Genomic DNA, 72089 nt, shown 5'->3' on the forward strand with positions numbered 1-72089 from the left:
TAACCTATGACCCTCTTTGACCCATTAAATGATGACATATGTCTCTAGGGGTCCTAGGACCCCTAGGGACATATTCGAATCGTTCATATGGGTCAAAGGGGGTCATAGGGTGACCTATGACCCTCTTGACCCATTAAACGACGATATATGTCTCTAGGGGTCCTAGGACCCTTAGAGACATATTCGAATGGGTAATATGGGTCAAAAGGGGTCATAGGGTGACCTATGACCCTCTTTGACCCATTAAACGACGACATATGTCATATTCGAATGGGTAATATGGGTCAAAAGGTGTCATAGGGTGACCTATGACCCTCTTTGACCCATTAAACGAAGACATATGTCCCTAGGGGTCCTAGGACCCTAGGGACATATTCGAATGGTTCATATGGGTCAACGGGGGTCATAGGGTGACCTATGACCCCCTTTGACCCATTAAACAACGACATATGTCCCTAGGGGTCCTAGGACCCCTCGGGACATATTTGAATCATTCATATGAGTCAAAAGGGGTCATAGGGTGACCTATGATGCCCTTTGACCCATTAAATGACGACATATGTCCCTAGGGGTCTTAGGACCCTAGGGACATATTCGAATGGTTCATATGGGTCAAAGGGGGTCATAGGGTGACCTATGACCCCCTTTGACCTATTAAACGATGACATATGTCCCTAGGGGTCCTAGGACCCCTAGGGACATATTTGAATCGTTCATATGAGTCAAAGGGGGTCATAGGGTGATCTATGACTCCCTTTGACCCATTAAACGATGACATATGTCCCTAGGGGTCCTAGGACCCCTAGGGACATATTCGAATGTGTAATATGGGTCAAATGGGGTCATAGGGTAACCTATGACCCTCTTTGACCCATTAAATGACGACATATGTCTCTAGGGGTCCTAGGACCCCTAGGGACATATTCGAATCGTTCATATGGGTCAAAGGGGGTCATAGGGTGACCTATGACCCTCTTGACCCATTAAACGATGATATATGTCTCTAGGGGTCCTTGGACCCCTAGGGACATATTCGAATGGGTAATATGGGTCAAAGGGGGTCATAGGTCACCCTATGACCCTCTTTGACCCATTAAACGATGACATATGTCCCTAAGGGTCATAGGACCCCTAGGGACATATTCGAATGGGTAATATGAGTGAAATGGGGTCATAGGGTAACCTATGACCCTCTTTGACCCATTAAACGATGACATATGTCTCTAGGGGTCATAGGACCCCTAGGGACATATTCGAATCGTTCATATGGGTCAAAGGGGGTCATAGGGTGACCTATGACCCTCTTGACGCATTAAACGATGATATATGTCTCTAGGGGTCCTAGGACCCCTAGGGACATATTCGAATGGGTAATATCGGTCAAAGGGGGTCATAGGGTGACCTATGACCCTCTTTGACCCATTAAACAACGACATATGTCCCTAGGGGTCCTCAGACCCCAAAGGACATATTCGAATGGGTAATATGGGTCAAATGGGGTCATAGGGTGACCTATCACCCTCTTTGACCCATTAAATGATGAAATATGTCCCTAGGGGTCCTAGGACCCTAAGGACATATTCCAATCGTTCATATGGGTCAAAGGGGGTCATAGGGTGACCTATGACCCCCTTTGACCCATTAAATGACAACATATGTCCCTAGGGATCCTAGGACCCCTAGGGACATATTTGAATCGTTCATATGAGTCAAAGGGGGTCATAGGGTGACCTATGACCCCCTTTGATGCATTAAATGACGACATATGTCCCTAGGGGTTCTAGGACACTTAGGAACATATTCGAATGGGTAATATGGGTCAAATTAGGTCATAGAGTAACCAATGACCCTTTTTGACCCTTTAAATGACGACATATGTCTCTAGGGGTCCTAGGACCCCTTCAGACATATTCGAATCGTACATATGGGTCAAAGGGGGTCATAGGGTGACCTATGACCCTCTTTGACCCGTTAAACGATGATATATGTCTCTAGGGGTCCTAGGACCCCTAGGGACATATTCGAATGGGTAATATGGGTCAGAGGGGGTCATAGGGTGACCTATGACCCTCTCTGACCCATGAAACGATGAGATATGTCGCTAGGGGTCCTAGGACCCCTAGGGACATATTCGAATGGGTAATATGGGTCAAAGGGGGTCATAGGGTGACCTATGACCCCCTTTGACCCACTAAATGATGACATATGTCTCTAGGGGTCCTAGGACCCCTAGGGACATATTCGAATGGGTATTATGGGTCAAAGGGGGTCATAGGTCACCCTATGACCCTCTTTGACCCATTAAACAATGACATATGTCCCTAGGAGTCCTCGGACCCCAAGGGACATATTCGAATGGGTAATATGGGTCAAATGGAGTCATAGGGTGACCTATGACCCTCTTTGACCCATTAAACGATGACATATGTCCCTAGGGGTCCTAGGACCTCTAGGGACATATTCGAATGGGTAATATGGGTCAAAGGGGGTCATAGGGTGACCTATGACCCTTTTTGACCCATTAAACGACGACATATGTCCCTAGGGGTCCTAGGACCCTTAGGGACATATTTCAATCGTTCATATGGTTCAAAGGGGGTCATAGGTCACCCTATGACCCTCTTTGACCCATTAAATGATGATATATGTCTCTAGGGGTCCTAGGACCCCTAGGGACATATTCGAATGGGTAATATGGGTCAAAGGGGGTCATAGGGTGACCTGTGACCCTCTCTGACTCATTAAACGACGACATATTTCTCTAGAGGTCCTTGGACCCATAGGGACATATTCAAATTGTTCATATGGGTCAAAGGGGGTTATAGGGTGACCTATGACCCCCTTTGACACATTAAACGACGACATATGTCCCTAGGGGTCCTAGGACCCCTAGGGACATATTCGAATGGGTAATATGGGTCAAATGGGGTCATAGGGTAACCTATGAACCTCTTTGACCCATTAAACGACGACATATGTCCCTAGGGGTCCTCAGACCCCTAGAGACATATTCAAATCGTTCATATGGGTCAAAGAGGGTCATAGGGTGACCTATGACCCTCTTTGGCCCATTAAACGATGACATATGTCCCTAGGGGTCCTTGGATCCCTAGGGACATATTCGAATCATTCATATGGGTCAAAGGGGGTCATAGGGTGACCTATGACCCTCTTTGACCCATTAAACGACGACATTTCGAATCATACATATGGGTCAAAGGGGGTCATAGGGTGACCTATGACCCCCTTTGACCCATTTAACGACGACATATGTCTGTAGGGGTCCTAGGACCCCTAGGGACATATTCAAATAGGTATTATGGGTCAAAGGGGGTCATAGGGTGACCTATGACCCTCTTTGACCCATTAAACGACGACATATGTCCCTAGGGGTCGTAGGACCCTAGGGATATATTCGAATTGTTCATATAATATAACATATATATTACATTTTATATATTTTTATATTATATTTTATATTTATTATATTAATTTACTATATATTATAATATAAAATATTATTATTATACTATATTATTATAATTTATAATATATTATACTTTTTTATTATATATTATATTATAAGATATTACTTTTTATTATTATATTATATTATATATATATATATTATATTACATTACTATATATTATAATATATGAAATATTATATTATATTATTATAATATAATATGTTATTATAATATTATTATTATAGTATAATATTATACGATTATAATATAATAATAATATTATTATTATATTATAGTATAATAATAATTATTATAATAATATTATTATATTATAGTATAATAATAATTATAATAATATTATTATATTATAGTATAATAATAATTATAATAATATTATTATATTATTGTATAATAATAATTATAATAATAATATTAAATAATAATAATATTATTATAATATAATAGTGTGATATATTATTTAATAATATTATTATTATTTTATATCAATAATAATAATATTAAATAATATATCATACTATTATATGATTTTAATTATTAGTCGGATATTGGATTTAAAATCGGATATCCGATATGATATTGGATATCTGATAAGGCTCGGCTTAACCTTCTAGGTTTGGTTCTTGGATAGGTAAAAAAAAGTCAGAGTAGATTTTGAAGCGCTTTTAGGCGTCTTGAAACTCTTTTTTTTTCACATCGCCACTTTTTGGCACACCATGATCCTGCACATACCCCCTAGTGCTATTTTTTTTTTGATGGGGGTCATCAACAAAGAAGTTTTAGGTACCTGATATGGAAAATCCATAGAAACAAAAAAAGGAAAATAGAAAAGGATAGGATAAGTAGGCCCATGAAGAAAATTAGGACTAAAAGGAAAATAGATAAATTACTAAGGGTGAGATTGACTGCTTAAATCACGCAATAATCTCTACTCTACGCTTTAAAGTGTTAAACACCTAAAGTTGACTTAGACTCTATAAGATAAAATACTACAAATTTACAAGGATATAGTAGGACTAGTAAATGTTGAGTTCATATCTTAAATTCTATAAAGGGCATTTTTGGGGCTTAATCATTATTGACAAGTTAGTATTAAAGAATATACTCTTTTGTTCTTATCCTTTATATAGATGAGAAAGATCTCATCTCATAGTTATTAAATGCTTATGAAGATGGTATTCCATATTTTTTATTACTAGAAAATAAGTTTAAAGGGACCTCAATCCCTTTACAAATAGATTTTGAGAGGGATCTAGAACTCCACTAAAGAACCTATTACAAGGATAAAACACTATAAATTAGCAACTAACAAACAACTAAGAATCAACAGCCTAGTGTATGCACCCTAAAATGGTCATCTTGAATATGTGCCCCAGTTTCATAATTTATTTCAAGCTTGAATCGATATTTACGTCACCATTCCCTTTGATGAAATTAAATTATTTGAATTATTTAATTAATCATTATTATTTTAAATCAATTTCCTTGATTAAATTGGAGTTAATTTATTTAATTAATTTTAAATAAATGGTTGGATCATCTTGATTTTTGTATTATTTAATTAAAGGACTTTGCTCCCTTTTGATTAAATAAAATCCCTCCTCACTTAATTTTATGTGCAAAAATTATTATTTTAAAAGAAATAATTAAATAAATGTCACACACTTTATTTTATAAGAAAAGAGATTATTTTACATTTAAATTAAATAAAAACATCCCCCATCTTATAATTTTTATGGAGTTTTACACTCCACATCTCTTAATTAAATGCTAATTACACATTCTCTTATGTGGGTCACACCTTTTCATTTAATTTTCATTTTCCCTCTAATTTGGGAATGCCTCTTGGATTTGGTATATATATTGCATATCTTGTGTTTGCTTATTTTGCTTGTTTCTTTGTTCGTTGCGAGTGAGCATTCAAGCATAAATGAAAGGTACAATAGAAAAAGATGCATTGCAAGGATTACTAGGTATTTTGCTAGATCTCTATAACATTTTAATTTGGAACTAAAATGAACATCTCATGTTTTTGGCTTGAGTGCTTTTACATGCTTTCATAGATTCACACTTCATTTGGTTCTCTAAAATTGGATCTAGAGTTGCTTTCATGCATATATGTTTCACATAGTAATTAGGCCCTATGAACACTATTTGGGAGATCTTGAGAGATTGAGCTTCATTCGCTTGCTTTACATGCGAAGCTCCTCTTGATGATGGATCCCCTTGTAGGTAGGGAAGGATATTTGTCATTGTCTCACTATTCCTCTTGGGTTTGTCCTCAACATCCATTAGTATTTTTTCTTTTGAGATTGGTGGCATTTGTTGTTGGATTTTCCAAAAAGTTGGTGAGGTGATTTCAAATTAGTGTGTCAAAGAATTTTGTTTGCTATGTTTGGGTAAGGTGAAGAGGCTAGAGGAGTATGCTTTGTTCTCTTTTGGGCACATCAGAAACTTGGAACCCTTAAATCCAAACCAAGTTCCCATGTGGTACAACTTTGTGAGTCTTTCTTGATTAGAGAGGGTTAAACCATAGTGGACATTCCCTTTATTTGGTCAACCACATGGATGGAACCTCAAGCAGTAATAGCCATTTTTGATGTGGTAGTAGCAACCGCTATATAAATATCCTTATGGAGAAAATCTCCATAGGTGTAGTCTTTTGTTGGGTTGTTGGATCTCCTCAGTATCTCTGATTGATTAAATTCTTAGAATATGTCAAAACTCTAGTATGTTGGGATTGGATTTCACCCACTCTAGATTGCAAAAGTTGCAGAGTTGAGAATTACTAAGAACTTTAGTGCTGCCAAATTTTCTTTTCTAGGACTATGTGTGTAATTGAGAAACATTTTGAGAACATACACAGTAGTGGTTCTAGGGATTAGATTCATACTACGACACTATTTTTGTTCATGTACAAGGTTGCTTTGTCCCTTGCCCATTGTTTGTAGACGTTTGATTGAAATCCCTGATTGTTGTTCTATGTGCTTGATTATTATTTATAAATCTGAAATTGATCTTAGTTGGTTAAAAAAGTACAATTCATCATTCATCATTTGGACTCTAGGGTAATCGTGTTTTTTTCATTCTTGAGTTGATTTGATCACTGTGCACCTAATCTTGAGCATCTAAAATTGTTGTCACTTTGGATCCTTGCATCATAGCTATCTTTGAGTTAGTAATTCTTGTCTTATCTTGTCGCCAACATCAAAACTTGCAAAGTTAGAGATTTCCCTAGCGGAGAAAGTTTTCTTTGGGATTCTTTGATTTCATCCTTGGATTTTGGGTATTTACTTGTCTAAACATATCAATTTATCTCATATTATTACATTTTATTATAGAGCATTATAACTCTTGGATAATTCCACAATTGTGAGACCAACAACGACATATTGTGTTAACTAATCGTGAGACCTCTATTGGCACTCTATGCTAATGATAGTGATAGACAATTTCATTATTACACTTTATTAATTGGACAAGTGATTACTTTACTACCCAAGAGTGATACCAATGCTTCTTGGAGTCTTCCTCTTTACTAGTATTTTCCCTCTCATGTCGGTTACGACTAGGTTTCAAGTGAGTCATGGTAAACAACCTCAAGTTAACATTGGTCAATTACCCTTAGTTCCGACTCGTAAAAAATGTAAAGGAAAAGAACCTATCTTTGATCAAACACCTAAGGGAAAAATGAAAATTGAGTTTACTCTTAGCAATCTTAGTAAATTGAACATACCTAGGCCCTCTTCACTTTTTGAGCAAGACATGTTATTCACTGGAAGCAAAGATAAAAGCATGGATGACATGATAAATGATAGATTATTGAGGCAACATGGGGTTGAACCTTTGGGATCTCACATAACTCATGAAGATATTGATGGAACTACCTCAACAAATGATTTTTTTGGAGGAAATCAACACTAGTCTCCATTTCTTGGTCCTCCTGGATTATCACCTAAATCTTCTCACCCAATGGATGAAAAAATCAGACAAGATGAATTGGAAAAGATAGCATACTTGGAGAAGAAAATATTGTGTAAATTCTGTGTACTTCAGAGATTTTTATCACATATTTGGGAGATGTCTTGTCATTGATGTCAATACAATTCTTTCTTTTTGTTATTATTCTTGCCTCTCTTGGTCATCTCAAAACTATCCCATTGAGATTACATCCCATGTTAGTTGTACTCAAGTTCATTCAAAATTATTATAAGCTTAAATTAATGTATATACATAACATGAAGCCTAGTATTAAAAAGTAAATTAGGTGATCATCTTTAATGAAAAAATAAATGAATTATTTAGCGATAAATAATGATGAATTAGAATATATGACCAGTGGACTAATAAAATTAGATTTTAATAACTATAGATTTATAAGTGAAAACACGATTTCCTAGTAAAGGTTTTGAGATTGTAGAAATTTATTTTCTATATAAGAGGAATTCACTTATTAGGGCAATATGAATCATGCGTCCTAGGCTTGCACTAACATGCATCTCATTACTAGATCACAAGATTAGAAAAATATAGAATAAAATATATAATATCAACTTCTAATATAATTTTGAGAAATCATTTCATTGATGGTATAGTGAAATTATTTCATATCGAGGATATAATTGTATTTATTGTGATTTCAATATACTAATTGTTTTATTGAGGATATATGTAATAATCCCTATTAGTTTTTTTTAACATGTTTCAACAAGTTAAGGATCACTAACCATATTAATATACCTTAGAATAGATACAAAGTTTAAATGGCAATCACTCATCAAACTACCTGTGCAAGATGTCCCCAATGAAGGAATGATTTTTCAAGTGCACAACTAGAGTGGACACCTATTGGACATCATAATGCATTTATGGATTTATGTGCTACTATCCCTCTTGAGAGACTCTCTCACTTTGTCAAGGGAAAAGGTCTACTAGATGGTATAGAAACAACATTCATATGAAAAGAACATAACAAGAAGAACTTGATAAACCCTACTAACCATGCTACCAAGATGTATTCAAGGTTTGTTTAGAGTTAGTATAATAATTAAGCATGCAATATTCTAATTTAAAAAAATTTATTGATTATAAATTGGTATAAATATATTTGTACATGTATCTACAGATATCATCGTTCTTTTGGACCTGATGATAATAGAGGAAAACCCCAAATAGATATGCAAAGGTTACCAAGGTTTGCAAAGAAAAGGGGTTGTAAAATGCACTTTTGTGTTAGAGTTATGTATGGAAGATCAAATATTTCCATCATTACTTATAATGAGTTTAGTCATCAAGATGCTAATGGTGAATTTTGTCATGGAAAGGATGACCCTTCTGGTGATCCAAGGAGTACGGTTGCACTGAGATTGTCAAATGAATATAAATCTTATATTGAGTCATTGTTATTGATGGGTGTGGGGGTTTCCACAATATGTGAGCAACATTATTTGGATCTTGGTCTTATGAAGTTAAGGAATAAGAGGGAAACATTTCTGCTAAGAAAAGATGTAATGAATGCATGGAAAAGGGTGCATTCTCTTCAATCATAAAAAATAATGAAAATGATGCCAAAAGTGTAAGTTTATGGCATGTAGAGGAGAAAGACAAGTTCTTCTACTCTAAAACACCCAATAGTGGAGAAAACATTCCATTTATCATAGGTATTCAAACACCATGGATGCAAGAGATGATGGTCAGATATTCACATAACTCTATTATAGCAATGGATTCCACTTTTTCAACAAACAAATATGCTATGAGTATACCAATGTCAACTATATTAATATATTTCAGTTTAGTTCATCTAAAATTTATCTAAAATTTTAATTTATTGATTTTTTCATGTGCAGTATGAGTTATATTCATTGCTTGTATTTGATGAACAAGAGGCCGATGTACCTATTGCATGGGCCATATCCTCAAGAAATAAAGTTGATGATATACATGGGTGGCTAGCAGAAGTTTACAAAAGAGGCAAGCAATGTAAAGAAGATTGGCAAGTCAATGCATTCATGACCAATGACGCTAGTGCGAAGATTGAAGCAATTAGGTTTGATTATCCTCCAATTATATTTGATATATAGGTTTTAAAACTATACATTTCATTATTTAAAATATAATTTTAGTTTAATAACTAATTGTGTTTGAATGCTACTTATTAATGCTTATAATGTAACTTGTAGATTATCCTTCAATTGTCGAGTACTTTTATGTATCTAGCACGTATGTAGGGCATGGTTGAAGAATGTCTACAAGTGAGTCATTTCTACTTAAAATACATGTAAATTTATATTTTTTAACATCATAGCTTGATATTATATTTTTTTATTATAGGTTTGTAAGCAATAAGGATGTTGGAACAAATATGTTCACTAGACTAGGTGAGATAATATATGCCATAAGTGATGATGGAGATGTCACTACTCATCTAATAAAAAAATTATGAAAAAATTCAAAGAACAAAAAGAGTTTATTGATTACTTTTGAAAGACTTGGTGTCATGATGAGAGATGCTTTGGTAAGATCATATACTTTTTTAAATTTTTTTTTAAAAGAGAGGTAAACACTTTGACCTGGAGCTATGAACCAGTGAGGCCACAAACAGGGGACCTCATCCCCATGAGATTTGAACCTTGATGGCAAGGATAAAAACGCAACAACTTAACCATCACAACATGCCACTATTGGCAAGGTAAGATCATATACACTATTCATTATATTATATTTTTATTTTTATTGCTTGGTTCTTTTATTATATATATGCTAAGACATTATCATACTTTTTTTCATAGAAATGTGAGCAAAAAACTTTAGAGGTTCTCTCAAGCAAATCATGAGACTAATGCTTCCATAGAGTCATACCACATGCACATCAAGAGTCACTACTTGATTGACTATTCAAAAAAATGCACAAGGAGAATGGATTGGCTCATTCATGTTCTTCTTCATAAGGTAGAGCCATATTATAAAAATAAGAGATACTTGCAATTATCTGGATTTCTAACCAACTTCAAAAAGGAGAGATACTACCTAACTTCTTTAGAGAGATAAGAAATAATAGCAGATACAGATTGCTACCTATATGACCTTCCTAATACATTTAAAGTTAGAAGTTAAACCATTTCAACCAAGTGGTATCTTGTAAGAAAATTTGGACCAAATTTGCAAGTGTGTGATTGTGAGTGGGCAAAAAGAGATAACACATGCAAACATGTGTTAAAGATTTTAGATCTACTAAAGAGAACCAATATAAACCAACAAGGTCAAGTGGTTGGTAAGTATCATTTGAGAGTTAATTTTAATTATCTATATTATACAATCGATTATTATATTGTTTTTTGATTAGATAAACAGGTTTTACAGGGACCTTGAAACCCAAGAGTTAAAACATTAACAAGGCTAATAATAAGTGTGAAAAGCCCAGCCAAAAAAGTTCTAGTTCAAGGGTTGAAAATAAGCACAAGGCCTAGCCGACAGAAAAAAGCCAAAGAAAAGGCCAAGAACAGAAACAACATGAAACGACTATGGCAAAAGCCCTTACAAAAAGCCAAAAAAAGGATCAGAAAGAAACAAAAGAACAGGCAGAGGATTAGTCCTTGTTCTTTCTCTCCAAATCTTGCATGACCTAAGCTGCCTCATAGGCCATCTTGTTCTCCTCCGCCTCTTGCTAGAGCGCCCTTTGATCCTCTTGGTCCTGACCATTGTTGATGTTGTCCTTTGTGATGTTGACCCCCATTCTGGCTTCTTTCTTGTCTTTTCCATCCTCATCATCCTTCATAACTCTGTTTTTGATCCAACTCATTAAGGATATGATGTTTCTGTTAATGGAGATTAGCATCGAAATCATCTGATTCGAGAGATTTTTATTGTAGATTTTGAGGGTGTTGATCCTTCTCTCTGCCAGACTAATCATCTCACCATTGTCATCTCTTTTATCAGAGTTTGCTCCATTCTTGTTATTCTCCATATGACCCACTTGCTCTTTAACCTCCTCCAGCTCATGGAAAAGCCACTTGATTGATCTGAAGTTATCAATCATGCTATTGCAAGCATTGTTCAAGAGATTCAGCCCAATTTCCCTAGCTTTGTTTGAAATAGCCACAATAGTTGGGTCAATGAGTTCTTCAAGCCTCGTCTCTTCTTGGTTATCCACAAGGACCTACGGGATCATGGCCTCTCTAAATGTGCCCATTTTTGAGGTCTTGATTTTAAAGTTTCCAAGCTTTCCTCTTGTTATTTACCTGCACCTCCCCACCCTTGGCCTTAGAATCCAAATTTTGTTCCTCAAGTTGTGCATGAATATGGGTAGGTGAAAGAGGCAGCGAAGACATGTCCCAATCTTGCTACATAATCTCCTCCTCCAGACCCTCCCTCTTGCATTTCTTCCCTCCCTGATGCTCCTTAATTTCCTACTACATCTCCATTTCCTCCTCTTTCATCTCCACATCCTCCTCCTCATCATTGTCATCCTTCACATCTTTCATAGGATGCTTCTTCCCATGATCCCTAGGACTTTTTCTGCTGGGGGTGATGGAGGAAGGCGAGTTCTTGACCTGATGGGTGGCTTTTTTATCAGTAGATGAAATCACATCATCCTCAGAGCTAAAGCTCTGAATGTCATCCGAGTCTAAAGAGTAGCTGGAGCTACAAGAGGACACATTCTCAGTCTGAGGGGGATCCTTGCTTATGGTCTAAGCCTTAAAATACTCATAAATAAGCAACAAGAGCCACTCATGCAACGCGGGGTTATCAGAGGGCTTCTTTTTGAAACTAACCACCACTTTGCTCAAAGAAGTTAACAAGTAAAAAGGAAAAGAAATTTTATGGCTATGCCAAAAATGATTCAAAAGAACAAAATGGTGGGTACGAGCCCTAACAAACCTAGGGTCAAAAGTAATATACTCTATAATAGCTCTCAGAACATACCTCCACAATTTCTTCATGGTGTCAGGAACATAGTACGTGTCAATCTTCTTCAGGGCTTTCAGTTCCTTCCCATCCTTAACAAAATCTTGCATAGCATTAGCCGAGAGCTTCTTGTCCTTGAAAAACTTAAAACCCTCAATCGGGATTTCAACAACAATCAAAATCACCTCCTCAGTGATCATGAAAGAAACCCCATTCACCTTCACTCTGCCATCCTTCCATAAACCAATCATACTATTGGTCACCTCCTGATCAAAGCCATGCAATTTCATTATGTATCTGGTAATCCCGCCCAGATCCAACTGCTCCCAAACTTTGTCCCTGCTCTTCCATTTCTCAAATTTTCCCACTGGCTCCTTTCTACACCTTTTGCCAACCATATCTGCACTCTACGCACCCTCAATTCTCATATGCACCTCGCACTGCAACCGATTGGATCCTCCGTGACTAAGCAGAATGCAAAAAGAATTAACCCTTATGTTGCTCCTATCATAAATGTAATAAACGACCCACAAAGCATGTCAACTAGTCTATAATAAATTGCAGCAATTACAATTTCCCATGCTAACTTTTCGGGAAGTACCCTTTCCCCTTAGTCCATTCATACTCATAATTGCAAGTTGATCTTCTCTGTACTTCCTTGGATCTTGTCCATATTGATCAAGCTTTTAAAATCTGTTAGCAAAGTATTTTCGAGATTCCGTGTCATAATTTGTCTTGCGCTGACCCCAATATTTGCAAACTTGTCAGCGATTGGGTTAGCTTCCCAGAAAATATGAGTGACGTGGACTCTACTGAATTTGGCAAGAGTCTCACGAGTCTCATTAATAAGATTTGCAATCAACCATGATGGCTGAGAGTTGCTATTAATACATTTTATTATGTTGTTCGAGTCCCCTTCAAGCCAAAGATTAGTGACACCAATTTCAAAAGCCAGTTTGACAGCATTACATGCAGCATTCACTTCTGCAAAGTGGTTGGTTTGATAACCCAGTGGGAGGGAAAAAGCCACAATCCCATCTCCATTTTCATTCCTTATTATGCCTCCACTTCTCAAAGAGCTAGGATTTCCCTTGGATGCACTGTTGAAGTTGGCTTTATGCCATCTTTTTAGGGAGAGAAACCATTTGGCTTCCCGTCTTTTCATCTTTCTGTGTTTTGCCTTTTTTTTTTTTTTCTGCTAACTAATTCAATATCTCCCCCTTTCCTTACTGAATAGTTTTCCTTTATGTTTGCAAAATTTTTCTTTCCTATCACTTTAGCCGGCTCCTCTTTATCTCTAAAGATTCTATCATTTCTTTCCTTCCAGATGCTCCAACAGAAATGAGGCAGGATCCAAGAACTTAATTCTTGAAGTTGAGACCCATTGAACATACACTTCCATTGACAGAAGAGATCCAGGAGGTTAAAAGGCACACACCAGCTGAATCCCAAGTCCTAGGTGAGGGAAACCCAAACCTCCCTAGAGAAAGAGCAATGAGTGAATAGATGATTGCCAGTCTCCGTCTGATCTTTACATAACTCACATCCGCTAGGCATAATATGACCTCTTTTTATGAGGTTATCCTGGGTAAGGATTTTGTCCTGTAGAGCCAGCCAATAGAACATATTAATTTTTGGAATGAGGCTAGGAATCCATGCCCTCGACCAAGGAGGAATCTCTTTTAATCTCCAAAGGGCTGAGTACCCAGAGGTGGCATTATATTTCCCATTAGCATTATCTCCCCAAACCAACTCGTCCCTATTGTTATTTAGGGCCATAGAGTTAAGCATAATCATAATAGGATTAAGATCTTCAGAGATGACGGAAAGGTCTATCCATACCTGGTCATTCCTATAGTTACTAACTTTCTGCCCAAAATGGTTGATGCAGTCATTCATCTAGACCTCATAGATGGGGTTGTTCATAAGGGGGCCCTGAATGAGCTAGCTATCAGACCAGAACTAGATATCCTCCCCATTTCCCAATTTGCAAAAAACTCTAGAATTAGCCAGGTCCCTGGCTTTTAAAAAACCATTCCAAACAGTAGATCCTCTTGGGATATCTTCGCTGAAGAGGGTAAACTGTTTAGAGGGTTTCTTAATATAATTGTTTTCCAAAATGTCTCTCCATTCCCCTATGCTACTGAAGATACACTATATTTTCTTAGCCAAAAGAGCCTTGTTAAGGTGAGTTAGCTTCCTGATGCCTAGACCCTTGTATTTCTTTGGGAGACAGACTTTTTCCCAAGCAACAAGAGGATACCTTTTATTCTTTTCAGCCCCCATCCATAAGAAGTCTCTCTGAATTTTTTCCATTCTCTCAGCAAATTTCACAGGGATCACAAAGAGGTTCAAAGCATAGACAGGCAAGTTCTGAAAGGTGGATTTAACAAGTTGGCATTTTCCAGCTTGGCTAAGAGAGGCCCCTTTCCAGCCAACCAGCTTCTTACTAAATCTATCCATAATGCCATTCCAGAAAGAATCAGGAGGATTCGTGCCCAAAGGAAGCCCAAGATAGGTAGAGGGAAGCTTCCCCACACTGCATCCCAAGATTTTGGAGATTTTCTTTTGTCTATCCTTAGGGGTGTTGATAAAGAAAACAAAGCTCTTATCCTAGTTGATGAGCTGCCCTGACCCTCTAGAGTAGATATCCAAGATTTCCTTCATAGCCTTAGCCTCCCCTCCCATAATGGTATCATCAACAAATTGCTGATGAGAAAAAGGGACACTTTTAGAAGAAGGTTTAAAACCTTTGATTCTCCCTTCCTTCTTATACTTCTCAATAAGTCTGCCTAAACATTTCACCAAGATAATGAAGAGAATAGGCAAAAGAGGATCCCCTTGATGAAGGCCACAAGAGGGTTTGAAAAAATTGGAGGGGGATTCATTCAATAAAACTGCAAGAGAAGAAGTAGACACCAACTGAGATATTAGCTTACAAGTTTTGTCATCAAACTCAAAAGCCTTGAGCACTCTATCCAGGAAAGACCAATCGACCCTATCATAGGCTTTAGAAAGGTCCAATTTAAGAAGCATCCCTTCCCTTTTTCTTGCTTCCATGGAGTGAATCACTTTATGCACCATCATTATGGAGTCTAAAATTTGTCTGCCCGGGACAAAACTAGTTTGCTAATGAGAAATAATTAGTGGGAGGAGATTGAGCATCTTGGAAGTAAGAACCTTCAAAATAATCTTATAGAAAGAATTGCAAACACTAATACGTCTAAACTTGTCCAAGGAATTGGCTCTAGGAATTTTAGGAATGAGAACTAAAAAAGTAGAGTTTATCTCCTTAAGAATGCTTCTAGCCCCAAAGAATTCCTAAATAGCCTAAACCACATCCTTCCTCAAAATAGGCCAAAACAATTGGAAAAATAAAGACGAGAAGCCATCAAGGCTAGGGGATTTATTAGTCGACAGAGAGAAGAGAGCTTCTTTAACTTTCGTCTTAGAGGGAATTGCATGAAGCCGTTTATTATGGTGAGGAAGGATGACCTTAGGGATACAAGAGACAATGTCATCCTGATCCACTATGGAAAGCAAAGGATCCCAAGATAACAAGGAAGAGAAAAAAGAGACAACCTTTGATGATATTTCCTCATCCTTGGTCAACAATCCTTGACCTTTCTTTAAACCTATAATTCTATTGTTTGCATGGTGTTTAAGAGTGGTGAGATAAATTTTTTTTGTATTCTGATCTCCCTCTTTGAGCTAGTTTACCCTAGATCTTTGTCTCTAGAACTTCTCCTCTTTATTGATAATATTATGTAAATCTGATAGGATAGACAACTCAACCTCCTTGTTTAACTTGTCATACCCTTCCTCCTAAATCGAGGTTTGGATAACAGAAAGAATGGCAGCTAGGATTTCCTTCTCAAAGAAAATATGGCCAAAATTTGACTTGTTCCAAGCTTTAACCATCCTTTTAACATTGCTAAGTTTTCTTGCTACCCTGTACATAGCTATGCCTTCCACATCAATACTCCACTAGAGCTTAATCTTGTCTAAAAGGTCAGGGTGGGAGGTTCACATTTATTCAAAACAAAAAGTGGGGGGGGGGGGGGGGGATTTTGGGGCCTATAGGAACAACCAAAAGGGAAATAGGGGAGTGGTCAGAACCCACTATGGGAAAAATAGCTAATTTACAAGAGGAGGTCTTCAGCCAATTAGGATCAATAAGAGCTCTGTCCAGTCTAAACTAAATACAGTCCTAACCAATGTGTTTATTTGACCAAGTAAAGGCACCTCCCATGAGGTCCATATCCAAAAAAGCCAGACCATTAATGAAGTTTGCAAGGTCAGTTTTTCTTTCCCAGTCTGGAGGCATACCTCCCTTCTTCTCCTCATCCAATAGTGGAGTATTAAAGTCATCCATAATAATTCCTTTCTTTAAATTGCTTCTCTACACTAGACTTCGAGCTTTGGTCCAGTAATTCTTTCTATCTCTCTTATTGTTAGGAGCATATAAGTTCATCAGGAACCAACAATCTTTGGAAAGGAAATAGAAAACTTTGCACAAAAGAATATTACCATCATTGTAGACCGATTCCATTCTAAAATTTTTGGTATTAAAAAGGGTCAGCAGACCCCTAGAGGCACCATCGGATTCTGAAGCCTCCCCACTCATCAAGTTGCTAAACTTAATCTTCCCCAAAAAATCCTTTTTCATCTTAGTTTCCTAGATCATCAAGATGTTTGGTCTCTGATCTCTGATTAGGTTCATGATAATTTCTTATTTATGGGCTCCATTAAGGCCCCTAATATTTCATGATATGATCTTCATGATTAATTCTTGGAACACTCTTGAAGAGTTATTTGGCATCCATTCGCTAAGCTTCTTCTAGTCTCTTCATCTCTAGCTTCCTTCTCAAATTTTCTGCCTCTTTTGGCCGCTGAGCCCACATTTAATTTGCAACTGCTTCTAGTCTCCACTGAAGAGGCCTGAGATGGTCCTCTAACATTTTTATTCTTGGGCTTTGGGGAAAGAAGAACTTCAACCTTCATACCAAAATTCAACAACCTAGAAGCCTTGAGGGCAATCTTAGGGTTGGTTGGAAGACCCTCCCACTGGTCCAGTTCCTTAACCAAAAAATCAAACTTTCCTGTGCTCCCTCCAACTAAAGAGGAGACAAGATTTTCCTCTAGGTCTTGACAGGCGATAATATCCCTATTAACTCTATCAATTTCCACCTCTAAGGGAGCCAGGGCCAACCTACCCTTAGAAAGTGGAGACCTTAACAACACCACCACTTGAGCAGCCTATTGTGGGGATTTATTTCCTTCCTCAACTCTAGAATCCAACCTTCCCTTAGCCAGAGCACCCTCAGTCGGTTGGGAATGAACAATAGTTTGCTTCTCCCTAAAGACAAGAGACAAGATTAGGGCCAGTTTCAATAGCTCTGCCTGAGGACCTGTCTTATCTTTCGTGCCCTAAGGCAAAGTTGATTCAAATGGTAGCATTTGATTAACCTTTGTTGAAATTTTTTCCTCCTTAATATTCATCAAAGCAGACCCTTCTAGCCTTGGTTGGTGGTCTTTTATCTCTAGACTTTCTTGACCCTAATAAGAGAAGCCATAGAGGGACTCTTCTTAACTGGCTTTGCTTTCGAGCATTGAAAAGCTTTATGGCCTGTCTTAAAACAATGGTAACATCCAAATGGGACACTCTCATAATCCAACTTCTGAATATGAGTTCCAAGTTTGGACTGAAAGCACACCACTTTAGGCAAATCATCCCCTTCTCTAACACCTATACAGATCCTTGCATAGGTTAGCCTGCTCTTAGAAGCAGTAGTTGGGTCCATGGAGAGAAGCTCTCCAAAAGAACTAGCCACACCCAAAAACACATCCTCACTCCAGAATTCCAAGGGCAGCTCAGGGAGTCTAACCCATACTAGAGCTTGCTAAAAGAATGATTCATTTAAATCTAGTTTGGAGGACCATTTCTGTAGCACTAGGGTAGCTCTTCCAATGGTCTAGGGTCCTTTACACAGGATGCTAGCCATATCCTCTTTACAGGTGAATTCAAAAGAAAGAAACCCCTTAGCCATAGCTGTAACACTGACCTGCCCTTTCAAACTCCATTTCTTCGATGTAAAGTACCAGACAACATCAATGTTTGGTCTCTAACCCATAAAATTTCCCACAAGTGTAGCAGCCATTGTAGCTATGCTATGGTCAACAATTTCATTTGGAATGGCAATCATGCACTATCCCTTTTCCAGACTTGACACAACCTTAACTGGAGGGAAAAAGGACTTACCTAAAGGCTTAACACCAAAGAGTGAGGCCCATTTCACTGGGAGATTCCCTAGTCTGTCCACCTTGGATAGCAATTCTGGCACATGCTGGGTACCACCAGCATCATGTGGGACCCTATCCCCAGAGTCCTCCTTTCCGTAGTCAGCCTGGGTACCTTCCTATGTGCCTAGATTATTATATTGGTAAGACCTTCTTAAATTGATCTTAAATATAGATGATGTTACTGCATTGGCTAAGGATTACGACAAAGTTGGAGGGAATTTTGGTCATAAAAACTATAACATTGGTAATAAGAATACATGTGTGTTTACAAGTAAATATTAAATTATTTTATGGATAAAAAAGTTAAGTGATTTTTTTCCAATTGCAGATGGTTCTTTACCTTCAAAAGATTAAGATGTGCTTGGAGTCAACATTGGTGAAGATGAGAGCACTGGTAAGTTTTAATACCAAATTTTTTTTAAAGAAATATATAGTCTTTTAAAATAGTATTTTGACTTTACAATTTTTATTTTTTTAACTACAGATTGTGTGAGATCATTTGATACTTCTCATGACGAATTTCAAAATTGCATTGATTATGTAAATTCATTTATCCAAAATTTTCCAACTAGAGAAGAATATGAAAAAAAAAAAATTCATTCAACATGTTGGGAGATTTAGAAATGAGATACATGCATCTCTTGCTTCAAGTTCCAATTTTGAATCAATTCTTGGCTTAGAGAACATGCCTATGAGGCGAAAGACACTGTGGTTTAGTCCAAGCAAAATGCGTAAGCATCGATCTATTCATAAAAAAAAAACCTATGACTCAAAAATTAAGTGAAAGAGTTGATCAGCATGAAATTTTTCAATTCCCCTCTATATGCTCTAAAAAGAAAAAGGGATTAAAAGTCATTAATCGTTCAGGCATAGCAATACAAGGAGAAAGAGTTAATTTGTGACAACAAGGTGAGTACATTTATTTAAAAGTACTTTATTACTTTCAACATATAGCTCAATACTTGTTATTTTTATTTCATATGTTGAACATGTGTCAATATAGGTTTGGTTGATCAAGGAGATGCTTGACGACGTTGATTACCTTTCTCTATTGATTTGAACCAAACAATAACAGATGACACACAAGTACTAGATGGTAATTTATTCACTATTAACTATTTTGATTAAAATTGATTACTTAGTTCACATTTCTAATTGCATTTAATGCTTTATCAAATAACCAAGATGTAGTTTGTGGTGATCAACCATCAATGCTAAAGATTATTCATCCTCAAACATTTCAACAAACTTGTGGAGGTAATGGAATTTTGATTTTTCTTATTGTTACATAATGTGATATAGATTATGAGAATAATATTCTGATTTAGAATTTAGTTATGATAGAAACAATAAAAACTTGAAATTATATTTGAGTTTTTAGTTTATAATTTAATTTTATCTAAATGGATGTGTTAAATGTGCATTGTTGTATTAGATGATCAACAAACTAATCAACAATATGGGTTTCCCTTTTCTATTGATCTTAACCAAAACACAACAAGTGGAGATGGTAAGGAAATTATGAAATGATATTCAATTTTCTAAGACCTTATTTTAAAATAAATTTTATAACTAATTCGTTCATTTTGTAGGTATTGATGATATCTATATGGAGGATTATGGCCAATTTTTTTTGAGACAATCATTACATTTTATAAAACTTTATATAAGCATATTCATGATTATATTTGTACGGTCACTTTATATGTCTATTTAATAAAGCCTCATTAGTGTTTCAATATGTGGTTAGAGTTTGAATATCTAGAAGATATAGGGGAAGCCTTTTGGGTTTCTTAACAATTCTAGTTTAGGGATTACACTTTACACATCTTGAATATTATGAGTAACGACTGAGGGTTTTCTTTTTGGTTCTTTCCCTCAGGAGCTCTTTTTGAACCAGTTTATTTATTATAATATATAGTGATATTCTACTCTTGTTAAGAAAAATAATAACACTCATTGAAATTAGACCAATAGTATGCACATGGAAATTCGAACTCTTATTTTTGATAACTACTCAATTACTTTTAATAAGTCATATTGCTCTCTCTCTCTCTCTCTCTCTCTCTCTCTCTCTCTCTCTCTCTCTCTCTCTCTAAATTAATTAATTAATCTTGAGATAATCATTATAGTTTATCAAACTTTATATAAATGAATTCATGATTATATTTGTATTGAAACTTTATATGGTTGTCTTGTAAAGCCTCATTAGTGTTCCAATATGTTGTGAGAGTTTGAATATCTAGAGGATATAAGGCAAGCCTTTTGGTTTCGTCGAAAATTTTAGTTTAGGGATTACACTTTGCACATCTTGTATATTATAAGTAACAAATGAGGGTTTTCTTTATGTTTCTTTTCCTTATGAGCTTTCTTTGAACCAGTTCATTAAGTATAATATTTTATGATATTCCACTTTTGTTAAAACAAAAAAAATTAGCACTTATTGAAATGTGATACTACTTGACATGTGATACTTACACCAATTAGTATACAAAGACAAAAATTTCATAAAATATATCTAAATTAATTAATTAACAAGATTCTTTATTGTTTGTTTTAAAATCTCAATATCACGTCAATCTTAAATTTGTTATGGTTGAAAGTTGTTTTTTGAAATTTATTTTATTTGAATATTTGATTTAACTTCAATTCAATTTCAAAGAGTAAATAAAGTATATTATATATCTTATTTCTTTCGTATTAATTATTCTAATTTCAATTAAGTGATTCAAGAATAATATTTTATTATTTTATTATTTTAAGAACATTATATATTTCTATTTTTTTATCTATTTGTTACATTCATGAACAAATAAAATTATATAAGCAAATTATTAATCTATCCATTATTACAAATAATCTTTTAAATTCTAAAATATAATTATATTAAAATTACTATAATAAGAATAATTGTAAATTTTTAAAATTGCTTTAAAGTTATTTTTAATCTAATATCATAAAACATAACACATAATAATATAATTTTGTATGACTATTTTTTAACATTCATTAAATAAAATAATAATATCTATATTCTTAAATAATGGATATATATTTAAATAATTATATATTTATTAATCATATATACCTATTCAAATATTGATCATGAATTCCATTTTATCAATTTTCTTTTCCAGTGATGTGAATAATATGTCTCTATATTTATTACTAGCTTAGATGTCTTTATACATCTATCTAAAACATGCCAAGAGATATCAATCTCGAGGTGCCTATTTCAATAAATAGTTATTGAGAATAGATAGGCGCCTCAAGAATGATATCTCTCATCATGTTTTAGATAGATGTATAAAGATATCTAAGCTAGTAGCATTCGCATTGCAACATGTAAAATTGAAATCTATTAAATTATTAATCTGAATTATTCTTTTTAAAGCATGATGCTTATCATATCAATTATGTTTAATGGATAATGAAATATAGTATATACAATGCATACAATTTATCTCTTTCTAGATATTTGAGTCGTTCCTCCTTTGCTTTCCTGTTCACAACTTGCTTCCCTATCTTCATCTTTTCATAACGATCACAAGAAAATGGTGGTGATATTCGAAGTCCATCCAAAGACTTAAATCGTGATATAGAAACAAATGTTAGTCATGTCCTTTCTCTTGGTCCAATGTCAACCGTTGCCTTAGAAAGTGTTAATCCCTATGATTTATGGATAGTTAATGCCCAAGCCAAACGTAAGGGAAATTGACGTGTGCGGCCTCTTTGTATTGGAGAAATGGGAATTAATTTTGGAGCTGCATATTCAAATGGAATTCTAGAGTAATTGTCAAATTCAACCATAACATATGTTGGTGGATCTGGTGGGGCATTTCCAAGTTTGTATATGATATTTCGAATGTATCCTAGAGCTTGACAAGTCCTGCTTCAATCCATAAATTAGATGTTAACATGACCCTTGCTTCCTTAGCAAGTAACAATTCAATATCTAGTTCATCATTTTCACCTCCCCCTGGATTAGTACTTCCTTCTTTTGATGCAATGCTGCGAGCAACTAGTTTTTTTAGTGAATGTAATTTCTTTCTATTATGGTTATGAACATTATCATTTGTTGCAAATAGATGAATATTATTATCAAATTCCTCCTTAACATTTTGGGGCAATGAAACATCTTTCCTTATCATTAATAACTTCCAATCATCTATAGTTGGAGTTGCATCTCGTATATTAGTGAGTAATTGGCGGAACCTTTGTTGGTCTTCACTTTCACCTTCTTTTCTGAAAACTTTATCCAAAGTAACAATAATCTTGAACTCTTCCCATAATAACTTTGCACGAACATTACTATCATAAGGTGGTTTGTCACTGACAGGAGGCAGTTGTCCCAAATCTCCTACTAAAATAATCGATCTTCCTCCAAAATTCATGTTTGAATTTTCTGGAAAAGCTTGATGTAATCTTGAATCTATATTTTGTAACAAATTTTGACTAATAAGATTCATTTCATCAATTAATATGTACCTAATATGTTGAATTTCTTCTTGTAATGTTGTGAGCCTTGTGCCCTGTAAGTCAAAAAAATTTGTAAGAGGAATTCTTCGAGTTGAATGAATTGTTGATGCGCCAATGTTAAAAGCTACAATTCCAATTGGCGCTAATAATAAAAGGGGAGAATGTTGTGGTGTTGATGCATCATAAAGAGCTTGACAAATGGCTTGAATTAGATATAATTTCCCTGTTCTAGTTGTTCCTTGAATTATCATACATAATGGCATGACATGTTCACCTTGATTATAATGTGTCATAATAATATCAAGTGCTTTCTTTTGCTTAGCACCTAAAGTTTCATATGATATACTCATGATCATATCTTCAGGTATAAGTAAATCATTTTGTTTCATAGCATTGATAAAATGTATTGCATTATTTGTGTATTCTTCTCCTTGATATTCTGCCCTCCATGGATTTTGTCTGTCAATATCTCTTCTTCCCATTATATCTATTTCTGTTAGATCCATCATTTGTCCATGATGTAGTCTTGATATTATCTCCCACTCATGTTCAATTATATTTTGATTATTTGGTAATTCATTTTCATCTTTAGAATTATCATGAGTTTTGACATTATTTTCAGATTCATTTTCAATAGTTTGCCTATCCACATGCCATGGATTATAATTAAGGGACTCCCAATTGGATACAATTGTAGAATCATCTATTCCAATATCTCTTTGTATATTATGAAATGGTTTGTACAATAATAACTCTGACCAACAAAAATCAACCCATTTTTGTGAGTTTCGTGAAGGAATATTTGTAAATCTTGGAAACATTCTCACAATAGCTACCATTGTCCTTGCTTGCCATTTATTATCTTATTTTCTTCTATAGTTATAAGTCCAAGATCTAGCTGCATCTATTAGTGTGACACTTTCCATTGCATATGGTCTATCCATGTATCCTTCAATGAAAATTTTTAGGTGAGCTTCATCATCATTTTCTTCATTCTTTATCACTGGCTTGAACACCTCTCTTGAAACATTTAATGTAACAAATACTCTGCTACTTTCTACTAATGGAAACTCTAATAACATATGACATGTTTCTTGTGCACCAATGTATCTTTCAATCAGGGTTTTAGTTAATAGTCTCTTATATGCCTTTGATGCTCCTTCATCTGAATTTTCAATATTTGCAAGTCTTACCAACATTTGATGATATGTCTCAGAACTCTTTTCTGCTTTTGTTGCATACTTCACAATATAATTCATTACAGCATGTCTTGAGAGAACAGGTTGCCAATCTACATTTGCTCTCCATAACTGAAGTATGGTATGATTATGTGTGTTTACTCGATCATCATTTCTTGCTAGTTCATATATTTTATCTCTTATTGTTGGATCTTCAAATAATCTTGATCCATCTAGATGTAATGGCCATGTTGCATTGTACCTAAAAAATAAAGAAAACTATTAGCTTGTACACTATTTTTTCATTTTTTAGTAAAAAAAAAAAAGAATCTATATAATTATCTTACCTACAAACCATTTTCCCTCTTTCTTTATGAAGGCAAGCACCCTCTTTGCATATTGTATGGCGTTCAACACAATTGAGCAACTCTTCATAATCATGTTCGAAGTCTACTTGGCTTAGTTGTTGTGTATTTTGAAAGCATGGATGTTGTGTAAAATATTGTAGGACCTATTATTGAAGATATAACATATTTTATTAAGTAAAAAAGAAGAAGAAGAAGCATAATATATGTTGAATAGCTATAGAAGAATTGATATCATACATGTATGTTTCGTTGATGTGGATCTCCCCTTGGATTCTATGCATGTATAATAGAATCAAAATACTTTTGAACTATCTTGATTTCATCATGATTTCTCCAAATAAGGCTATCTATGTTAGGTGTTCCCTCTAACCATATGAATCCATGCACATGTGGCGATCCTCTATGTTGCCATTCATATCTTGACCAAAAATCTTTTACTTTCATTCCCTTCAGTAGTACTTCCTTTCGAAACATTGTATATCTTAGATGCATATAATATGCAACAATATGTGGGTAGTCAATAATATTTTGTCGTTGCCATTTTTGTGCCTCTTGTGGATTAGATGGTTTTGTTCCTTGCATTAATGCCTGTAAGTTGGGCCAATACATATCCGCTGCACTCAAAGTAAAGAAAACTGTTGGTGTTCCAATTTGATGCAAGAGATCACTTAATTCAGCTCAACATTTTTCCCAATAAGACCTTGTACCCCTTAGAGTTGTACCAAAATGCATCAAATGATCCGCTAGATGTGAGTGAGGAACATTTTCTATATGTTCTCGTAACTCATTGATTGTGATTGGCATATCTTGCAAGCTCTTTTTGGCAAATACTGCTGATGAATTTTGTGCATGATGTCGCATGATCATATTCATCATATAATACCTAAATCATGGGTGTCGTCCAAAGTGATGATCTCTATATCGAAGTAAATGCTTAAAAAATTCATGAAGATATACTCTTCTCAATCTTGGTTCGATCCAATCACATCGTCCATCTGGAAATAGTGTTGGAAAAGCCATATCAAGTAATCCTTCTGTGACATACTCATTCACTGGAGATGTTCCAATTCCCAACCAATCAATTGGTGATCCAAGATCTGCATTTGGGTTATTCATCCATGCATGAATTAGTTCCATCTCTCTTCGTGCATTTGGTGGTTTAGAGGCCATTGATGTAGTATGATTGGTAATATTTCCTTGATCCATCTCCATTATTAGACCCACAAATACATATTCATTTGCATCCGAATCAAATTACATAAGAACTGAGTTTAGCTGATCAAAGGTGTTATCATCTAAATTAGATGTAAGCTCGCTAAGTGCATTTTCATCAATTTGAACATCCCTATAGAACTTATCATGATTTATTTTAAATTGAAGTGCTTTGTAAACCCTCTCTTTATTGACTGTAAAATTATAACTTGTTCCATGTTGATCCTTCTTGCGAACAATGATAATAGGTAAATCTTTTATGTGATGTGGTAAGATTTTGGCTATTTCTCTTACTTGTGGAAAACTTATGGTATGTCCTTTATATTTAAATTGACCTCCATTTGCGTGTGTAACTTGAAGAATGGGGTTGATACGTGCTATCAACATTTCTTCTATTTGTGTTAGATTAGAAAGCTCTAATGGTTTTGGACCAGGATCCATGTCGTTTGATGTTGAAAATCAATGTTCATTCTTTTCTTGTCGACATCGATGACAAATAGGGCCTTTAGGGACCCGTGCAACCTTCATTGAAAGATAACTTTCTTGACAAATGTAGCACATACTAGGCATAGCAAGTTTATCTAGTCCATTTCGAAACATTATTTGTAATGTCCTCAAGTCAATCCCATTATTTTGAATAGTATTGATTGTCCCCTTATCCATTCTATTTTGTGTTCTTTTCAATTGGCTTTGTCTTCTTATTTGTGATGTGAACTCCTATTGTAAATTATAATTTCTTGAATCAACATTCATAAGATCCTCTACTCGATTAGTTGGTGTTTGTAGAACATGATCTATTGTCATAGAATTCATCCCATCGGAACTAAACCCACAATTTTCATGAGATTGAGTTTGTCCTTGATTTGAGTCACGTTTACAGAGTTGTATTTGTTGTATTTCTCTTTCATTCAACTCGTCTAGGCTCATAGATCTTTTTGTTTGTCTTCTCACTATATTTTGGTTATCTTGAGATGTTTGTGTACGATGTGCTCTCATCTTATCTGCATGTTGTCTCATTTCTTTTTCAATCTCTTCCACCATCATAGTTTCCCTACGCTTGACATGTCTTTCTCTATCAAGTTGGTTTTGATGATTCCTTTCTTCTTCTCTTTCTGCATTAGTCATTTGTTCACGTCGTTGTCTCATATAATTTCATGCATATTCTCTATGTTGTATTTGTTGGTCACCATTTCTAGGACTTTTAGCTTCCTCTCTTTGAGCATTATTCTTTTGTTCACGTCATCGTCTCATATAATTTTGAGCATATTCTCTTTGGTACTGTCTTCTTTGCTCTTTATTCTCAAAATTTAGTCTTGGACGAGGCATTTTAGAAAATCTGAATGTGATAACATTAAAAGTAATAGGATTTAAATTAATAATCTTTCACAAACAAATAAAACATAAAATATATTGAGCTATATATTATTAAGAATTATGGAAGTAAAGATTAATATATTTCATAAATTTTCTCATAGTAAATTATGGACAAAATCTATCTTTGTATTACAATTATAGACAATTAAAATGGAGATTAATATGTAGATACATTTGTTATCTTAGATTTGCATTGCACCATGACCTTGTGAACTACAAAATACCTAAATTTTTCATTTCCTGAGAAAAATGTAGGACCTCTCTACATAACAAGAATATTTTTATAACCATAAAATCAGAAATTATAAGAATAATAGTAAATACTATCATGATTTTATCCTCAGATGTTGTAGGAAGATTTATGATAGCAATTTATGTGTGTCATTTTCCAAGCTATGATATTATTCTATGGCTTATGTGTTTGTAACTTTGTATTGATTTGAGTAGGCATGTATATTATTCTTTAAAACTTAGGAAAACACTAATACGCTGCTTTGTGCATGTTCTCTTATTTTGTGTAGAAGAAGAAGGAATGAAAGAAAGTACGAGAGGTTGGGATCCTAAAGAAGGATCCTAATACTATAAAAGAGCAGATTGATAAGCTAGAAATGACGAGTATGTCCTAATGTGGGTTTTTGGAAAATGACTTTTTGTATTTATTTATCTCCTTTATCATTTCTTTTATTTTACTTGTTTTGCTAATCTATTGTCTTGTATTTAGAGACTATGAATGCTGTAGTGTCATCTACAATACATCTAAATATGACTTCTGTTTGACTTGAAAATTTGAAGTTAGTAATGTGTTTTGTTCACGTTGTAGAATGAAGTACTTAGATTTGTTTTAATGAAACCCTGGAGAGGCAGATGGGGCATTGGACAAAGCAAGAAAGCATAAAAAGCATTAACTGGAAGACACACTGAACCTTGTCACAAAGAAGCGAAAGGTAGTACGTTGGAACATGTTAGAAAAATATTTAAATTTTCGCAACTGCTTTATCAAATTATATTTGATGGTAGTTAATGTATTACCTATTTATTTATTCAATAGTAGTTGCAAAGATTTGTTTTTGGTTTTGTGTTGTTTTGCTATTGTTTTATGTTAGTTCCATTGACTCTTTTGCACAACTTTTTTGCAGGAATACGAAGAAAGATGCGTGAGAAAGGTCAAGAGCCGATAATGTTCAGGTAAGCCCTAAAATGGATCGATAATCTTCTGTTCAAATGTGTCATTTGTTGTGTTGAAATATCATCATTCATATAAAGTTTAAAAGTATTTGCAGCTTTTCCTTTCATTATGTGTTAGACTTATGCTCCTAATTACTATTCAGTCATCTGGCTCCACCAAGATGGAGGTCAACAGCAAAAGAAGAGCAGAGGGTAAAACATCCAAAGCCAGAGGTATCATTTGTTAAAATTAAAACATTTGCAGAATCAAATCCATGTTTATCAACATCATCTAATTGTTATTTTTTCATTTGAGATATCTATCTAAAAAATTCAATAAGAAGGTGCAATTAAAGTTTCTGTAGACAACTTGACCTAATCTGACTTCTAAATGGCGTAGGCTTTTTTCTTTTTTTGCTGCTCTTCTATGACTGATATGTTTGAGTAATGTATGCGTTCTTTGCAAGCTCGAATTGATTTCAAATTTCAATATATGTGAAACTGGATGAACTTATGTTTAGGCTGAGAGAGGGATAAATTGTGCCTTCTATATTTATATCATTGATTTAATGGGATGTGACGATACGTAAACTTAAATTTTTAATAGTCGGCTGTTAATTCTCAAAATGAAAAAGTTAACATTAAAGCGGTCACAACACTTCATTCCCTCATTCTGCCACTATAGGTTACGCCTCTTGGTGTAATAATAAATGAGATAATTATTATAGTACTAAAAATAATGCTAAAGCAAATGTTTCTTCTCACATTTGGAATAGTGTATGGATAAGAGATAAGGAATAGTGTATGGATAAGAGATAATATGCCTACAAAGCATGAATATAGTGAATAATTATTGCTCATTTGTCAAAGTGTTACACTAAATCTTATAAATCTTATAATTATTAGACAAGTTCTATTTTAATTTAAATAATAAGAATAATTTTATTAAAATTTATTAAGTTTAAAACATAATAACTAATCATTTTTTATAAGACTAAAATTTTCACATTCATTAAATAAAGTTTCAATATTTTTACTCCTAAATTATTATTATTATTATTATATATACTCACTACACAAATAAAATTGTATAAATAAATTATTATTCTATTATCATTTTTTTCAAATGATCTTTTAAATACTAAAATATAAATATTTTATAATTTAAATAATAAGAAAAATCATCACATTATATAAAATTATTTAAAATCTAATATCATTATAAAATATTCTTAAATCATAGATATTCATGTAAATGATGATATATTTATCAATCACATTTACTTACTCATTTAAATATTAATTTTTGTTTATTTATTTAAAATCTTTTTAATTTAACTGATTTTGTAAACAACAATAATATGATAAAAATACTCTAAAAACTAAATATTTAGAATGTAATATAAATTAAAATCAAAGAATATAATTATAAGTCATGCCCGATTAAGATTGTATGTATCTCATACATTCAATGCAAATATAAAATATAATACCAAACCATACAGTCTTAATCATAGAGAATCCAATTCATTTATAACATCCGAGCTCTAAAATTCCTTTCCCAATCGGCAACATAGTAAAAAACCAATTTTTTTGACACATCTCCAAAGATCTAAAGTAATAATGAATTGTAGAAATTTGATTACATTTTTAAAACTCTTTGGGCTAATAATTGGATGTTTAATCAAATCCAAAAGCTGCTATTTGTATTTCTAATGAATTGTAGAAATTTGATTACATTTTTAAAACTATAAATTTTCTTATATTTGTTCTGTCATAATGAAAATATAATCTTGAAAACATTAATAACATTTTCAATATATTTATAAAATTATAACTTCATTCCAGACATATTAGTGGGCATCATCTTAGATTTAATTCAAATATTTAAATTATGACTTTGGTTCAATTACAATAAAAAATGAGTTTTCTGAAAATATAATAATAACATCCACTTAAAACAAAACTCAGCACCTATTATTCATTAATCATGTCTTAAATTAACATCAATATAAAAATAAAATCAAACCATTAGCTTGTAAAAATGATGAACCATTTGAATTGGATCCATTCAATAAATAGTGTAAAATAGTTGGCCAGACTCTTTATCCAAAATTATGGACGAGGACCACAATCTTTCCATTGCTCGGTCTTATTGTTGACCGAAGAAATATATTGTATTGAGAGAAATGGAGAAGCGGACGATGGTATTATAAGATGAGCAAGCATTTAGTGCTGACCAGCTAGACAAAGCTATCAATATCGCCATGTTTTATTTCATGGCATGCAAATCTTGTCTTGCAACTTGCAATCTTGGTTGATATAAATTGGGGTTCCATCGTAATCTATTTATTCACCCACCTCAACATCTCACATTCTGGATGCACTTCCCTCTGTCAGGCTCCATTAGAGTACGGCCACACGATGCCCGTAGGAGCCAGGATGCCATGCATTAGAGGGCATGAGGATGGGCATACCCAGGCAATTGATCCTATTGGCTAGGTGGCTATTACCCTCTTTTACATTGTGGGCTTTCAATAGCCTCCAAGAGCCACCCACGCATGTACACTCCCCTTGGGATGCGTATCATAGGTGGAACTAGTTAGTTGGAAGGCATGGCTATTGTTTGTACCACGAGCCCCCTTATGTCTACATGAAATAAAGAAAGGGGACCTTAGGTAAGTAGATGGGTAGAGGGATTAGGATAGGAGGGAATTAGGTGAGTAAATAGGGGGGTGTTTAGTACATGGTTTAAGTATTTTATATTATTGTTTTAAATGGATATTTTATATTTGTTTAGCTTGATTTAGTTTAGGATAGATGTTATGAGCATTTCTATAGTTTAACCTTCTTTGTTATTGTATATTAATATGTATATATCTAACTTAATATATATATATATATATATATATATATATATATATATATTAAAAACATATGTATTATATATTGTTTGATATATGTATATAATAATTTGTATTCAGTACTGATATCTTTTGTAATTTGTATATTCAATATATACACAAATTAATATATAATTCTTTTGTATTTATATAAAATTATATAATGAATATAAATTTTAAAATTTGTATATATGGTCATTTTCTTATACCAACACAAAGTTATGAATGAATTACTTTTTGATGCAATTTTTTCGCATAAAGTATTTAGAGAGTAGACCCTAGAGAAAAGCGGGGTAGATATTAATATAAAACTATAGAAACAAATATAGTTCAACAAGTATTATGAATAAGAAGAATACAATATTGTTGTATGTATTCCAAGTAGGACATGGATTATTGATAAGACTCTCTCACCTTTGCAAGAAGACTCATAATTGGGGGAGTAGATTTGATAAAGATTATGTTGTCATTAGGTGTTGGTCAATAACCCCCTTTAATGATTAATGAGTTGTTCATAATTATTTACCTAGAGAGAACACGATTATTCTAGTTATCTAGCTTGTGGTATATGGAAATTAAGATTTAGTTGTTATTTCAATTAGGATAAAGACCTTATGGAGAGATATAATTAGATTATTAAAGGTTAAGATGATGTGATTATGAGATTAGCATAGTCATTAACAAAGTATACCCTAAAATATTATAAGACCATTACACTTGGAATACGTTAACAACCTAACACCCCTTAGTTAAGGAGTAAGTTTCAAGTCAATCAACACTTAACAAATCTTTCAACACCTCGGACACCATAAGTATGTGCACCTTGAAACACTCAACTTATGGACAACCTAGTTGCAACATGATAATATCATTATGCGATTAACCTAGGTTTACTATTAAAAAAAAAATTTATTAGATTTTTTGTGGGCTTGGCATGAGGGCTCTCTTTGTTAGTTTTTACTGGTTTGGTTTAATGGCCATTGTGAATATCTAGTAGTAGTATTAAAAACACTTTATTGTGGGGTTTTTTGATGGTTAAGAAGGGAGTTGGGTAATTGCATGGTAATGACTTTTGATTGATTCTTAGTCTACAGTTTTCTTTGTATGGGTCAACCCCCATTTTGGCTACTTCTTAATATAAAAAATTATTGCATTGGATTTAAATACAAGTGCTAGTTAAGAAAGTACAATGACTTTCCTCAATGATTATTTTATCTTTAAAGGAAGGATGTTATATTTTATTACTATAAGCCATTGATATATTCATATGCATATCCTCCTATAATGATATAACAAAGAATCTTTCTTTCTTTTACAAAATAAAATAGCGAATAATTATATTTTATACACACCCAATTTATGGCATTACTTTTGAGATGTCGACTTAAACACATCATCAAGAAATGTGTCTAAAAATTAATATTTGCACTCGAAGCAGGTACATTAACAATTATTGGAAGTAATTTTTAGCACTAAAACTATGCCTGCATTGGAAGAACCTATACATTAACACTTACTGAAAATTATCTTTAGCACCTAACTATGTTAGATTCTTAGTAGTTTGAATGGTGGGTAGCTACCGCTCCTAGTATAGGAGTTGAACATTGTCAATTGGAAAGAGACATTAAACACATTTCAGGGAAGATGAAGTAGAATTAGATCTGATACATAAATGATAGATGTTGCAGAAATTATAGGGAATGGGTAGGCTTTTTCTCAAATCTAGTTTGGAAGAGTAATAATTGTCCTACTCATTTGGGTTTCTGTGTTTGAATTCGATCGAGATTTAGAGGGGCTATGGTATGGTCTCTTTAGGCATGTCTCCCTCACTTTTTAATCTCCACATCTCTTAACTAACACATGAGTGAGCCTAACGGTAAATAGAAAATTTGACCGCATCAAGAGATCTTATTCTAGAAGCACTTATTTTTTATTCAATTTTCATTTTAACATGTATGGAGCCTCCAAATAATATCTTTTTATATATAATATTAAATAGTTGTATGCTAATAATAAAATAAACTCTTATGACATGACTATTAGACACTACAAGTGTCAATTTTTTATTTTAACAAATAAGGCTTTGAAAATGTTGATTTTACCACTCCAAGCATTTCTTCTCAAAATTAATATTATTATTGGAAGAAGGTATTTAAAAAATTAATGGAACTAATTTCAGCACCAACATTTGTAGGGGGTAGGAAGAGGGTACACAAACAGTAAAGGAAATTTAGTTCAAGACCCACCTATGCCGACATTTGTAATTACCTCAGTCAGTGGACCGCCTACGGCACGTCGATATGAGAAGCTGAATGTTGTCAATTTGAAGACACATATATTTCTGAGGAGTGCGTTGAGGAAGGAGGCTTGGGTCTGATAAAGAAATGGCAGTTCTATCGGAAACTGTAGCAAACGGGTGGACAAGTTTTTCTAAAAGCTGGTGTGCGGGAATAATAATTGTGCTGGTCATTTGGAGTTTAGGGATTCGGATGCGATCGGGATTCAGAGGGGCTACGGTGTGGCCGCTTTTGGGCGTGCTTCCCTCGTTGCTTCTCCACTGGCGCCACCTTTATGACTGGATTACTGACCTCCTTATCATTAATGGCGGAACAAAGAGGTTTCCCGGGCCTTGGAAAAGCCGGATCTTGACGGCCGACCCGGCGAACATAGAATACATGCTCAAAACTAGGTTCCACAATTTCGGGAAGGGGGAGATTTACAAAGAGACATTTCGCGACATGTTCGGCGAATCAGTTCTGCTGCAAGACGGGGAGGCTTTCAAGCGGCTGAGTGTGCCAATCGCCAAGGCCTTCTCCTCCCCCGCCTTCCGCCACAGTGTGGCCGCCGCCCTGCCTGACACGATGCAGAAAAATCTCCTCCCCGTCTTCACCTGCGCCTGCGAGAGAGCCCAAGTTATTGAGCTGCAAGGCGTGTTGCACCGGTTTGCGTGCAGTAACGCATGGTTCTTCGGTGCCGGTGTGGAGCTCGATTGCCTCAAACCGGGTGATCCCAGAGTTCCCTTCTTGGAGGCCTTCCTTGAGGCCACCCAGTCCATCATGTTTCGCCTTCTCATGCCCCCATTCTGCTGGAAAACATTGAGGTTCCTCAACGTTTTGTCCGAGGGCCGGTTTCTTAGAGCCAGAGACTTTGTCTACGCCTTTGTTGTCCAAAACTGGAACTATGACCGCGAGGCCGCAAAGCAGGACAGCGCTCCTCTGGCTGACATCACCTCGGCCTTCCTTCGGTACGAGGAAGAAAGCGGGCAGTTTTATTCCATGAAACTGAAAACTGATTTACTCGTCAACCTCATTTTCGCGGGCACGGATACCGTTACAGCGGGGCTCACTTGGTTTTTGTGGCTCGTAGCGAAGAACCCCCGTGTTGAAGGGGAGATTTTAGCAGAGCTCCGAGAGATCGTGAAGCAGAGGAAGAGTACTAGTCCGGAGGATGAGGCGGATCCGTTTAGTTTTAGCTTTGAAGAAGTGAAGCGGATGGAGTACCTGCAAGCAGCGGTGAATGAGGCTCTCCGTCTGTACCCACCAATTCCAATTGAGAACGTGACTTGCGAGGAGGACGATGTTCTGCCCGACGGCATCCCCGTGGAGAAGGGCGCGTAGGTTATGTACTCCATTTACTCGTCCGGCAGGATGGAGAGCGTTTGGGGCGAGGATTGTCTGGAGTTCAGGCCGGAGAGGTGGATGAGGAACGGTAAGTTTGCGAAGCAATCAAATTTGAAGCTGTTAGCGTTCAATGGAGGACCTCGGCTGTGCACGGGAATGGATTTCGCGTTCTGGCAGATGAAGTGGGCTGCGGCGTCGGTTCTCATTCGTTATTGCATAAAGTTTGATGAGAAGCATCCTGTGCTACCCAAATATGGGCTCGTGCTTTTCATGAAGAATGGTTTGCGCGCAACAGTCCACAAGAGGGAAAAGGGAGATGATGGCGAGGGCAACGAATAAACTCTATGGCAACATTACCAGACTGGCTTGGTTATACCATATAAACCATATAGCCCATCTATCTGCACAAATAAATGTGCTTTCTCATATTATATAAGTTATATGATGTATGTGCTTGTTTATATATATATTATATTAACTTTATTACCACATCTAGATCAATATAAATATTAGCACACTATATAAATATAAATTGAAGCATAATATGCATACGTGTACGTGCATATATAGATATAAATTTATATAAGAAGGAAATCTAAATAGAAAAATATGTTAGAATTAAAATATTTATAAACTAATATTTTATAATAATATACAATTGTTATTTGAATATCTTAATACTTCATCTTAAATCAAACATGTGCATTTTTGACATATTTGATGCAATCTTTTCTAATGACCAATTTTAGTTTTACGCGATTTCAATTGAATATGTTTCTATCTTTTTAGGCTTATAATCAAATCAAAAATAGAAGATTCTTGTCAGGACCTATTGGGACATGTTGTCCAAATTCTGACAAATGATGAACACTTTATTTTTAAATGTAGACCGGTGTGGGTATTACACATATGGTATACTTTAAACTAATTCCACACTGAAGTCTAAAAAATTGTAGACATACACATCAATATAAGGAATAGTGAAAAGATGGGGCACGATGAAAAATCCACGTTGGAAACCAAACGACACTAAAGCATTATGTGTCTATTATGGTTTCAGCAACACTTGATTAAGGTCTTCTAAACCAAGGTAGAGCCTTCTAAAATAAAAGTGATTTTTTTTCTTAAGGGCGATCCTTAGCATTTATATAGTTTACTATGACTATGAATTCTCAAGCATTCTCAAGCCCTTTACTCCAATGAACAATTTGAAGGTGGCAATGTTTTTAGGGGTATCTCTTATCTGTGACCCTCACAAGTTATCATGAAAAAATCACTTTCCATTATGTCTTTCCACATTGATGCGATTCACAACACTTTGCAACAGTTGGGTTCTTCTCAAATGTGATACTGATGTCCTACCATATGACTAACTCGGTTCAACCTCTCACCCATGCTAGCACTACAAAGCCAAGTGGTCGGGTAAGAATTTTAGAAACCAACAAGTGGTCGCCTGAGACATTCCCAACAAGCAATGTTTACTTAGAACTTGTTTAGGGTGACGAGCTAAAAGTGGATTTAAGAAAATTCAAGAGTCAAAACTCTCATTAATAATAAGCCAAGATCATTTAAAATAAAATTGAAGGGTGCATATATATTTTCAAGTTCATGTATCACGATTGTGGTAGCTATGATACACAATTTTTTTAAGGGAAGAGGAAAGTTTATCCGAACAAAGACAAATATGGGAGCTTTTGATATCTTGAATATAATAACAGTTAAGGAACCCTCTTTTGAATTCAAAACATGCTAAAATATATTTAAATCGATGCGGATACTTGAGACTAGGTTGCTCGAGTTCTTTAAGAAAGGAATGCAAAGAAATCACCCACAACAAGAGACAATTACTAGAACTTTTGTATACCACCCAACTCATGATGTATTAATTTATCAAATAAACTAGTGAAGAAGTAGATATTCTACATGAGCTTGAATGAGGTAGATATTTTCATAGGAATAATGCACCTCTAGAAGTTTTTAGAATACAACATTACAGAATACAATATATGACATGAAATTGTTTTCTTATTTTCAATAATTCATTCTTGGCATGATACTTGTAGTTAAACAATACTAAATAATTTTATCATTCTCCATTGGTGATGTCTATTAATATAATTATGTAATATAACCATTAGCAAATATATAATAAAATTAAGTATTATAATCATTAAAAAATATATAATTATTAAAATGTAGAGCTTATACATCTCATATTAGTGATTAATTCTAGAGTAAATATATTAAATAACTATTTTTTCTCAAATATAATTTAGATTGAATCCTTACAAACAACTATCTTTTCCCTGCTTTCATTTACTAGCTTGTTTGATCAGATTATTCTAGGATTTCTAGGTATTTTCCATGGTGACAACCTCATCTTCTCCACAGAGACGACCATCTACTTCCAATAACTACAATCATGTTGGTTAATAGTTTGTTCTCCTATTTGATTTTATAATTTGACTCTTTTAATACCCAAGGTTTTGGAGAGACAAAAGGATGTCACCAACAAATGGGTCAGTGTATGTGTTCTATCACTTCCCTCTAAATTATAAGGTACAACTCCCTTAAGACTTGCAATAATGTGCAATAAAATATCTTTCTTAGATCATAAGTTTTGATAGAATAAGCTCTATTAACTTGAGATCATTAAAGGCTAACCAAATTGCTTGTAGATGCAAACAATTCAAGAAAAATGGATTTAGAAAACTTATCACACCCAATGGAAAGACTATAGTGGGTTATCTTGAGAATTTCCGACTCGTAGTCCTATTCTAAATGCAGATTAATTATTTGAATGCAAAAGAGGAAAGGAAGGAGAGATGCACATGAGGGAAAATGGAATTGCTTTAATTATCAATCTTTAATGAAATGGAATCCAACAAGTTACTAATAGATTCATCCACATTTATCCTTCAACTCCCAATCAAACTATTTAACATGCCATGAAACAAGCAGTAGGAGAATTAGAATCACATATGAAAAAGAAAATAGAATTACATATACTATAAATACCATAGTGAAATGGAATCCACGAGGCTATCACAGAATCATAAATAATTGTCCTTCAACTCTCAATGCAGAACTAATCTATGGGAAACAAAACATGAAGAACAAATTAGGTAAATGGAATTATAGAGCCAATTCAACATCAAGTTTGCCAACCCTTGTATTATCAAAAGAAGTTACATTTATAGTTTTCTATCATCCCTCCTTTCTAGAAGAGCAACAATCACATAATAGAAATAAAACATGAAATTATTGAATTTGCAATATATTATGGACACGTGGCATCTTCTCATCGATGATCCTAATGTCATGGCACTTTTGAAACACATAGTGACTATTGATCTTCATACTGTTTCAAGAACCCTGTGTTAATCTTCACTTCTTTATATTCTACTATTTGGCACCAAGTTTATGTAATTGATATTTCAATGATCGCTGAAAGTTTGTATTCTAGCCATCAATCTCAAATTAACAATCATGATTAAAGCATAATAATGCTCTTTATTTTTTGTTGTGGCTTCTTGTTATTCACACAATTTTATCTTCCGATTCAACAATGTGATCAATCAATTTTTCGTTGTTTCACCGAGTTAACTCAAGGTTTCATCTAAACCCTTGAGAACATGTGAACTCCTATTATCACTCCTTCATAGCTTCAACCCCAAGTCATGATTAACTCTTTGCGACCCTGCAAGCTTTAGTAGTTTCACAACTTTGCTACTTTAACTCATGATTTATCTTTAACCCTGTGACCCTACAATTCATGACCTTTCCTTGCTTTGCTGCGTTAACTATGAGTTATCCTTAATCACTTACGATCATGAGCCTAACGGTTATTTTTGGCATTTTACAACTTCATAGTTGTTATCCTTAATTGCTAGTCCAACCTTGGGACCATGCAATCTTCAGTTTTTGTTGTGTCATGATACTAACCTCAGGTCATCTTTAACCCTCCATGACCATGTAAACACACACTTTCACTCCATTGGAACATTAACCTTGAGTTAGCTCTACCCCCTTGCAACGATGTGATCAATGAATTTTCACTCTATCATTGTCTTAACTTAGGATTACTTCTAACCACCTGCAACCTTGTGAACAAAGGCTTTCTAATCACTTGTAAACATGCGACGAGCATTGATCTCTTAAGATCTAGTGGCTGGGACTTGAAGATCTTAACTCTCTGATTTGTTCTATAGTGTAGGTCCATCTTGCTCCACATGTCATTTTTTTTTTTGGCGCACCATCACAACTTAGATTTCCATTGGTTAGCATTAAGTTGTGATCATGCACCTAGCAGCCATTTCTGGCATTTCAAAGCTTCGCAACTATCATCTTTAAACATCTAGCCAAGCTTATGATCAAGCAATTCCTTGCTTTTGCACCTTTAGAGTTGCTCATATTGAACTAACACTTAATGTTGCGAACATATGATGGTTCTTTTGATGTTTAACTATTAACACTTTTTGCCAAGTTGTAACTTATCATATCTCTATTCTACTAACCATAGTGAAATAGAGACAATTGTGACCTAACTGTAATCATGCCTTTGCAACATTAATTTTAAGTTCTCCTTAACTGTTGAAAACCACATGATTCTTTTGTTCTCATTGCTTCATGACCTTGACTCATGATTAACTTAGCCTTTCTGTGAACTTGCAAAAATCATTTTTCTCTAATCGCAACTTTCTTTCGCATCTTCGTGGCTTTCTTTGAGGGTTAATGTTGACAACATGCGATCATGTGAACACTATTGATCTAATCTTCATCTAATGGCTAGGGATCCACTTCTAAGAAAAAATAACTTTCAACTTACCAATGACATGCATTCTTTTTGTTGATTGACTTTTCTGCTCATCCACGTAGGCTACTGATACAAATTGATTTCTCTACATTCTGAGCTCAATCACTTGTGATATCTTCCATTGAAATGTGATTACTGTAGATCTTTGCTATTGAAATCCTTTTGGAACTGTAGATGATGAATCATTAGGATTTATAAACCTTCTTCTCATCAAGAAGATGCTTATAACCAACCCACTAAAACCCTAAATTACCTAGCCTTTTGACTAGTGCAATACTTACATGATTTCCTGCATTAGGTTAGCTCAAAGGAATGATGAGAAAAGAGGTTATCCTATGGGAATTTCTAGACTTTATATTCAAGACAATGACAAATTTGACTTGACTCAAACCTAAAGCAAAAAGGAATGAACTGAAAATTGGGCAACAATTTTCTCTGTTTGGGGATTTAAGCATGACAAATGCTTAAAAGAATCCTAGCAATCTTCAGTTCCACACAACAAGGTGACAACTTGGAAACCAAAAAGAACAAACTAATGTAGGAAAGAAATAAAAACTAACTAAGAAAGAGAGCAACTTAAGAAAAAGAAAAATGCATGAAAGAAAAACCTACTTAACTGGCTACTATGTAGGTGTTACCTTCTTTCAATTTTGTATTTGATACAATTTCAAATCTTGCCCATTATAAGAACATGGCAAGATTTCTCCAGTGGGATATGCTAACTTGAAAGAGTTGTTCTCATTCACTTGCATAATTTGAAATGGCCCTTTCCATAAAGATTGAAACTTGGAGTGTATCCCTCTTAGTTCATGTCTCTTATCCAACAGCAAGACCAAATCACCTTCCATAAATTTCCAGGGCCTTGCTCTTTTATCAAACAACTTCTTGACTTTTCCTTGGTGTTCAATGATTATGTCAACCATTTCTTCCCTTTCTTCATGTAGCTTGGTGAGATACAAGAATATCTTTTCTAATCCATCTTTGAAAACATCCTCTTCAATCATAGTCTTCAACTTACATGTAACAAGTTCTAGAGGTAATGACAAGTTAGCTTCTACTCGATAAACTAATTCAAAGGTGAAATACCAATGACTCTTTTAGGTGTGGTTCTATCAGCTCGTAAAGCATCATGTATCTTCTTGTGCCAACTTTTTTGATTATTTGATACCAATTTCTTCAAAATATTAATTAGAATCTTATTCCTAGATTCATCCTACCCATTTCCTTGAGGAAAATAATCAGAGGAATGACCAACTTGAATACCATTATTATAGCAAAACTTAACAATTTTAGAGGAAGAAAAGTAAGATGCATTATCCATTATCAATTTCATAGGAACTCCAAACCTAACCAATATATGTTCTTTGACAAACTCACACACTACCTCTGATGAAGTCTTCTTCATTAGCTTGGCTTCAACCCATTTACTGAAATAATCTATGGTAGTTAATATATAAGAATTTCCTTGACTAGAAGGAGGATTAATTGGGCCTATAAAAGCCAAACCCCATTGATGAAAAGGAGCTTCAATCACCACTATCCTAAGAAGCAGGGCAGCTAGCTAAGGTTTATCAGTAAACATCCTGCATTTCTCACAATTAGCAACCCACTTATATGCATCCTTAAACATACCGGGCCAATAACAACATTTTCTCAAAATTTTGAATGCAGTGACAGAAGAAGAGAAGTGTCCTCCACATGCCTCATCATGAAAAGATGTTAACAACTTCACCTGTTGCTCCTTATTAACACATGTTAAAAATGCACCATCAATAGCTCTCTTATACAAGACATCATCATGAATTATATGCTTTAAGGCCTTCATTTTTAGGTCCTCTGCTTAGTAGTCAATCCATCAGGGTAGTCACCATATGTAAGAAAGTATGTAACATTTGAAAACTAGGGATCCTGAAGAAGTACCATAAGAACCTTTGGAATATCTTCTTCTTCAACTTGCTAAACTTCTACCAAAGCTTTACAGAGTGCATTTCCTCTCACAAGATTGGTTGTCTTGATCTCTATGTCATACTCTTGGACCTTGGCTATCCAAACTCCTCTATTATTGCAACCAACCTCTTGCTATGTCAAATTACTTTTCACTATAGGATTTGACACATGTATCACTAAATGAGAATGTAAAATACAAAACCTAAAATTCTTAAGAGATCTCACCACTACATATGCATGTTTCTCCATTTGTGAGTATCTCAATTCTTGATTCTTCAATGGTATACTCATGAAAGTAATTAGGGCTTGTATTCCTTCTTCGTTTTCTTGCATCAATATGGTTGACATAGTATGCTCTGATGCATAACAATATATGATAAATTCTTTAGTGTAATTTGGATGAACAAGAACAAAGACCTTAGCAATGGAACCTTTGATGTCTTCAAAATCATCCTTTCCAATATTACTCCATTTGGAAGTCTTATTACCCTTCATCATATCTACTATACCTTTAACTATTTTTGAGAAATCAAGCACAAACCTCCTTAAGAAGTTTACCTAGCCATTTAAGAAAGATTTTACTCCATTTTTGCTCAATGACAGACTTAATTGCTAAATGACTTTAACCCTATCTAGATCAATCTTCACTCCTTCTTGGGAGACAATGTGACCAAGCAGTTTACCTTTTGTCACACAAAATACTGATTTCTTGGGATTCAGTGAGACACCATGATATTTTCTTTTCTTGGAAATGACTGTCAAATCATAAAGGTATATGATAATGATTCTATCCTTCAAATCACCAAAAGCTAAAATCATTTTATGCTAAAATGTTTCACCTGCATTAATTAAGCCAAAAGACATCCTATTATATGCAAAAGTACCCCATGGTGTGGAAAATGTAGTTTTGAATTGATCTACTTCATCTACTTGAATTTGATTATATCCTAAAAAATCTATCCAACATAGACATCATCTCTGACCCTGTAACAGTCTACAATAGATGATCCATATTGGGAAGTGCAAAGTTATTTTTGAGAGAAGCTTGATTTAAATTTCTAAAATCCACACAAATCCTTATCTCTCCATTTTTCTTCCTCACTGGCACAATGTTAGCAACCTGAGTCGAATGATGAATATGATATATAATCCTAGCTTGCAACATTTTTCAATCTCCTTGAAGATTGCTCCTTCAACTATAGGGTTATAATTCCTTTGTTTCTATTTGAATGGCATTGCTTCTAGTCTAAGAGGAAATTCATGTTTGAATTTCCCATCCATGAATTTTTTTAGATCTTCATAGTTCCAAGCAAATACATCTTAAAATTTAATGAGTAATTTCCTAATCTCTATCCTCTCTTTTTGTGTGCAACACTTTCCTATGTTTATCATTTTTGGACTGATTTCTATCCCTATATTAATTCTATCATACTCACTATAGGCTTTTCCTTTCTTATCTCTTTGTGATGTCCCCATCTTTTTAGCATCACAATGGAGTTCTTGGCCTTTACATTCTCCGAAGGCTAAGTGGAGAAATAAGGAGAAATTGATTAAATTAATTTCTTATAAAGTCATTAAATAAATTAAAGTAAAAAGGTGACTTTATATTTAATTAATTTAATTTTCTAGAAGCACAATTAATAATTGTATTGCAAGGGAGAAGCTTCTAGAGAGTGCATTTTCTAGAAATACAACTAGTTATGGCATTGGAAAGGGGGGAGCTTCTAGAGAATGCAATTAAATAATATTTTATTTCCTTCTAGAAGGGTGAAGGAAAATAATACATAGAGGTGAGAGCTTCATTTTTTTATCATCCGATTATTGTGAATTTTATTTAATATAAACTTGGGAGGAGAAACTAACTTTTCTAATTTCAGTCAGCCATTAGAGAACGTCAACTCTTCAGTGTTGTAGCCATTTGAGGTGGTGAAATATCTATTAAATTTGGCATTTGAGAGAGCTTCATTTTGTAGTTCTAATTGTGCTTAATTTGGAGAGTACCTTTTGGCTGCTATAGTACGCATGCACGATGCCGTGCTATAGTATTTATGTTTGATTCATTTCCATTCTTGGGCATCACTATTATCAGGTTCCTCTTGCAACTATCAGTAGTTAGCATTGTAATTTTTAAGCATATGATTTTGCTATCATAATTTAGAATCAGATTTTGGCATTACTATAGTCATTATTGTAAGGCCATGAGAATGAATTCAATAAAGGAGATACATGTTGCATACCATTTTTTTGATGAAATGTCCATCTAATAACATATATGATCAACATAATAGTTGCATGTCAATTATTTGTAAAAATGATGGTTGTAGGTATGCATTTCATATCTAGTTTCCATGTATATGCATTGAAAATACCAAAGAACTGCACTTGCATATTAGTTCATTGTAAGAGGCATTGTAATATAATTGCAAATATTCTAAATTTCTTAGCATTGAGAGGCAACATATAAGTGTTTGAAAATATTCCTTGAGCTAAAATCGGCCAGTTTGGGCAAGGGATATTACACTCTTTCTCTCTTAATTTATGCATCATACCTATCAAAAACCTTTTCCAAAAAAATTAGATGAAGTGAAATCTTACTACCTTTCAATTGAATCATATCAGGCTTTGCTTTTCTTTTGTCATCTGTCACTGGATTACCACTTGAATTAGTGCTTCCTTCAAAATACAAGCCTACAAAAGGTTTAGTCCCTTCAATGAATTTTTGTATGTGTTTGTCATCCTCAAACACCTACCAAGAATCCTCATTATCAGGAACATTAGGCCTGAATAGAACTTCCACTTTATAAATTTGATCTTTAAAGTCAAGATGTGGTAAGAGCAATGATGTAGAGACTACCAAAGAATTAGCTCTTGAATTGAACTCTCATGGTACTGATATAATTGAGAAACCTTCCAAACTCTCAATTTCATCCCACACCTTATTATGATAGTTCTTCAATCTTGAGTTCTTTACTACATATTGGTTTTTTACTTGCCTCACCACCAATTATGCATCTCCTTGAGCTCTGAGTATTTTGACCCCTTTTCATTTTGCTGCAATTATACCAAGGAGAAGGGCTTCATACTTTGTAGTATTGTTAGTATTCTTAAAATCTAACTTGTATGCCAAACGAGTCATTTCTCCACTAGGTGATGTTAACACTACTCTTGCACCTAAACCAACATTAGCACAACTGCCATCAAATTTTAGAGTCCACAACTATTCACCATCAACCTGCTCCGATTTTTTTGAATGTTAGGTGTATCAAAAAATAACATATAATTACTGAACTGCATTTCTTGATATAATATTTGAGACCTAGGATCATGTGATTTTAGGACAATGAATTTTCCTTTTCTTTTGGTTCTAGTTTCTCCTTCTTGTTCCCAATTGGAATAATAGCATAAGACCAGTCTAGTTTTATCTCTCCCCTCATGTCTTTACAAAAACTTCTAATTATTATCATGCAACCTAGGTTTTACCCTGTTAGGGTTTTGATCTCCTTTTATAAGGATTGATCTCTTTGTAATTAATTAATTCAGTTTTGAAAATAACAATTTCTCTTTTTTGTCATCAAGAATGTCTCATATGTGGATCTATGAATTTCAGCCTCCATAGCTTTTTCTTCTCTCTCTCTCTATGACAAGTTTTTGCATGTAGGTGATTCTTAGAAGTTGTGGGGTTGATCTTTCATCAACTTCAACAAATAATGGTTCCCACTTTTTGGCCAACTTTGACACTAAAACACATATTTTTAAAAATAACTTCACTCTTAGATAAGAGGATTTCTAATGAGTGATTCATAAGGCACAACACTCATTGGATTTAGGTGATGCTCATAGAGGTGAAGCACCGAGACTTCCTAGAAGGTCACCCATCCCATTACTACTCCATCTTGAGCACACTTAACTATGTAAATGAAACACTTAGCATTCATTGGATATAGGTGATGCACATAGAGGTGAGGCACTAGGATTTCCTAGGAGGTTACCCATCGCATTACTATTCCATCTTGAGATGAACATGTTAGTTGACACCATGCTGCTCTTCACCCTATTTCCTACCTTGCAAACAACTGCATAGAATTGTATAATGCTCAATTAAGATTCCTCATAACTATTGTGAACTAACGTAAATGCTGGTAACTGACCATGGAGACTATTTTAACAATTATAGCAGCATTGCATGAAATATATATGGAGCCTTACATAATCGATTCTCCTGATTTTCAGAAAAACTAAATTGCATTGAAAAAATTCTGAGTTGCTTAAACTTCTTATTTTTCCAAACTTAATTTCTTAGTGTGTGATGTTTAATAATGGATTATCCCTACTGCATGTTCCATCTTGCATGAAAAGTCTTCAAGGATCATAACTGATATAAATTGACATATAAAACGGTGCATGAATTCTCAACTAAAACGGTGGATGGAGAAATTATTATTTCCATCATTACTAATAGATTCTGTAGACTGACAATCTTCAGCGCCTTATATCTACATCTAGTAGCAGAAATGTAATTGAAAATATCAATATAGTTGGTGTAGAAATAAATAGTTTTTATTTAAAAAAAAAAATGGCAGACCCAACTTCTCGGGAATAGAATTTCTTAACGTGTCTTTCGGATCCACAAATGTCTACCTCCTTGTATCTGCCTGTGGTGGCCGCCACCCGGACCGAGCTATTAATATTGTCAAGGTGGCATGAATTGTCAACTAAAATGGTCGATGGAGAAATTATTATTTACATCATTACTAATAGATTCTGTAGACTGACAATCTTCAGCTCCTTATATCTACATGTGGTAGCAGAAATGTAATTGAAAATATCAATATAGTTGGTGTAGAAATAAATAGTTTTTATGCAGACCCAACTTCTCGGGAATAGAATTTCTTAACGTGTCTTTCGGATCCACAAATGTCTACCTCGTATCTGCCTGTGGTGACCGCCACCCAGACCGAGCTATTAATATTGTCAAGGTGGTCAGTACTGAAATAAATTTCAATACCTCTGAGAAAGTACAGAAATATAAAACACCACACTCCAAACACTGTAATTGGAACGCTGGAAATACCAGACTGAACCATTGAATTTATAAGTAAATCGATGTGAATTCTAGATTATAGCATTTATGATGGGTAAGCGAGAAAAACCGCTGGCTGATGCTGGACAATTGCATGTGAAAAATATGCAATTGGAACTGCTAAAGTATTTAATTTATTTCAATACCCTCTCGTAATCAACTGTATACGTTTTGGTGCTGAAATAACTTTCAATAAGTGTTAGTGTATCCTCTCCCAACGCACTAATCAATTTGAGACTTAATGTTTGAAAAATATAGTAAACCCAGCGTCTCAAAAGAAATGCCGTGAAATAGGGTGTATATATGTCAGAACCCGTTTCTTCTCATCCTAATAAATCGACATTATTGTTGCCATGTATCTTTTATAAAATTCAAATTAATCTTGACTGTAACTAATTAAATTTTAATATTTTTTAAATTTATTTTTTAAAAAGTGTGGGGAATATGTTAGTTAGGGATGCGTTTCTTCATCTCCGCCCTATTCTGCTTTGCTTGGCATGGGAGGCATTTCGCTGCTATCATTTTCATTCTTAAGAAATTCTATTTAGCGACAAATAAGATTTAGTGCTTTCAGGTCTTAGTTATAATGCCAGTTCCTGGAGATGGGGCATCTTCTTTTTCTTCTTATATTCTTCTGGTTCAGCACTTGATTGAGAAGTGTTTGCTATTTAACTTGGATCAGAAGGAATGTGCTGAGGCGCTTTCTAAGCATGCCAATATAGAACCCACCATAACTGTCACTGTTAGGAAGAAAGGAGGTAGTTAAAAAGAATTGGGAGCCTCTTGGAAAGAAAATACATGAAGATCTGGAAGGGCACAGGTAGCAAGAGGATGGGAAGAGTAAAGTGGGTGAAGTAAAGACAACTAGCGGATTGTCCAAGTATCTATCAATTGGAAAACGAGCTTGGAAACATCGAACTACCAGATTTCCCTTTTTACAATCATTGAACCCCATGTTCTCATTTAAGAGCTTGAATAATAGGAATAGTATTTGTCCCATAATGGTAACTTGTGTATTGCTTGTATGCTCTGCCTTCTATAGCTGTGCTCAAACCAATAGTTTATGGTGTAAAATTTACTTGACTCCACTAAAATCTCTTCTTAAACTGCAACTTATTTCAAACTTTGGAATTTCCTTGTGCGGATTGTTGTTTGCTATTGTCTTTTATCGTGGCTCTCTTAAATCTAGTCCACAATATGCAATCGCTGGAGCATATCACTGTAGGTCTGTCTTGTAAACAAGAACGTTGCTCACATAACCCTTACACTTCTTGCTGATACAATTATTGTTAAAATCGTCCTGCCTTTACCTATACAAAAATGGATATGCTGTTGTTAATGTCATGTTGCTGAACTTGATAACTTTTAATGCCGAACATTTTTACATTGACCTTCAGGTAATGCTGAACCCTTAACACATTGCTTCCTCAAACAAACACAGGTTAAGAAAACCTCGGTCGCTATTCTAAGTTGAAGGAACATTGATGTTGGAATTTAATTTGAGACTCTAGAGTTGAATCAGTGATGTTGATTTGGTATCCGAACCCTAATGATGAACCATGTTTTTCTTTTTATGTCTGTGTCTCAAGCAAAACTGTTAGAGTCTTCTTGACAGATAGATAGCTTAAATTATGTGTTTGACATACCGAAACTTCATCTTACTCCATTTCTTTTATTGTTATACATTACATCTATAATGCTGAAGCAAAGACCCAGAACAACAAATACATCTTCTCTTGAACTTTTGAATCAGAGCCTTATTGCAAGAAGACTTCCTAAAACTTGATGGAATTATATTGTTTTCTCTTATAGTTTGTGTAGAAAGGCTAGGTTCTAAGGATTAAATAAGTTGCTTCACTGGTAGTTAATAAACTAAAACTTAGTTATGTTAGATCACATGCAAAGGCATTAGTTCATTTCTAAGTGATTGATTACTTCTAATATCTAGTTTTGAAATGTAAACATTTACTGGAAGACTCTGCTATGTCGAATATATTTATTGATTGATTGGAGCTAATGTATAACTTAATGATGTATTATTAGATGTGGTGTAAAAAGCTCCTTATAGTTGTTGTTTAAAAAAAATAAAGAGAAATTGATGCTACTGAATGGAAGTATCAACTTTATGTTTAACATTGAATGGTAGTATTTGAATCATGTACATTGAAGTATGTATGATGTGTAGGTCTACATGATTGGATAAAAGTCATGTTTACACACTCATTTATGGATTAATTACCTTCAACCTTTGATTATAGTGTTTAATCTTCATGATGGTTGAATTGTCAACTAGGGTTCCATGTGTAATTTCTGCACTCCATACTCTAACATGAGGTGAAAATACCTATTAGGATTGAGACATAACATATTATGTTTTATTATGATTTGCATTTCATTGCTAAATTATGAGGTTTCTTTTGGTTCTTACATAAAAAAAAAGACATATCAAACTATATGAATAAATAAAGGAAGTATTATGAGGTTGACATGTTGGACAATTAAGAAGATAATTGCATTCTTTAATATGTGTAGCATGCATATGAGGATCATGATGCATTAAGGAGAGTCTTGGCATAATGGTTCTATATGAATGGAATAGAATCAAACTTTACAAGGTGTGATAGGCTGATAAGGACATAAAGTGTTTTCGTGATGGTCTAAATGGCATGTTGAGGATGCCACATTATGAATTGTTTATGATATTGATTTTACATGTTTCACATGCACATACGATGGTTATGATGTGAATTGATAATAAGGAAATTATTTTAAGTTGGATACTAACCAAATTTTGTGGTTGTTGTGAATGTTTGTGTAGTATATAAATTTTAGAGTATGACTTTTGATAATACACAATTTCATTACTCTCTTGGTTTTATCGAGTTAGGCTTCCTCATTGCTGGGCTGGGTATCTTTCATGTCAGGAAAGATTCTGGGGAAGCTTAAAAGCTTCATGGTAGGGTGGAAAAGCACTCCTATAGTATTTTTGCCCTTGTGTTCTTAGACAGGTTATGGAGCTCTTTTCAACCTGGTCGTCATGGTTATACCACCTGGTATCTGGTATCTGGTATTGGGTAATATGGTAACAAACTTAAAAGTTTCTTTTAATTTGAGCATATAAGTATATGTATCAATTAATTAAAGTTAATGATAGTTAATCAACTCATGTTGACTAGTCAATATTCAAAAGACTTTGACTCTCATTGAATTTTTTGCCTTTTTCGAGAATTGCTGATGTGGCATTGGTTTTGTAGGGGCAGTTCTTACAATATAGTAGGATAATTTCATCTCTTTTTGCAATCTGTAAACATGGCGATGCTATAACATTTATAGATTTAATAACATATAATATAATTTTTTATAAAATTGAATAATATAATCGTGAACAAATAGATAATTATTGAACTTTCTGATTTAAACATCACACATTAATATTAGTTGTAGACTAATTTTTTTTATCATATATAATTTAGATTAAAAATTTGCCCCTCTTCTACATGTTTGATCAGGTTATTCTAGAATGTTTGGGCATTTTCCATGGTGACAACCTCATTTTCTCCAAGAAGATGACCATTTGCTTTCAATAACTAAACATAGTATGTTCCCAAATCCTTCAACTTTCTTAAACTAGCTTATATATATATATATATATATATATATATATATATATATATATATATATATATAAATAAGCTAGTAGCACTCATAATGCAAAATGAAAGACACTACTTTTAAAATTATAATTTGTTATAGTTAATGCGTTATGAAATTTTTTAATTAATAAATATTTAATATTATTATACATTTTATATATTCAATTAAAAAATATGTAGAGAAAAATAATAATAGTAATTTAAAAAGATATTTTAAAATCATATAGATAATTATTTAATGTTATAGAAATTGAAGAAATGTTATACATTCTATTGCTAAACAATTCAAGCACATTGAAGAAACATTAAATTTTTTATACAAAATCATTCAAAGAAATGTTGATATAATCCATCGCAAAGCTTAATAGTGTAATAGTTAATAGTTATTCTAAAATTGGGTATAATAAAAAAATACTATTGTTCAAAATGTTGACAATGCATTGACAAATAATATGTAGAATATTTTTACTTTTTCAACCATGGATGGACTGGTAATAACTCTACATTTCCAGAAAGAACTTTTTGTACTTTAATTGATAGAGTAGACTTTACGTGAAATAATGTAGGTATGCCATAATTTGCATGCAACAACCTAAAAGATGGAATGACTTGGTATATTGTGAATGTGAGTGTGTAACCAAAAGTAAGAGTAGCTATCAACCATTCTTTGAGTGGACCCTTGTGATAGTTAATTTTGGATTCTCCTTTACGAAATTTCATAAACTTTAAACTGAGCTCATCAGAGAGAGAGAGAGTGCTTCCTGACATTTATTGTTAGGGTAACAATAATTTTAAAAAAGCATCCTGCAAGATAAAAATCATGAATCTCATGGTCCAAAGCATCTGGCCATCCACAAAAGTCTACAACCTCGATCTGAAGGTGATGAAATTTGACATCTAAGTTCATCTTCACTTTTGTACCATAATGGAAGTTGAAGTACAAAGCATAGTTATAAAATTTTAATTTGTTGTTCCTTGGTCCATTGTTTATAATTCGACTAGTCATTCTATCCCTTATCCAATACCGAACACTCAACTCCTCTATATGAAGGATGACATTTTGTGGAAGCCTACGATGAAAGTCTCACAACCACCAGTAAACCCATTCTAAATGTAATTTGTCTGACATCTTCGTAAGCTGCATGGAAATTATGAAAATAAATTATATCATTAAAACATGATAAAGAATATGACTTTTCAAAAAGGAAAGAAATGTTGCATCAAGAATAGTAACCATAATCATTAAACTAAAGTATGTTACATGAAAGAAACATAAAATATATTTGATCAAATTGATATCTTAACACACATTTTTAAAATGTTAGTATATTTTGTCTTGAAAAAAATTATTTCACATAAATTGATACAAACTTATAAGGGCATAAGAAAATAAGTGGTCATTTTCTTTAATGTAAGGTTACTAAAAAGAATTTACAAGGGTATATTAAAAGTCTATTTATATATTATGGATGTGAAAACATGTATTTAAAACATTTGAAATGTGATTCATAGTAGTATACAAGTAAATGAAAAATTTATTTAAATACTACAATCATACAATAGTATAGTAAGTATAATAAAAATTACATAATATTAAAGTTGCAAATAAAATTTGTACTTGCATTGGACAAAGTATTGAAAAAAAATATTACATCAATTTTCTTCTAACAACTTAAGTCTATTTTCTTCATCCTTGCACTTGGCGACTTGTCTACCCTTTTTTATTTTCTCATAGCGATCATACGTGAATGGAGGCATTATTCTTAGACACTGTAAAGATTTTACACAAGAAATTACCACAAATGTCAATCCTGTTCTTTCTCTGGGTCCTATATCAATTGTCTCTTTTGGAAGAGTCAAACCCTAAGATTTATGTATAATCAATGCCCATGCCAATCTTAAAGGCAATCAAAGTGTTCTACCCTTTTGTATTAGTGTTATTGGAATTTCTTTTGGATGATGGTCTTCAAATGGTAGTCTTGAATGGTTATCAAATTCAACCATCACATATGTTGGAGGTTCCGATGGAGTGTTGCCTTGTTTATAGACTATATTTTGAACGTACCTCAAAGATCCATTTACAAGACCTGCTTGTACCCATAGATTTGAAGTTAGTGTGACCCTTGCATCTTTACAAATTAGCAACTCTAGATCAAGATCATCATTTGAATAATCTTTGAATGCATTACCATGTCTTGCTTTTGTCGCAACACTATGTACAACATGACACTTCAATGAATGCAACATTTTTTTATTATGACTATGAACATTTTTATTTGTTGAGAATAAAGGCACAAAATTTTCAAACTATAAATTTGTTGTAAGATCTATGTTGATAGGGGTTCTAGTCATTAGCAACCTCCAATCATCAATTTGTGGGCTTGCATCTCTTACATTTATCAAAATTTGATGAAATCTTTGTTGATCATCATTCTCCCCATCTTGTCTAAATATCTTATCCAAAGTAACAATAGTCTTCAATTCCTGCCATAGAAACTTTGCCCTTCTATTACTATCATATGCTGGCCTGTCACTAACTGGAGGAAATTGGCCCAAATCTCCTACCAAAATAATAGATACACCTGAAATATAAGAATGAAAATATTTATGTCAGAAGGAATAATTTATAGTTATATTTTAGTAAAGTATTAGTCTATATTTTGTACATGGTGTACTTGTTAATGAGGAAAAGTGAATCCTTTTACTTCCAAAGCTTATATTTGCAGTTTGTGAGAATGCTTGTTGAAGCTCATTTTATCAACATGTTCTCCAACATGTTCTGACTAGTGAAGCTCATTTTATCAATCAAAATATACTTGATATGTGCCATTTCTTCTTGAAAACTGATGAGTCTTGTTCCTTCCAATTGAGAAAAATCTTGTATTAGTATATTTAATTTTGAATAAGCTGTAGAAGCTCCTATGCTGAATGTTGCAACTCCTATTGGTGCAAGTAATAGAAGGGGATATAGAGAGGGCATTGTTGCATTTTGAAGAGATTGACTAATGACGCCAATTAGATATGACTTTCCAGTGCCTATTGTTCCTTGAATTATCATGAGCAATGGCTCCACATTCTGATTTCTATGATAGTGTGTCATAATAATGTCAACTGCCTTTTTTTGTTTGTCACCAAGGGTCATGTAGTTGATGCATTGGGGAATGTCATCATATATTAGACAACCATGATTATTCATATTACCTATAAAATTGACTGTTGCAGTAGTGTACTCTTCTCCCTTATAATCAATAAACCAATTTGTATGTTTGTCAATATCTCTTCTCCCCAACATGTCTATTTCTGAGCACTCCATGTTTTGACCATAATGCAACCTAGATATAATTTCCCATTTGTGTTCTATTGTATTTCTTTGAACATTTCCATTGTCTTCAATGTCAGAATCACTTGGGTTTTCATCATTGTCTGTCACCACAGTACATTCAACATACCAAGGAATGTAATTAAATGTCTCCCAATTTTATATGATGATGTCATCATTATGACCAATATCTCGTTCTATATCACAGAATGGCTTGTAGAGCAATAATTTTGATAAAAAAATGTCAACCCATTTAGCTAATTAGTGTGAAGGCATAGATACAAATCTAGGAAACACTTTGACTATTGTTGCTTTTTCCCTTGGCTCCCATTTATTGTCTCTTCTTCTTTTAGGATTATATATCCATGATCTTGCTATATCAATTAGTGTGATAGCTTACATACATAGTGGCCTTTTTTTGTACCCATCAATGAAAGATTTTGTTTGTTCTTCAATATTCTCTTCATCATTTCCATTTTCATTATTTATAGTTACAGGTTTGAAGACCTCACAAGAGACATTCAGATTAACAAATCTTCTACTACACTCTACCAATGGAAGCTCTAATAACATATGACATATTTTTTGAGCACCAATGTCTCTTTCTATAATTATCTTAGTTAGAAGTTTCCTATATGCACGTGCAACTAAATCATTTGGGTTTTCCATGTTGGAGAGGTGCATCAACATTTGGTGGTATCTTTATGAGATTTTCTATGCTTTTGCTGCATATTTGGTAATGTATTTCACCATAACATGTTTGGAAAGAATAGGTTGCCAATCTATATTCGCTATCCATAGTTGTAGTATGTGTTGTTGAAAATTCATGAAAGGCTACAATTCAAAATAAGTTGAATGAGTAAATCAATTCATATCAAATGATACCATAGAATACATATTTATAAACATACTTGTATATTTCTTTGGCAAGGATCTTCTCTAGGTTCCATGCATGAACAATAGAATGAAAATATCTTTCAACACTTTTGCGTTCATCCTCATTTGACTAGTCAATGTTTTCTATATTAAGTGCCCCTTCGATCCATATGAATCCACACACATGTGGGGACCCCCTATGTTTCCATTCATATCTACAACAAATTTCCTTAACATTCATTCCATTTTCTAGAATCTCTTTTCTAAACATAGAGTGTCTCAAGTGCATATAGTGTGCCACAATGTGAGGATAATCAATTATATTTTTCCTGTGCCAATTTTGAGCTTCACATGGATTAGTTGGCATTGTTCCTAGCATTAGCACATGTAAATCAAGCCAGTACATATCTACTGCACTCAATGTGAAAAATATTGTAGGACAACCAATTTGATGAAGCAAATCTACCAATTCTACATGAGATTTTTCCCAACATGACCTTGTTCCCCTTAGCATTATATCAAACCACATCAATTTATTTGCCAAACTGGAGTGAGGTGTAGTTTCCATATGTTGTTGCAACTCATTGATGATGATTGACATGTCTTTAAAGTTTCTCTTTACAAACACATAGGATGAATTATGTGCATGATGTCTCATGATCATGTTATTCACAAAACATCTAAATCTAGGATGTTTTCCAAAATGATGATCCCTATATCACACAAGATGCTTTAAAAATTCATGAAGATATACATGTCACAACCATGGTTCTAACCAATCATAGGTACCATTAGGAAATAGTGTTGGGAATGCCATTTCCAATAATCTTGATGTGACATACTCATTAATAAGTGACACCCCAATACTTGGCCAATCTATCAATGATGTCGGGTTTGCATCAGGATTATTAACCCATGCATGAATAAGTTCCATTTTCTTTTGTGCATTAGGAGGTCTTGAAGTCATTGATGTTGTGTATTCAATTACATTCCCTTCATCTATCCCCATAATTGGACACAAAAAAAAAATCATTTTCATTTGTATCAAATTCCATATTCACCATCTTCAATTTGTGAAAAGCATTTTCATCTCTATTTCTGGGCAGATCATTGAGAGCATTTACATTAATTCAAACATCAGAGTAAAATTTATCATGCTCTACTTTGTATTTGAGTGCTTTGTGTAAACGATCTCTATTCACTGTAAAGTTATAGTGTGTCCCATGTTGATCTCTCCTTCGAACTATAATAATTGGCAACTTATCTATTGTACGTGGCAATATGTTTGAAACGTGATCTATATTTTGTGGGAAACTTATTATGTGTCCTTTGTACTTAAATTGGCCACCAATTGCATGTGTAACTTGTAGTATGGGACTCACACGTGCAATTAACATTTCCTCAACTTGTGTCAAGTTTGCAAGCTCCTTAGGTTGAGGTCCTAGATCCATATTATTTGAAGCTAAGAATCTATTATTTCCTCTCTCTTGTTGGTATCTATTACATATTGGACCTTCTGAGGTGTGCGACACTTTTATTCCTAGATAACATTCTTGACAAATATAACACATGTTCGGCATTCTTAAGCTATCCAATTTTTTGTGAAACTACATTTGGAATCTAAAGAAATTATCATGAAGATTTCCATTTGGGTTTTGTACATTTTCTACATTGCCTTGTCTAGCTAAATTTATCCCAACTTGAGTTGTATGATGGGGTGTTTTAAGAACACGTTCAATTGTCCTTGAAACTTCATTTTGAAGATCCAATTCCATATTTGTAGTCAAGGGTTGATTATACATCTCCCTAAACTATAAATCCACTTGATATCTTCCTTGTATCTTAGAATGCGATACTCCATTAGATGCTCTTTGACGACAACTTTTGTTACTATTTTGTTTTCTCTATTTTCAGATTCTAATTCTTGTACTGATAGTTGTGCCCTTTGTCTAGCATAATTTTTTCATTGGAATTCATTACTTCTCCTTCTTTCATCTTGTCTTTGATCTTCTATCATTTGTTCTCTTTGACATCTTCGATATTCCCTTTGATATTCTTTCTGCTACGCTCTCCATTACTCTATTTGATATTGTCTCCTTTCCTCATCAGATTGAAAATTTGGTGAGCTAATAGATTCATAGCTATAAAGTGAATAAAATCTTCAATTAATGAGAAATGTCTTGCAATTTATGTTCAAAAACAAACATCATGGATAAGAAATATGGTGATATTTATTTTATTACCAAATATCAAGGAATTGCAAAAATAATATAAGAAGAAATTAAAGTTTCATAGAGATTGTTTATACAATTGGAAAATAGTTGGGGCATTGTGTTGTAATTAAGATACATATTTCTTAAAAAAATTGAACAAATTGGAAATAGATAAAGGAGAAAGATATTTTCTCCATAGGAGAAATGCATACATAAATATATTAAATACTAAACTCCCATTTATATAGAAACATATATTTAATTTATCTAATAATCCATACCCTTTAAAGACAAACTATATAGAAACAAAATTTCCTTAAACATTATAATTCCAAAATATAAGACCAGTTCACTATTTCAAAAGAGCAAGAATTTATTGCAGTGGTGTAGAAACACTTAGAGTTCTTCAGTGATGAAATCAAAATTTTCTCCATAAGAGAAATACATACATAGATATATGAAATACTAAACACCCTTTTATCTAGATACATATCTTCAATTTTTCTAAGAATCCATACCCATCAAACATGAATTGTACAGAAAAAATATTTCTTAAAATTATTAATGCTAAAATATTAGAGTGGTTCATTATTTCATTACAACAAGATTTCATTATAGTGGTGTAGAGACACTTGGAATTCTTTAGTGAGGAAATTAGAATTTTATCCTTCCCTATATTCCTCATCATAACGCATGTCTTTCATATATTCAAAAAATCAGACTCTTTCCTCCATGCCTCATGAATCCCCTTTGTATAGTCTTCCATTTGTAGGATTTGAAGATCTTGCACATCTCAAACATTTAGGCTTGCACCATGCATTTCATTGACCATTATTTTACAACACTATGCAATGACTCTTCCCAATCTATCCAAATAGGTTTCATCATTTCTATCTGATTCAATAGAATCATCTTGAAGTAATGGGCTACCATTAGTTATTTCAGATTCACTTTGGTCAACATTCGTTTTATTTTTTCTGATATGTATAAAATTATGAAACACATCAAATTTTTTAGCTAAAAAAAAAGTAGTCAACTTACATAGAAATTAAATTAAATTTTATTTATTTAATTTATACATATGGAAATGAATATAAATAGAAATAAAAAAGGTACACATATAGTTCTAATAATCAATAGAAGAATGAAATTAAATATCCAACAACAAATTTTTATTTACTAATTAAATAAGGAAAACAAAATTGAAGTTAAATACATTATTTAACAAGTAGTTGACTGGATTTCAAATGTACAAGTGATCTCAATAGAAAAGGAAATAGTGAGTGATTCAAGAATACTTCAAATAGTAGTATTCAATTCAAAGACAAAAAGAACTCAAAATTATCTATCAAGTAGTTAATCTCAATACAAAAATATAGTGAGTTGTTCAATATGATTGTGCTGGAATCCATCGACCTCCAACCCATTCTTGTGCTAGTCGTAATTGGGAGTGTAAAAATGGTAGTAGAGTATGACTATCAGGGAAATATATTTCATATAACTCTTTCATGTTAAGAGATGACTCAAATGTATCAACAATCACTCCCCTCCACCAACAGCCATTTTGTAGTACTTCCACACAAAGGTCAACTTCTATAATTGAAGGCAATGCTAGTTGAGGTGGAATTGGATGCATATATTTAGAAAAGTCCTCTTCCACAAGGGGCTCTAGAACCACTTCATCAGTTATGAAATGCTCATATCTAACATAATACTTGATTTTTGTAGTATTATGAACACGTCCTATGACAGTTGCTTCAAACCAAGCACCCTCAAAACCATTCTCATCAGAAGTGACTTCAACCTTTATCCCTATATGCACATCCATGTCTTATACCTTTTGCATAGTTAAAGAAATGTAAAAAATTATTTTTTTAAAACTTAAGGTAAATATAATTATTAATAGTAAACACACTTTATTATCTGTGTTAGGGAAAAAATAAATTAAAACATAGAAATAAGTCTATAGGTAACAAAAAGTAACAGAAAAAATATTTAGCTTATTTAAAAAATATATATTGTAGGAACTATATATATATATATATATATATATATATATATATATAATAAGACCGCTTCTAAAACAATGGAACCTTTGATTGGTTATTCTCTATTGGAATCCAATGTACATAATGCATTTTAATAAAATTAAAATTTAAGAAAGTTGACATAAAAACGAAAGCATAAGATAATAATTATTCTAGACAAAAAAACATAAAAATATATAATATAATTCAATAGATTGAAAAAATTGTGAACAATTAAATTAATCTTATTTGTCCATACATTTATATTTACTTTTATTATAAAAAAATAATGATAAATAAACTCTCTTTTTAAAATAACTTACCATCGTATTGAAAGTCTTACGATATTTCTACTAATGAAAAAGAAAAGAAAAGAACAATAATTATATATTATTTTTTAGAGTAACCTAGCTTAATTGTAAAATGGATGGAAAACTATAGAGAAGAGATTAAATATTTTAAAAAATATTTATATATAAATATTGTCTTAAATTTTTATTTAATTTTTTCAAATATAAAGTAAAAGGAAAAAATCATTTTTTAAATATTATTCTTAACACTTAAAATAATTCTATTATAAAAAGAATCTTTTGTTACGCTAATTTGAGTCATAATGACATCTCTATCATAGCAATCACCATGACTATAAATGCCCAAGCCTTTCTCATCATTCTCTCTCAATATCTATTTCTCACCACCACACCTACTGAAGACAATAATACAATTTGCTAGCCGCAACATAAACATAAACAACTGTAAGAGTTTGAAGAAGATTTTTAAATTCTTGTAATCATAAGTCTGTGGGTGAGAGAAGAGGAATAGCTGCAACATAAACATAAACAGTTGTAACAATTTGAAGAAGATTCTAAAATTCTTGTAATTACAGAGATGTCCACTCACCCCATGTGATTGGCTTTAGAAAATAGACATAAATGTATGTCACAGAATGAAAATGAAAAAGAAAAAGAAAAAGCTTTTAATTCCCTTGATGTCAATGGTGGAGATGAAAATTCTCTATATTTAGCAATTCACTCTTTCATTGTGAAACCTTTTCTTTTTTGAATTGTGGAAACAATTGCATTGATTTATCAGTTGGCACCCCTACCATTGTGTCATGGCTTAACAAGGCAAGTAGTTTTAAAAATGTACCTCATGTATAAAACTGGGTTTAAACTGTAGACATTCCAACATCCACACCTCCCTCTCAAGAACACTATAGCTGAATTTATTTGATAAATGGTTGTGTTCATTGAATCTATGTTACAATTTTTTTTTTGTTTTCTTTTCATGATGAAGCAATTAGCGTTCATCATACCTAAGGAACTTAACTCCTCTCTTCCTCTTAGACAAGAATGAAATTAGATAAGAAAGAAATTAGATTGTACATATTTGAACATCTGGAGTTACATTACTTTCATATCATATTTATCAAACACTCTAAAAAATGCTTTTAGATTATTTTTCAATTTAAAAATAATAGACCTCATCTATAAAACTAAGTTTAAACTGGCTGGGTTTCCACACCTCCCACTTAGATGCTCCCTAGAAATGCTATAGAACTCAAATATACACAAATTTGTTGAGCTAACTACAAATTTGTATGGTGGCCTACATTTGTATCAATTCAGTATTTACCTCTACAACAAACAAAGGCAAGAGCTATTGGCAAATTTTTTGACATGTCATAAAGTTTCATTATGAAATGTGGTTGAATTTTTTCTTAGATTCATCAAGCTATTGTGAGAAATGAACATATTTTTAAGATTAATGTCTTCCAGCCTCACATTGCTACCAAGGGTAAAAGCATAAAATCGTGTCACCCTTTGGGATATCCTGGAGGGTTTCAGTCGTAACCCTTTCAGCCGTAAGGGTTTCGGCCGTACATACGTGGCACTTTCTCCCACCTACGTGGTTGCCAGGGTTACGACCAAAACCCTTCTGATTGAAAGGGTTATGGTTGAAAGGGTAAAAGATATTATAAATAGGCCAAAAATCACTTTTGGAGGTCATTTGCACTATTGCAGATTTCGGATTTTGAGGAGCAGATTAGGGTGTTTCGACCGTAAGTGGTAGGTGATTTTTTTTTAATTTTATTTTTTTTGTTTTGTGAATTTTTTTTTTAGTTATTAAATGTTATTATTAGTTAAATTAATTGTATTTTAAGTGTTTTAGTAGTTAAATTAATTAATTTTTAAGTGTTTTAGTAATCAAATTAATTGTATTTTAAGTGTTTTAGTAGTTGATTATTTAGATTATTTAATTTTATATATATAGTTAGATCATATGTTAGATAAAGAACTATATAGTATTTTTAAATTAAATATCTACTTAATCATAAATGTAGATTTTACATCAAACATCTAGAAAACTCAAGTTGAGACCTTGATAACTAAATTATTTACATTTGAGAAAACATTAACATAGTGCAAACCTATATAGATAAAATTAACATGTAGTGAAACATTAGGTAGAACTAAACTATAATAACTTCTAGTTGTTCAAACTTGAAAACTTAAAATTTAACCAATTTCAAACTTGAAAACTTAAAATTTAACCAATTTCAAACTTAGAAAACTTTGAAACTATAATAACATGCATGTACATGAAACTAAGAAAACTTGTTTAGACCTCAAGATAGCTAAAAATTAGTTACATTTTAGAAAGCATTAACATAGTAAACCTATGTACTTTAACATGTAGTCAAAAATTAGGTAGAAGAAAGTTGACTTAATTTCAAATTAGTTTTTTATCACACATACACATGTTCATATTTTTTGTTCACATACATGAGCTAGATACATCAAGTTGATATATATTTAACATGTGTGTTAAATAAAATGATGATCTATATTTTTTAGTTACATTCAACTTTGTACATATATATACATACATGTTTTAAATTAAATTTAACTTTCAGTTTTATATGTACTTACATATATCTTAACTCTGCATTTATAGACATAGATCTTCTTTGCATATCATTATGGCATATGGTACTGGTGGTGCACCTACGTCCTCAGGGGAGGCTAGTGTTCAGGGAGGGGGTCATAGTGCTGAGTCAGGTACAACACATAGACCTACATCGTCCTCTAAGGAGAGACAACGTTTATTTAGAGATATAGTTGCTAGGTTATCTCATGGTATAGAGTTTCTTGATTCTACACTTTTGGCTTCTACCACTCTCCTTAATAGGGAGAAGATTGTTTCTATGAGAGTTGAGTTATGCCATATGATTTAGATGATAGAGACATATAACCCATATAATGATATCAATATTGAGACTTTTTACTCTTCCCTTTCTCGCAATGTCACTGGCATTGTGAAGTATACATAGATTGATAGAGAGGTCTCCACCGCTATGGTGAAGAGTATGTTTCCCTTTTATACAGATAGGTTTAGGGTTAGAGGTTATTTGGCTACGAAGTGTATAGATCAACTTGTTAGACCATTTATATACCCTTGCTGGTTAGTTGCTCATCACAGGTGGCCACAGAAGGATGAGTTTCCTCTTTATTTTTGCTAACAATTGTTTGCAAAATTTCATTTACATCATGATGTAGATTATATAGATTTTCTAGGTCATGCTAGATAGGGCCTTTGTAGATTATCAAAGAGATTTAGACCTGCAGACACTCCTACGCCCGTTAATAAATAGGAAATGGTGGGTCCAAACCTTTTGGTCATGCCGAGAGCTCCACAAATGGCTGCTACAGGGATGACTATTCTAGATGATATAGTTAGGACTCAAATACATTCTATCATTGCCACAATTGCTACATAGTTACAGGAGATCTCTACAGATCGATGTGGCAGATATATGTTATGATCTTGTGGTACCATTTCAACAGCTGCATCCTCTAGCACATGAGTTGATGATGTGCATGTGATAGCAAATATACCATCTCCACTAGAGGTTTTTGATATATTAGATGTGGATGCATTGCGTTGTATGGCATCCCATTTAGCATCTGATATTCTTGGTTCATATCAAGCATTATTGATAGTCACAAGGATTCCTCTTATTTACATTGGTGGACACATTAGCCATATTCTCTCACACACAATAGGATCATAGGGTTCATAGAGATAGGAGGATATCCCTACACCTTCTACAACACTTGCTCCTACACAAAACCCTACAACACCCACCCCCATACCTTATCAGGATCTTGTAGCACCTTCTCCTACATAGCGTCCTACAACACCCACCCCCCCACCTACTGAGGATCTTGAACCACCTCCTACAAGACCCCTTCATACTCAAGCCTCCATAGTATGGCAATGTCTATTTACCACTATTCTTTCAGATGAGACGGTCGACCTGGACTAGGCAACTTTATCACTACATGATTCAGATATCAGTCAGATTGGAAGAGCATTACATGATGCTACCGTAAATATAAATTTATATGTTTTTAAATTTATTTGTTACTATAATTTACACTTAAAAGTTTAACATGTACTTGAGCTTTTATACATGTACTTAGAGACATACATATATTCAAGTGATTCAATCTAACTTGTATACATACATGTGTTCTATAGGGTCTTAGTGATAGTATGTTGTGTTTTGGAGACCTTCAGACCCCAATAGATCTTGCACGACATGAGTCATAGGTATGTTACATTTTTTAATATTATATATATATATATATACATATGATATAATATATATGTACATATGATATAATATATGCACGTACATAATTTTATAATATAAAAAATTTCTTTCATTTGACACAAGGTTTAGACCCAAATCGTAGAGCCTTTTGGGGTCATGGATTAGGAGGGGGATGTGATTGATCTTATTTTAGATGTCTGTTTCATTGATTTGTTGGGAAATTTTATATATATACAAGTTATTTTAGATACTTTGATATGGAGGCCTTGATGTTGTTTATATGTTATTTAGATACATTTGATGTGGTATTTTAGAGACATTTGATGTGGTATTTTGGAGACATTTTATATGTTATTTGGATACATTTGATGTGATATTTTAGAGACATTTGATGTGGTATTTTGGAGACATTTTATATGGTATTTTGGATACATTTTACATGGGTACATTATTTCACAGATGTGTTATTTTGTAGATGTACATGTTATGTTCATGTCTTATATTCATGTTGAATGTATGTATGTTTTCAATATTCACATTTTTATTTCATAGATCTTGTGTTATTTTGTACATGTGTTACAACATTTAATCAATAAATTTAATACATATTTAAGAACATAAAGAGTACTAGTAAAGAATACATGTGTTACAATATTTTATCAATAAATTGTATACATATTTAAGAATATAAAGCTCACTAGTAAAGAATACATGTGTTACAACATTTAATCAATAAATTTAATACATATTTCAGAACATAAAGAGTAATAGTAAAGAATACATGTGTTACAACATTTAATCACTAAATTGTATACATTTAAGAACACAAAGAATACATACGAACATAAAGAATGTAATACTTGAGCTATAGAATCTAATAAGAGTGTATTTAATTAGTAAAGGGGTTGTCCTAATCGGATGTCTTAAGGGGAAGTCTTAAGGGGAGATTTTAAGGGGAAAATTCTTAGAATGGGATGTCTTAAGGGGTTGTATTAAGGGGAAGTATTATGGGGAGGTCATAAGGGGAAGTCTTAAGGAGTGGTCATAAGGGGAACTCCTAGAATGCGATGTCTTAAGGGGTTGTCTTAAGGGGAAGTCTTACGGGGAGGTCATAAGGGGAAGTCCTAATGGGATGTCTTAAGGGGTTGTCTCAATGGGAGGTCTTAAGGGGAAGTCCTAATGGGATGTCTTAAGGGGTATTCTTAAGGGGAGGTCCTAAGAGGAAGTCCTAATAGGATGTCTTAAGGGGTTCTCTTAAGGGGAAGTCTTAACGGGAGGTCCTAAGGGGAAGTCCTAATGGGACGTATACATATATATACATCAAACCATACACGAAATATAAATAACAATACATGTTCATAATTTGTGCCAAATATCCAAGATCCATGGTCAAATGTATATAAATTTATAAAACATATATCCAAAATGATGTGTATGTAGTAAATATGAAAGTATGAGAGTTGTATATGGAAAATAAGTACAAATAGTTGAACTAGAGCTCCACAAACATTGTATTGTTAGGATCCTCTCTATTTTTAATTATCTCTAGAATCTTTTCATGTTCTTCAATATATAGTTTCCACTTTTGATTTCTATGACGTCCTCTTCTTAGTATTGCATCAAATTGTAACTTTGTCGCTATAACATGGTTACTGTATTGTAAAACCTTTTCTCCAAGCATGTATTCAATAAATTCAATACCATTGTTAGTTATCCTATTTTGTTGATAATATGTTCCTTCAACAACAACTGATCCAATTGGATATGATTGTCCATCAACATCTATAGTTCCTTCTAGCAACTTGTGTTTTGTTTTTGTGCATCTTAGAAGATACAGTCTACATTTTCTACATTATCTGCTAAGGCATGGACATCAAAAATATCTCTTGAATTTACATAAAAATAGACGTATTTGTAAAGTGAAAACTTTAATATATACAAGCTTATTTTAATGTTCATATACATGTGTGTCATATATTACACACGTGTGTAATACATGGGCCACAAACCTATCATAACTAAATCACAAACACACTCATAATCAACTGAATATATAGGATCATGAATGTCAGTGTCAATGTCAAAATCTTCAAAAGGAGGCTTTCTGACTATGTCCTTCAAATCCCAATGTGCAAAATATCCATTCACAATATTTTCACATACACTCATTGGATTGTCCTTCATGCAGTCATCAAAAAAATATGATTTCTCTTGTACTTTAATCACTGGAGGTTTGTGGTGTCCTGTAGTCACCACTTGATGTAAACTTCTAATACCAAAAATTGTTTGGAAATTGCAAGGATTAGATTGATCTATATCTGAACATATAAATATAGATAATTTAATTAAAAACTTGAATTATGAGAATATACACATGTATCATATCAAATAAATAAATATATAATATTTACCTTTCACTTCCCAAAAATAGCACTTATTATATTTAGCATCTCGAGTAGCAAAATGATCTTTGCACCATTCAATAATTTCATTCGCACTCTCTATCATATTACTTGAATGTGCAACATGTATATATAATTTAAAATACATTAAATCTATACATACATACATACATACATACATACATACATACATACATACATACATACATACATACATACATACATACATACATACATATATATATATATATATATATATATATATATATATAAAGAGAATTTATACATGTATATATGTTATAAGTAGATCAAGAACACACTAAATGTATGTACATATGTACCTACAAGTTTATGTTGTCAAAGTGTGCACTTTATACATGCTCCTACTCCATTGTGCTCCCCTTTTCCATGTCCACTTTCAAGGAAGTTCCACAAAAACCTAACATTGCTTCTATCATGTTGCATGGCTAACCAATTAAATGCTTTTGTAGATTTAAATTGTCTTATGAGTTCATGAAATGAGATTATTAAAAATAAAATTATGTATAAATCAAATTGAAATACGTGTACAAATCAATATAAGTTTTAAATTTAAAGTTAAATAAAAATGTACACATACATACACTAACGTGCACAACCATTGAACCCGATCCATTGCTCTGAAACATTTATTCCATGATTTCTAAGATCTTCAGAGAACATTGCAAAATAATGAGCGACATAGCTCCTATCATGAACTCTATCATCACTAATATAGAAATGAACCTCCTTGATGATAATGCCCTCATTTTCCTCTAAACTTTCTATCTTATCCACCTTAAATTGTGCATGTCTATAAGCCAGTTGCACAAATATTGCAACTTGTTCAAAATGAAAATACTGCCCTTGAAGCTTTGTTTGAGGTGAAAATGTATAGTTCTCAAAGAAATCTACAATTGAAAGAATACAACTAGGTGGAAAATATTTTTTTGAATCATGAAATTGTTTAGCTTGCCATTGTGCACCATGAGAATGTTGGATATGTGGATATATCAATGGACAAAACTTGTTCATAAACTTGTCACACCGCAATTCACTCTCCTTCAATACAATTTTTTTGGATTCAACTCCTATCTTATTTTGGTATGTCTCATATTCATATCTCATCCATGAAATTGGTGTCGATTCATCAATGTTCTCAATTTGCAATGGAAATTTAGATAAATCTCCACAATCTGGACATTGATTTATGATGCATTGTACTTTGAACTCATCTGAATCTTCTAATTTATCACATAATATAAACTTCAAGAATTGTGACATATTGCTAGGGATGACCAAATTTGGATCAAGTATTGCCATAAATTTTTTATATGATTGCAAGTGTAGACCAAATTCAACATGTTTTTCACAACAACAAGTTTCACTTATCTTATTTATCCGTACAAAGGAAGGATGCAGTCTGTCAAACATTCTCTCACATATTTTCACATTTGAAAATTCTTGCTTTCAAATGTTTGAAATAATTCACTTTGTGTTATATCTATAAAATGTTTTGAATGTTCAATTTTTTCCCTTGTCTCTTGATCTTTAATTTGCATAGTATCACGTCTATTGGAAGAAACATGAGATGATGTGGTCCAAAATTCAATAACCTATCTTTTTACGTCTTCAATTTTTTTTTCTTTTCGAGGAACTTTGAAAATATTCACCCAATTATTCTCAATGTTTTCATCTAGCATATTTCTCCTCCTAATGTATCTTTGAATAGTTCTCCTAGATATATGTAGTAAATCAGAAATTGCACATACTTGTTTTCTATGTGTCAACTTTCTACTAGATACAGTAGTCATCAACACTCTATGTGTAATGCTCAAATCGCCTCCTCGAGTTGTGTTGTCAATTTTGTTATAACCAGTTTGAAAATTTTCAACTATTGTTTTATTAACATTATCCACATGGTTTTTCCTATTATCAACACCCAACAACTCCAAAACAGGCCTCATATCTTTTCTCCTAAATAACTTGACAAATAATTGTGCCTTTCCAAATATATTTTTGTTTTTGAAATATTCATCCCACATGTTTTGGCAATGCTTTTCAGTAATGTTCTCTTTTACCATTTTTGTAGATGAAATTTGACTAAAAAGCAGGTTCGTATCCAAATCCATCAAATTTCCTACACCTAATAATATGTTTCTATCATTAGAACTACCAATTTGTTCATTTTCATGAATCTCGTCCTCTTCATGAATCTCATCTTCTTCATTAACTTCAGTAGGTTGGTTTTGATTACGTTTTGTATGACCTTTCATTTTGTAATCTCTTATTCTATCATATTTCCTTGATCTAGCCTTTTTATTACCCATTCAATACTTTGACCTATAGGAAAATATTTTAATTTAGATTCCACTAGAAATATATTTCAATACTTCAATATAGAGTACATAAAAATAACTAGGTGAAAAAAATACCTTCTTGATGATCCTTTGTAATTGTCGTTAAACTCCACGAAACAATTCATAAACACGACTTCAAAAAATATTTATTTTTGAAAATGCTCCTTTAAATTTTGCAATTTATTGTGTAGTTATTATAAATTGAAATTTAAATCAAATTATTTTATATGAAACCACCAATGTAACTGCTAGCGGTTTTTTTGGGCCGATAGGGGTTACGACTGAAAGGGATTCAGTCATAATTGCTTATGTGTCATCTTAAGTGGCAGCCACACAAGCAAAAGATGCAATTTCTCAAAACTTTTCACTTTCAATACTAATTTCTCCATACAAAATGAAGTTTTTCCAAAATCTGAAAATACCCTTTTGAAGATCTTGGAGTCAAGATTATGGTCGTATAAATTTTGTACTATTTTGATTATTTAAAATATGTTATATTTATAAAATATTACAAATAGGTCTTTTAAGATTGAACAAGATGTCTGTTCAGAAAAAGAAAAAAAATAGTAAATCATGTTAAAAAAAAAAACTTTATGTGTACCTCTAGAGGAGAGAGTCATCTTCAAGAATATGTAATTTGTTTTAAAAATTATGCAGATTTGATAGAAAAAGTTTGGCGGGAAAAAAAACTGTCAATTTTTGATAAGTTCGACTTTGAACACTTATAACTTGAAACATATAAGTCCAAAATCAAACTTTCTTTTTTGTCCTCTAGGTATACATGTCAACTATAACATAGTTCAAAATCAAACCAAAATATGATCATTTGCATATATTTGTTTGGCGGAAACAAAACTCTATGTTTTCAGCATTTAAAAAAAAAAAGAGAGATTAAAAATTAAAAAAATGATAAAATTTAACTCAATAAAAAAATAAAAAATTACAGACATAAACTTCATCCAATTTTACACATTTCATTAGTTTACATCATCTTCAAATTCTAAACACAAATTTCCCTTTTCTGTCATTAAAGTTGAACAATTTAAATTTTGATATCCTTTTCCTTTATAAAAGGGTGACATAGGTTTGTGCTTTTACCCCCAAACTTTAAATATATTTTTTGGCTCCTTTAAACAAAGACATTCCCTTGGTTTTTCTATGACCATCTTGGATGCTCTGAAAATTAGGCAGTGTGATCCCATCCATGCCCTCTAAAGAACATCCAAGAATTTATTTGATTAACGATCCTGTTTATTTACTAATTTATTTACAAATTTCCTTTCCATCTATTAAAAGAATTGTTTATTTCTTTAATGCAATAGTTAAAAAATCAAAAGGGTTGATAATACCAGGCACAATATCAATTAAAGATTTTTTTGGGTACTTTCAAATGGGCCTACATAATAAATGGTAGTAAAAACTATCTAATTGGGACTATTGGGAAACCATGAGATTTGAGAAGGCATGCAACAAATATTGTAAAAACTCTGGTAATACCATTCCAATCATAATCACAATGCACCTTATGATTTTTACTACGTTGATACAAAATATGTGACTTTCTTGCAGATAACAAGGTGATTGACCTCAAACCTACACAAATATTTAAATGAAAAAGTCATGGATAAGAAAAATCTATAATTTCTAAAGTAAAATGCAATAGCAAATGAAAAAATGGAAACCTATAGAAAACCCTGAAAAACTCTTCTACAAAGACATGATATCCTTGTTTCCAAATGTGTGATAAAATGAATCGATGACCAAAATCCTTTATGTCGAAGTTTTAGTAATTCGTTTGAAGGAGGTTTAGTTGAATCCACAGCCACCTTTGTAACACAACATGCAAATTTAAATCTTGGTAACAGTCATGCATAGTAGTAACACAAGTCATGTGTTAGATTTACCTAAAACCACGTGCAGCTGTATCTATAGCAATGGTTCACGGGATAGTAAAGACTATTGGAATTCCAATAGAGGCACAATGAATGCTCCAGTGGCCTGTAGGCTGCCATATATAAAAAACTACAGAGCATTTTTGTGGATGTTGCTACAAAGAAAGAAAAATTACTCTCGCCAAATACTCTGCTTTTGGAACTTCTAAAACTTTCAAACATTCGTCAAATTTTTAAAATAGTAAAAAATTTACGTTGAAGATTGCTCCCACTATAGAAAGCCTCTTGACTTAATGAGTAAGTGGTATAAATTTATCAACCAAATAGATAGCTTAAACATCAAACACTAAGGTTTGATTCCTAGATCAAAAGTGTTAACTAGTCAAAATTGACTTAGTTTTTACAAAATTAATATCAACCAAGATTTCTTAAAAAACGTGCATTCTATGCTCATAGCTCATAATTTGAAGCCAATGTCATTGGCCCACCTCCCATCGAAACTTCTATGCTCATAGCTCATAATTTGAAGCCACTGTCATTGGCCCACCTCCCATCGAAACAGAAAGGGAAATGTGAAACCACATCAGCCATTAGGTCCTACAACAAGTCAATGGCTATTAAGTTCAATTTTGGAATGTAGAATGTACGGATACAAATTAATAAAAAGAAGGTTCTTTGACGCCAAACCGTAATGTTGTTAAGTTTTTTGAGGTGTGCCATTTATTTTCATGGCAATTTGATAGTAAGACCATAGAACTAAATATTATGCATTCTAAGGATCGGCATGAAAATAATGTGACGTCTGAACAACCAATTTGAAATATCATCTGCTTTTTCTGTACACGACTATATAATATCGAAGGTTAGAAATACTGAATTACCGTTGCTAAAAATATTTGTAGATATCTTTATTCATCCCTCACATATCTCTACAGTCCCATGACAAGCTAAATTCCGCCGTTTTCCACTTACATGACAAAGTGTTTGAATATGTTACATGAATTCCATTAATGAAAACTTGATACGCTTTTCTAATCAAGAAAGCACAAAATGAAACAAAGGTTTTTAAAGTATGTCTATTTATTATAATTTCAGACAGTGCATGTGTACAGAAACAACACTGGCACTTGCAGCGCATTTGCCTACATGCATGCAAACAGATTGATAAAGAGTAGTGTTTGCATGTTTACAAATTCAAGAACAGACGAAATCATTTACAATGCCAATCATCATCAGCACAGTTTAGACATTATTGTTTCATGGGTTGTAGTAAAGTTGCATTAATATCACAGTGGGTTCTTTTGGTTCATGGAATTGTAGATTTATACAAAATTCGATTTAATCAAATCAAAGTTTGCAAATCTTCATTTCTATTTTTGTGATAATCTTTTGTTTCATTTGCAAGATGAGTGGAAAGATACATTTTTATGTGTAAGATTGGAGTTGAGGGAAGACTCCAAAAACTAGTCCAATCTATTATTTTTACACTCCTCAAAAAGCGTAACCATAGTTGCTAGTGGGAAGTCTGATAACCTAATTTTGAGACAAAATTAGAAACTGTTATTCTAATTCCTTTTTGTCAATTTTGAAACAAATACAAAAGTTTTCAAATCCTGATTATTAAAAAGCCAATTCCCAACCAAATGGACCCAAATATATTTGAGTTAAAATTACAAAAAGTTAATTATAATGAGTACTAGATGTTTTCTTCATTTTCATCACAGATGAATTCTTTTAGTCAATACTCATTAAATATGAATCCTTATAGAATTGAATTCTTCTAACAATATGACTAACTTGACTTACACAGAGAATATCTCCTACCTAACAATCATTTATAGAAAAAAAAATCATCTTCAAATGTCAATC

At 33.2% G+C, this 72089-nt stretch overlaps 1 pseudogene; it reads left to right on the forward strand.

The window, feature by feature from the left end:
• The first annotated feature begins 33760 nt into the window (after positions 1-33760).
• LOC149530660 (cytochrome P450 86B1 pseudogene) lies at positions 33761-35335 on the forward strand (annotated as a pseudogene).
• Positions 35336-72089: the final 36754 nt, after the last annotated feature.

The sequence above is a fragment of the Cupressus sempervirens genome, chromosome 11 (genome assembly GCF_028749045.1).
Source record: "Cupressus sempervirens isolate cs-2001-9-10 chromosome 11, ASM2874904v1, whole genome shotgun sequence".
Taxonomy (NCBI): domain Eukaryota; kingdom Viridiplantae; phylum Streptophyta; class Pinopsida; order Cupressales; family Cupressaceae; genus Cupressus; species Cupressus sempervirens.